We start from the raw sequence: 72089 nt of genomic DNA on the forward strand, positions 1-72089 counted from the left end.
GTGATTCAGGAAGCTCTGTTACCTTTTGTACAGAACGCTTGATGAGACAACTGAACATGGACAGTATCCAAACACACATTTTCCTGTGAACTATGGGACAAGCACATACTGTAAAGACTCATGTTCTGACTGGATTGCAAGTAGCTGGTTATGATGATAACAGGTTTCTAGACTTACCTGAGGTTTACACTCAGCAAACCATGCCAGTTACAAGAAACAATATCGTAACAGAAAAAGATATCAGACGATGGCCTTACCTGCAAAAGATTGATGTTCCTGAGCTTGAAGTTGGAGTGGATTTGTTGATTGGCACAAATGCCTCAAAGCTTTTGGAACCTTTGGAAATCATTAACGGCTGTAATGATGGACCCTATGCTGTTCGAACCCTATTGGGATGGGTGGTGAATGGCCCACTTAGAGGAAGTGGAAGTGATGTAGGGAAGAATGGCTGCCCTACTGTCACTGTCAACAGAATCTCCATTGATAAAGTGGAACAGTTGTTAATTACACAATACAATCAAGATTTCAATGAAAGGTCACGTGATAACACTTTATTGTCAAGAGAAGACATTAGGTTTCTCCACATTATGGAAAAAACAATTTGTCTTGAAAACAACCAGTACTGTGTTGATTTACCCTTTAAAGTGGATGATGTCATGATGCCAAACAATCGGTGCATTGATGAACAACGTGTCATGGGTTTGAAAAGAAAGTTTCAGAGGAACAAGGAGTATCATCAGGAGTATGTGCACTTCCTTAATGATGTCATTAAAAGTGGTTATGCAGAACAGGTGCCTCAACAGCAACTGAATGGAATTAAAGGTAAAATCTGGTACATACCACATCATGGGGTGTATCATCCTAAGAAGAAAACATTGAGAGTTGTATTCAACTGTGGAGCAAGTTTCAAAGGCACATCTTTGAACAGCCAGCTGTTACAAGGTCCTGATCTCACAAATTCCCTTTTTGGTGTTTTTCTGAGATTTAGGCAAGAACCAGTTGCCATAATGACCGATGTTCAAGCAATGTATCACCAAGTGAAAGTATCTCCGAAACATGTTGATTTTCTTCGGTTTTTGTGGTGGAATAATGGCGATGTGACACAACCTTTGGTGGACTTCAGAATGAAAGTTCATATATTTGGAGCAACTTCATCACCGAGCTGTGCTAATTATGCATTAAAGAGAGTTGCTGATGACAACAAGGCTCATTATAGTGACGAAGTGTTACAGACCATCAAACAACACTTTTACGTGGACGATTGTTTAAAGTCTGTATCCTCAGAACAGGAAGCTTTGCAAATGGTACAAGATCTCACTGCTGCATGTGCCAAAGGAGGCTTTCGACTCTCAAAGTGGATGAGCAACAGTCGAGCAGTTATTGCAAGCATCCCTGAGGAAAATCGTTCCAAAGCATCCAAAGAGCTCAATTTGGATAAAGACAACCTACCTGTTGAAAGAGTTCTTGGATTGCACTGGTGTGCGGAATCAGACATGTTCATGTTCAAGATTGCACTGGAAAGTCGTCCATGTGGAATCTTGTCAGTGGTCAATTCTATTTATGACCCTCTTGGTTTCTTGTCACCGTTCACACTACCTCCCAAACTGATGCTCCAGGAGATGTGCAAAAGAAAAATTGTTTGGGATGAAACAATATCACAAACCTTTCTCCAGAAGTGGACACAGTGGTTGACAAATCTTCACAAATAGTCACTGTTAAAGGTGGAACGGTGTATCAAGCCAAAGAACTTTGGAAAGGTAAACAATGCACAGCTGCATCACTTCTCAGATGCTAGTGAGTATGGGTATGGCACTGTTTCTTACCTGAGATTGAAAGGCATCTCTGATGAAGTAAACATTGCATTCATGGTTGGAAAGTCCAGAGTCGCTCCCATGAAACAAACCACAATACCAAGGCTTGAACTCACAGCTGCTGTATTAGCTGTCAGACTGGATAAGGTGATTAAAAGAGAGCTTCAACTGGAGTTGGACCAGTCAGTGTTTTGGACCGATAGCACAACAGTGCTTAATTATATTGCAAGTGAAACAAAGAGATTCCACACATTTGTAGCAAACAGAGTGGCTGTTATTCAAGAAGCTACAGAGGTGGCCCAGTAGAGGTACATTGGCTCAAAACAGAACCCGGCTGATGAGGCTTCAAGAGGACTGTCAGCTGATGATTTTCTGAGATGTGAGCGATGGCTCAAAGGACCAGAGTTTCTGCTGACTGAGGAGAGGACCTGGCCAAAACAGGAGGTAAACAAACCTGATGTCAGCTTGGACGACCCTGAGGTCAAACAAGACCTCACGGTTAACGCTTGTGTTGTTGATGATGCATCTAATACTATGAACAAGCTTCTGAACTATTTTTCAGATTGGAAAAAAATGAAAACTTCAGTTGTCTGGTTTTTGAAGTTTAAAGACCTGCTTCAACATCTTAAGGAAACAAGATAAAACATGCAATAAGAACAAAGGACATCAGCAACACAAAGCAAAGACAAAGGTTCACCCATTGACACGGGATGACTTACATAATGCTGAAACGGAAATCGCACGCCTCTGCCAACAGCAAAGATTTCAAAAAGAAATCTCTCTCTTGGAGAAAGGAGCATCATCTGTGCCAGCCAACAGTGACATCTACAGGTTGGATCCCATACTCCAAGATGGGCTGTTGAGAGTAGGAGGCCGCCTGACTAGGTCATCCATGCCTGAGACGGTAAAACATCCAATAATTCTGTCTAAAGATCAACCCATATCCAGACTTATCTTACAACTTATTCATAAGCAAGTGGGTCATTCTGGACGTAACCATATGATATCTACACATCGAAAAACCTACTGGATAGCCAATGCAAACTCAGCCTGCGGGAAAATCATTGCTGAATGTGTTATCTGTCGTCGTCTTCAAGGGAGAGTTGGAGAACAGAAGATGTCTGACCTTCCAGTTGAAAGAATCCTGCCAGATTTGCCTCCCTTTACTAATGTTGGCGTGGATTATTTCGGCCCTATTGACATCAAAAGAGGTCACATCCTGTTCAAAAGGTATGGCGTGATCTTCACATGCATGACCAGTCAAGCAGTACACCTTGAAGCAGCCCACTCACTTACAACAGATTCATGCATAAACGCGATTCGACGTTTCATGTGTCGACGTGGGCAAATCTCCAACCTCAGATCAGACAATGGTACTAATTTTGTTGGAGCCGAAAGAGAACTAAAGGACGCTCTTACAGCCCTGGATCACAACAAAATACAAAGTACTTTGGCAAAAAGAGGAATAGCATGGACATTCAACCCTCCTACTGGATCTCACTACGGTGGAACATGGGAGCGGATCATTCGCCTTATAAGACAGGTGCTGTATTCCATTGTCAAACAGCAAACCATGGATGATGAGAGCTTTTGTACCATTCTTTGTGAGATTGAAGCTATTCTCAACAGTCACCCAATAACTAAACTGTCTGATGACCCTAATGACCTGGAAACACTTACACCCAACCATATTCTTCTGTTGAAAGCCAAACCCCTTCTTCCTCCTGGACTTTTTGATGAAAATGATACGTACATCAAACGAAGATGGAGACAGGTACAGTACTTGTCGGATTTATTTTGGAAGCGGTGGGTAAGGGAGTACCTTCCACTGCTCCAAGAAAGACAAAAGTGGACAAAGCCATGAAGGAATTTTTCTGTGGATGACATTGTTATTATCATGGACCCTTCTGCCCCAAGAAATTCATGGCTGATGGATAAAGTGACCAAAACCTTTCCAGACAGGAGAGGTGTCGTCCGGTCAGTTCAGCTTAAGACTAAGACGGGCTTTTTGGAGAGGCCTGTCACAAAGCTCTGCATGTTACTGGGGACATGTAATTAAGGACTGTTATTAACAGACTGAAATATGGACATTGACTTCTGAAAGAAAGAAAGAAAGAAGATTTGGAAGATTTTCACATACACCTTTTTTCGCTCCTTTTATGAAATGTATATGTGTATGTAATTGTAGTGCACACCAACACAATTATGGGGCCGGTGTGTAGGAGCCATTCTTTTTTGTTGTGCATGTGTTTTACTTTTAACCACAGGGGGTGGTGTTGTTTCTGTTTCCTTGCCAGCAGCAGGTGCCCAGCTGCTTAAGATCAGGGAGCTAATTAGTTTGAGTTGAATGGTGGTGGGGAAAACACACAGTTTTACCTAGATCCAGAGGAACAAAGAAACCTGGTAATTTCTGTTTTGTTATTTACCTTTATCATTTTTTCTTACAATAAATGGGAACCTCACCCAAAGAGACAACCTGCAAACCTTCATTTTTATTTTTCTCTGGAGTTCAGTCAAGCGCCTTCTCAACCACCATTTCACGTGACTATAAAGTTTTGGTTTTTTGGAGAGTCACAACAGTCAGTTTGAAGAACTCAGCAGGGAAGTCAACACAACTACCAGCAGAGATTAACAGCATATTCAAGGCTTTTTATACAAAATTATAGATTTCCGAAAATGACCAATCCCAAACGGACATAAACACTTTTTTTAATAATATTGATCTACCAAAAGTTACTGAGAACCAGTGAATAATGCTTGAATCACCACTATCTGATAAAGTACTTCAAGATGCTCTTAAATTAATGCCAAACAATAAAGCACCCGGACCAGATGGCTTTCCTGCCGAGTTCTACAGACATTTTTGGCCTATTTTCACTACACTTTTCCAAAGACTTATAATTGAAATAAAAGAAAAATCAAGATTACCTATTCACATGAATTCTGCCATAATTTCACTTCTTCTTAAACCTAATAAATATCCAACTCTACCATCCAGCTATCGCCCCAGATCGCTTATCAACATTGACCTCAAAATAATTACCAAAACATTATCCCATCGATTAGAAAAAGTGATTCCAGCCATAATACATTCATATCAAACCGGATTTATAAAAGGAAGACACTCCTCAAACAACACACGCAGATTGTTCAACTTAATGGAATACTCAACATTGCTAGAGCATCCAACAATCATTGTTTCACTAGTTGCCAAAAAAGCTTTTGACAGAGTAAACTGGTCATCTCTAACATCCACTCTCCAGAAATTTGGCTTTGGGGAATCATTTATTAACTGGATTCACATTTTGCATACTTCACCAACCGCCACAGTACTAACCAATGGACTCATATCACAACCATTCACATTACATAGAGGTACAAGGCAAGGATGTCCACTCTCTCCTTCCCTTTTCACCATATTCATTGAACCCCTCGCTGCAGCAATTTGTCAGAACCCGCGTATCTCAGGAATAGAGACACTTAATACTCATCATAAAATTAGTCTGACGATGTGCTGACGATATACTGCTGTACTTGCAACAACCATACACCTCCCTTACAGAAACTATTTCACTCACACAAACCTATTCGAATATCTCTGATTATTCCATCAACCTTCATAAATCCATTATCCTCCCGTTGAAGGGGGATAGTTGGGATGAGGCAGTCCATACACCCCCTATTCCCATATGCACAACTTTTATTACACACTTAGGCATAAACGTTTCCCCCAGGCTGTCAGAGCTCTTCAATCTAAATTTCACTCCTCTTCTCAAGACAATAACTGACAATCTCAACCGTTGGAAAAATCTTCCGATATCACTCATTGGCCGAATAGCTGCAATAAAAATGTCTATCCTTCCAAAAATTAATTACCTTTTCAATATGATACCAATCCCTCCAACTCAATCCTGGTTCAAATCTTTAGATTCAATAATAACGTCATTCTATTGTAAAAACAAAACACTCTAATTAAACTCTCCACTTTACAGAAACCAAAATCCCAAGGAGGCCTCACTGCTCCAAATTTTCTTCATTATGCATTAGCTATCCAATTACAATACATATACAAATGGACCCATCCCGACCTATCAGACCATACCTGGCTAGATATAGAAGAAGCTTTTTGTAAAATATTTCGATTTCAGACCTACCTTTTCTTAATAACTCAGTTAAATGTCATCCATGCTTGAAAATTCCAACAATTTCCTCGACTCTGACAGCCTGGTGGAAATTCCATAAAATTACAAATTCTACATTGGCGCCATCTAAATTCACACCTATTTGGAATAACCTGGATTTGCAAATAAACAAAAGACCATTACATTTCCGCACATGGGTAGAAAAAGGCATCACACACCTACAGCACATTTGTCAGGATAACACACTGGTCTCATTTCATACTTGGTCCAGAAGTTTGGCACACAATATTTGGAATATTTACAATTACAATCTTCAGTACTATCATCATATAAAACCAAACAAATAAATCTGGAACTCCCTCCTCTGTCTTCAGAACTCTTAAATATCAAGTCCAGAAAAAAACTCACAACCAAACTGTATAAAATTATTACAAAGTCAGATAAAGATATGGCAATTCCATGTCACAAATTGGAACCAGACCTGTCACTTGGTCCTGATGCCAACTTCTGGACTCAGATATGCAATAACATCTACAGTATGTCCACAAATACAAATCTACAACTGATACAATACAAAACAATACACAGAACTCACCTCACAGGACAGAAACTCTAAATTCACCACAAACTCTGATACATGTACAAACTGCATACAAAACACCACTGCCAGCTACATTCACGCCATATGGTTCTGTTCACCTGGCTCACTTTTGTGGGGGCAGGTGACAGACTCTCTCTCTGCCCTCCTGGAACCCCCCCCCCCCCCCCCCCCCCCCCACTCTGCCTTCTAGGAGAGTTCTCAACTATCACTCTCCACTCACTACATACTAAACTACTGCTTGTAGCCCAAACCATCGCCAAGAAAACCATACTCACAAACTGGAAATCAAAAAATAATATCAGTATACACCAATGGAAAAATCTGCTGTCTGACTATATTATTACAGAATCTCAGTCAACACTCCCTGAATTTATGACAATAGAATCGCTTCAATTCCAAAACAAACTCATTCAATTTCTACAAAATGGATAATTTCACTTTTTTGGGGGGGATAATTAGCATAAGAATTCCATTATATAATTTGTTTTACTCATCATCCATTCATTATTTTGTTTATTCCACTACTCTGTTTATTTGTATTTTTAGTGTTGGTTTTCTGTAATGTTGTCAGTGTTTATCAGACAATTTATACATACACATATACAAATGTAAATACGCATTCATACACCTACACTTTCTCATATTCTCCTCTCCCTCTCACCCAATAATATTCCTACTCTTGGAGAGAAATGTCAAATATATTTTTTAATGACTTTACAATTCCTTTTTCTTTTTTCCCCTCTTTTTTTTGCTCCTTTCTATGTTACCAAACTATTTCCTTTCTCCCCTGTTTCCTCCATAAACATAACCAAGTCACACTCAGTGTTTCATATACACACACGCATACACACATTATGTAAATAGTATTTGAGGTAGCACTTGTTTGTATTACTTTTGTATATAGAATGTATTGTTCATCATCACACATCTATGGAATTGTTTACTGTTTTGTATTGTTTATCTATACTACCTTAAATAAATAAGAAAGAAAAAAAAACTTAACCAGAGTTAATTAACGTAGTTAATGGTTTATTAAATCTAGTTATTGCTTTTGTTCTTCCATTTTTGCTAGTTGTGGAGTTGTGCACTTTGATGTTTTTTTGTTTTTTTTACCCATTAGACTTTGACACATTCCCAGAGTGGTTGTTATTTGGGCTGGTATTCCTTCGGTTGGGCGGGGTTTGTCCTGTGTCTGGCTGGAAAGTGTCCAGTCCGACCTGACAACCCTGCCCCGTTTCTTGGGGCGTTGTGGATGCGGTGCAGCGGTGGACAGTGACTGCACCAACCGGGAGGAGAACAAAGACCATGAGAGAGACGCTTCAGCAGCCACGGTAAGAGCCGTGTTTCTTCTATTCCAGCTCCGCTCCCTGGGACTCCGCGTCTCTCTCCGGGTCACAATCCTACTTAGGACCACTGGCTCCTCACAGCTGTTTAATTAGAATATTTTTGGTCTGAAACTTTTGGTTAAACTATTTTTCAAATTGTTTGAATTCACTTTTTTTTTTTTTATTTAATTTTGTTTCCGCACAGTTAAAAACGAACTGCGCAAAAACAAGATGACACCTGTAGAACCAGACTCAGCGGTGGAGACTTTCTACCTTTCCAGTTGGAGTTAACGGATATACAGTATCCTTCTCCTTCTAAGAATGACAGAAACATAGAAGAAAGACTGACAGATAACAGGTGGGAGTCAAACCCGGGTTCAACATTTACAGGAAATTTAAAGAAAGCTGCAAACTTTGTGAAACCTTTTAATATTGTACAATCTCGCCGAAACTGGAGAACATGTTTCATTCAGGAACTTTAACTATAATTAAGAATGTCAAATATATTCTCGGAATAGGTCTTAGCCTTCACGACCCTACTTTGCCAGAAGACTCATCCTCCTGAAATTGATCCATCCACTCCCTCCTACACATAATAGATGGAGACATGAAATCTTAAATTGCATCAAGCTTGAGAGGATCACATTCTCCCTTCGGAGTTCCTTGAAAATCTTTTGCAAAATGTGGCAATCTTTTATTGGATACATCTACTCAGTCAGTATTGCTATAGAGCCTGACAACTAATTGAGCAGACAATGACTACTATGATCAGACCCCATATGAATGAGTGTATGTGTTATGTATGTCTGAGGGCGAGAGATGGCTATGGATGTTTTTTGTTTGTTTGTTTTTTCCTCTACTTACTTATTTACTATTTAGTCTTTTCACTTGTTTTTGTAACTAATCTTCTATGTTTATGCCCATCTTCCTTTTATTAGTTTGTTGTTTCTGTTTTTTTTATTTTCTGAAAAAAAAGAAGAAATGATCACAGACCGTATTGCAACCACAGACTGTGCAATTCCACCTGGGAGATTTCAATAAATAAAACTGAAAAAATTAAGGAAAAAAAGAATGTCTAAAATAGTTTGACTATTACCATTGAGTAATCATTTCAGATGTTTTATGCCCCATTTACACCACATTTCACGTGACAACCCCTTGTCCATGAAAGAAAAGTGTTACATTAAAGCTACAGTTGCAGACACACTGATAATGATACAGTTCGTGGGCCATAAGGTGGCGCTGCTGCTTGTTTCTGTAATGAAATCACATATACATGTGTGCAGATAGCAATATGCTATATAAGTGACCAAAATTGCCCCGACATTCATATGGACAGTTATATGAAAGAAAGGTTCCATCTTGGAAGCCAGTATTAAAAAAAAACAACTGATGGTTGCAGTGACTGCCAGCACCGCGGTCAAGTTGACAGAATCCCCCAGGTATGACAAAATAGTTGGGGTTACAATCTTTTTTGTTTTCATGTAAATGACCTTTTTTTGCCTATCGGATGAATATACTTATCCTTTTTTAAACTATTGAACTCTGAAAAACTGGCGAGTATTACAGATTATGCAAAAATATCAAGAGGAGGTGAATAGTACAATAGCAGCATCTTAAACACCACAGACATTTGGACCAACGGAGTGCCCAATGTCACTCATTGGATCCAGACGGATTTTACTCCAAGTAATACTACATGCTACATACTAAACATATGTAATATGCATATAATATGCATCAAAGTGCTTTCCAATCAGCCCATGAGAAATCGTCTTATTGTACTCCTCCCATCCACTCGATGAGTACAACATCACAAAGCTCATCAACAAATGAGAACAATTAGAGGTGTGGATTGGGGGAAAGAGAGAGCAAATATCAAAGCTTAAACATTTTTTTGTGTTCACCACAAAGTAGTAGTACTAGTAGAAGAAACAAAGGTCAGGAGTATTTTAACTTCATTGAAATTACCTAAAAGAATGCTGAAACTTAAATATCACATCATACAGAGCTGACTTCAAATGTTTTCAATTTAAAACATTGGCAGTTGAAATGAATAATTATATCAAGGTGCTTCATCCTTTAATGAAGAGTTACACACATTTAGAAGATGAATCAGATTAAAGATGGTACACAGTCAATTCCCCAGTGTTAAATATACAGTGTTATAATCATGCTATGATTAGCCATTGCCCCACAGTTATCATGGGGCTATGGGGCGCTATAGCTCGGTTGGTAGAGCGGTTGTCTCCCAATTGGAAGGTTGGAGGTTTGATTCCCATCTCTGCCTGCCCACATGGCGAAGTGTCCTTGGACAAAACACTAAACTCCAAACTGCCTGTGTGCATGTAGTGTGAGAGAGAGTGGTTGTTGGCGGTCGTGGTGGGAAGGGGCCGATAGCACTACGTAGTTTACCACCATTGAGCATGGCATGAAAGACTAATGCAATGTGAAGCGTCTTTGAGTGCCAAGAAAAGCGCTATATAAAACCAATGCATTATTATTACAACACCAGCTTGAGTAAAACGCCCCCCAGTGTTGGTTGTCAATTTCCGGAGTTAAATAAGGCAGTGTTAAAAGTATTCTGAAGAGAGTTAATTTGACACTGCAAAAGAGTAAATTAAGTATCAAAATAACATAATTGAGAGCTAAATTTGTTTAAATTTCTTTAATGGCGTTTTACCATTGATCATTTTCTTCCGCTTATCTGGGGCCGGGTCGTGGAGGCAGCAGTCCGAGCAGAGTTGCCCAGACTTCCCTCGCCCCAGACACTTCCTCCACTTGCCAGCCGAAATATAAACATGTAGCGTCACGGAGCTGATTGCTGCAATGCATTATGTGTTGTCAACGTTTCAAATGTCTTTATTATGGTTATATTAAGCTTGTTAGTGTTGGTAATGATTGTGTTGTGTTGTGTTTTTGTTGCTTAATTCATGTAGTTAGTTAGTTCATCTAGTTTAGTTTAAGTTAACATTTGTAAGTTGGCAACCAGGAGTGCAGAGGGTTTTGTGTGCCATGTCATGGTGTTGCAGTTTTGAGATGTTAAAAACAAACGCCTCTGTTGACTGTAATTAGCATAAAGGTCAAAGTGAATTTTCATGTGAAAATACTCGGGGTCTCTTGCCTTCTGAGTTGTCGCTGATTGAGAGCTACTTAGAAAAATATTGTCAAATTATATTAATATTATACGAATTGTTAGCCACTCATAATTTGTCACTAAAAAAGCTTTAGTGTCAACTAGAAGTAACACAACAGGTGTTATTTTTCGTATAATGTTCAACTTGATCAACACTAGTGTAGTGTCTACAGGGTTGGATAGTAATGGATTACATGCAACAGTGTTACGTAATTAGGATCCAAAAAAAATTAACTGTAGTCTGTTACAATACATAAAAAAATGTGTAATCTTTACATGTTTACATGTGTAAACAGGTATATTGTATAAAAAGTGGGATTACTGAGCAGGATTACAGTAGAAATCAGATGAATAAACTAGAACTGCAGTGTCACATGATCCGTCCACTGGCATTGCGACACTTCCTGACGCTTTCAGGCTGACCGGCACTGAGGCGTTGCCATGGATACTGCAGCCAGTGGCTCTCATCACTATGTTTTATAGTGGGAGGAGTCTCTTAACCTCTCTGTACAATGCTAATTATGCCTCTCAGCCGTGAAATTGCTGTGAACGTCCAGGAACTTGACGTCTCACCTGAAGAAACATCTGGTAGGATAAAACCTGCTGACTTTACTGAAACACACCTGGACTCTGTCAACTAGTTTGATTAGCTCATAACCTGCCAGTAACCTGCCAATACCAGTACTAGTGCTGATGGTAGGAAGACATTCTCAATTCGTTTACAGGATCTCATGTTTTAATTTATTGGGGCGACACGTGCCATCACTTTTTTTTTCTTTTTTTTTTGAAAGTCTGCTCGTTGACTGAGTAGCAGGTTGTTCAGTTATTATCAATCAGTGATTCATGCTGCCAGATACAGCCTCTCATCAAACATTCATATTTAGTCTGGGAAAAAAACCAACATTAAAACTAATGAGGAAATGGGATGAGAGAGAAAAAGAGAGAGAGAGCGAGAGTGTGTTTTGGAAAAGATGGGCACATTTTCTTGAATAGAAATTGAAAGATTTATTTGTATTGTGGTTTTGATTCTTTAAAAAAGAAAATCAGTGTTGGACACCTGATTGGTTACTGAGTTTTGATAGTTCAAAACTTGTTAAGTGTAATTTGTGTCTGCTGTGTATAAGATGTGTCAATACACTGAACAGACGACACATTCTATTCTTTCTTGTCTTTATGTTTTATGTTTGCTGGTGAAGTAATCCAAAAGTAACTAAAAGTACTCAGGTACGTTACTTTTTTATTTTAGGACTTAGAGTAATTTACTGATTAAATTTTTTGACAAATAACTTGTAATTGTAACAGATTACAGTTTTCAAGTAACATTCCCAACACCAAGTTGAGTGTAACTTTTACTCTTTGTAGATTAGGACACAGAGTTAGTGTTAAAATGGATTCTTTAAGTGTTAAATCAACACTGCTGATTTTTTTCTGTGTAGAAAAGTGTTCGCTGTTTCCTTAGACTTTCGGCTTTTGTGTGTGTAACTGATGTAGCTTGTGACACTTCCCAGCAGGAATGCACAGGAGCTTTGAACACTTTCTTCCTCCCTCCATGTCAAAGCCTCTTCGCTGAGTTTCTTCTGAACCCCCCAAAGTCCTGCAAGAGCAGCTGTGTTAACCTACTTCCTTTGGCCTGATCTTCAAATCCTGATCTTCAGTGTTTCTGCTGTTTCATAAGAAGAGATGATCTCAGTCCGAGCCTGTTGCTCGCTGGCAGAAGAAACAACATCTACTTCAAATCTCTGTCAACTCTGTTCCCTGTTAGTTGAGGCTGGCAGGATTTGAAGATTCAGAACTAAGGTTCCCTTTACTTGACAAAATTTCAAGTGAAAATGCGGCTTTTCCACGATTTTGTTTCAGAAAAGTTTTGTATTTACACAGAAACTGCAAAAACACTGAAAAAGACGTAGTTATCGTGTTGGGCCACCGATGGGGGCTATTGTATATTCTTGAATGAAACTCAACACATATGCACGTGATAAACCATTGTGTCATTTTACCCTACATAAAATACTAAATTCTAGCATACTAAATACAAGCAAACCTTTTTCATAATGAGGAAACAATCTGGAGGCTTCTGCGTCCTGTTTACAAATGTCAGTTAAAAACTCGAAAGACAGAGATACAGAAAAAAATCTATAATTTACAATTACAACCAAATAACCCAAAACTAGACTGGAACAGTGAAAATGTGATCAAATTGGAACCATCTCATCACTTCGTCTTTATTCGTCAAACCAAATATCGCTGTATTTTCTGTGTGGTTTTGCGTTTTCATAGTTTCTCTCATTCTCTGGTCAGAAAATGTCATTTTGACTCAAACTATTATTTGGAACTGTAGAATCCTAAATTTGGATGGGAGACAGACCTTTTTTCTGAGTTCATTTCAGTCAAACCAGGTAAGTGGAATAATTTTGTCTCATCAATTTAATGTCTAAATTCAGATGGGTGGACTTGGCTGCTGCATTGGATTTTAATTAGCCTTTAATCCTGTGGCATTTGTGGCATTGAAACAGTGGTACAGTAGATAATCTGATGTGCGACAGTCCCGGTTCACCAGGTTCATTCTCTGTCGGAGTCGTCTTGTGATGTACTGGCAGACGCAATGTCTTTTTTTTATCTCCTTTGTTTCTCATCGGGATCCTTTGACACCCAGAGGAGGCTTTTCTTCAGCGTCTTGTCACTGAAATGCCGTGCTTGGGACGTGGAAGGTTAATTCCCATAGATCAGTGTGGCTCAGTGCTTGGTGGTGGACCTGACTCTGCAGATTTTTTCCCAAGCTCGAGACTCGGGATGAGGGGGTGGGCACTCCTACTCCCAGCAGATCAAGGATAGAAAAGAAAAGTTGATTTTAATCCCTAGGAGGATTAAAGGCCCCATGAGTGATTAAACAAGACTTCTGTCTCCAAAAGGACAAATTACTGTACCACCTTGGAGTTGGGAAACATTTTACAGTGGTCTGTGCACGACAAAGTAGATTAGATATATCTCCTTTTCAATGACTATTAATCACCCTGCGATCACAGGGGAGGCTACATATTTTTGCTGCTTAGGGTCCTGCCAGGACAGTGGATGTGGATTTTGTCTGATGTAGGGAGCTCCTAAGCTATACTTTCCCAGGAAATGTATATGCATTTACTCTGGAGCTACACTAACAATGAACCGTCACCAAAGAAGCTTATCAGATGATCCAGGGATGGACTTCCACTTGAACTGTCTGTGTGTCTCTGTGTGTTTGTGATGGACAGCTCACCTATCCAGGCCTTCACACTTTGCTGGCTGGGACCCTGAGGTTGTCAGAGTTTGTAGTCCAGCACCAGATGAAATTTCAGATTTAGACATAAATGCTCAAAAAACTTTAATATAAAGCAAGTTGTACAAGAAAAGGCCCTGGTAACTATAACTTCCCTATGGTCTTAAATGTGTTTGACTTGAGTGCAATCCTTTTATTGGTGTATCTAAGGAAGCTTCTAAGGAACATTTTGTTTGGTTGGCATGCTTATTGTTCAAGCGTTAAACATTGCCTCCTACTGCTAAATAAAAATAACTCCTACCAGAGAAAATCTCTCATCTCAAGATGTACAGTTGGTACATGTTTACTTTAGTAACAGAAGCAATCGAATGCAAGCATTTTCAGACAAAGCACAGCAGGAGTTGATGGGATTGGTGTTAGTTTAGTGAAGAAAACTCTACCCCAGAGGTGAAAGTGGAGAAAACAGAACTTTATTATTATGATATTCTTGAAATATATTGATAAGGGATTGTGATTCTCCCATGGATATTGTTTGGTCCCTAACAATATCTTTATATATGTATTGTTTCTGGCACTAGCTGGCTTGATCAACTGTAGTGTGGATGGAGAACTTTGGTGAAATTACCTTCAAACATGCCAATAAGGCACAAAAAGCCCATTCGGAGGTGCAAAATCAGCATGAAGGACTTCATGAGTTTTAATTGTTCCTCATTATCCCTTCTGTTGACATGTAGTCAGAAAGCTGGGATGGACAATAAGGCTTTGGAAATGGACTTGGTGAGCATCCCGATGGAGGAGAGCGTGGTGTGTAATGGAGGAAGTCAGCCGCAGCTCCAGCAGGAGGCCTCCATGCTCACACACCTGAAGAAGGTAGAGAACCAAATCACGGATGCTCAGCATTTCTCCCACCTCCCCAGACGCTCGGCCGTCAACCTGGAGTTCATCAACGTCTCCTACAACATCTGGGAGGGGCCCTGCTGGAGGAGGAGAGGTAACACACACACACACACACACACACACACACACACACACACACACACACACACACACACACACACACACACACACACACACACACAATTTTTCACTAAACCTGATTATAAACACGTAAAGATTGCCACATTTGTCCCCCATCTACTTTTAGGAAGTAAATAAAACACTGAGCAATATATAAATATCTCAGCACCAGTGTTACCACTGTTACTTTATAAAACTACTGATTACTGATTATTAGTTACGCCTTTAAAAAGTAACTTAGTTACTTCACAGATTACTTGTTTTTTAAAAGTAACTAAGTTAGATTAAAAGTTACTTTTTAGTTACTTTCAGCAGCTACCAACACCCCCCCCCCCCCCCCCCCCCATTGTCTGACCATAAAAATTACAAACAGTTTTGACAAACAGTCTGCCGATCCCTGCCTCCTGCACCTGCTGATACATATTTAACCTTTGACTTTCATTCCTTGTTGTATTTATATCTGACTCACGCTTTTATTATCAGCTTTTTACTATTACTGGAATTTATTTACCCAGACATGTAGTTGTAGTCTGTTGTTGCACTATGTATTTATTTATTTACGCTGCCTGTTCTATGTGACTTTATTTGCCCCCCTCCCCGACAAATAGTCTTTCATTGCTCGATTGATTGATTGATTGAATTAAAAAGGGGAGTTATTGCAAATTTTAGGTTTATTGTTGAAGATGGTTGGTTCCGATTCTTTTGTGTTACCTGAACACACCGTTAGAGTGTGTTGGCTTGTGATTGACTGAGAGTGGAGAAGGGGGTTGGTCAGATGAGCGTATGTATGCACTGCTTGTGTCTATCACAGTTTGGAGGAGAACGGGGGAGCGTTGGTTCTGTTGATAAAGGGGCTGTTGGGATTTATAGTTGGTTATTAGCTTTAAAATTACTGTAAGTAATAGATTACTGAAACTAATAAATCACTCGAAGTAATTTATAAAAATTTTTAATTATTAATGGAAGTAAATGGTCATTTACACATTAACAACTCCTAAAGTAATTGAGTAATTACTTAAAAGTGAATAAATTATCAAAAATAATTTATGAATGAAAAATTATTAATTTGAAAAAATTGGTTGTTTATCAAATAATAATGAAATTGGGGCACCATCAGCTAAACTGGAAATAGCTGATACCAAAATATCAGTCTTGTTTGTGTAGGGATTTCTTACCTCATATGGAGCACTATTTATGTTTGGTTGGCTATCGATAATGAGTAATAATGATCAAAGATAGTTATTAATAATGTTATTGAAATTTTAATCTGATCTGTATCAGAAACCTCGGAGCTCCACCTGTCGTAACAGGAAATGATAGCCAATTCAGTTATATCAGTCTCATAAGATATACTAAACAGTGAACCAGGAATTTTAATTAATACTTAAATTAATTACAATTACCAGAATTAACTATGAATGTTGAAGGATTTTGGAGTTCTTGACACAGAAGAGGTCGACATTTCATTCACCTTTGTGCACATTAATAAAACAGCAAGTATGATTCCAAAAATTATATTTATTCACACTGAAAACAAATAAACACAGATTCTAACTACCTATATACAGCTGGGTGTGTGTAGGTGTGTGTGTGTGTGTGGAGAGAGAAAGAGAGAGTGAGAGAGAGAGAGAGGTAGAGGGAGTGTGTGTGTGAGACGTGTGATGGAACTACAAAACAAGATGGCGGATCACAAAAAACTCCATTCAAATGGAGGTTGTCAGAGAACAGGAAGTCTGTCCTGGGTCTCGACCATGTGCTGGGAGAAAAATGGAACATGGAAGCTAGTCTTTAGCATCTGCTTCCTGTGTGTCTCTGCTAAAAGACCATTTCTAGAACGAGTTTATGTGAATGCGACTTGCTTTGTAAAACGTCAGGAGTCGTCAGATGGTGTTCAGTTACTGTGTGATGTTGTCTTTGATGTGATATGTGTAGGATTGTGAGTTGACAAGTTAGTAAAGCAAAGATTAGCATGCAGACCCTGTGTCTGAGCTAACGGAGTTACAGAACAGAGCTAACGTTGGTTTACAGGTTGATAACTGCTCCTAATATCATTATCTATAGAACTCAATCACTGTAACAGAATCAACACATCTTCATAAAGTTAAACAGTTCTATCATAGCATCAGGTTTAACTAATCTCAGGTAATGCCCAGTTGTTCCCACTTCCTTGAAGGAGTTCAGTTGTTGTCCTGCTGGAGGGAAGCTGGTGTCTTCCCCTGTAGTTAGCACCTCCTGCTAACTGTGGTTGCTGGTTCTGCAGGCTGAGGAGAAGAAGATGGAGTTGATGTTTCAGGAGTCCTTCTTTGCAGCTCCTGGTTGTTCCTTTTGTCCAGACTGAGGATCTGGTCGCTCAGGTCTGTGATGGTTTTCCTGCTGGTTGAGGAAAACACAAAGAAGTTCTGTGAGGCGTCGTTTCCCTGGTTCCGTCCTGGAGAAACCGGTTGATGGGAGAGCAGACTCTGGGCGATGGTCTTCGGGTCCTGGGAAGGTCTGACCCTCGTGGTCGGGTCAGCAGAGGAGTTGAGGAGTGAAGGCCCCTGGTTGCAAGCCTCTGGTGTTAGCTGTATGCTAACACTGGGTGAGTGGAGCTGCTGGGGAGCAGCTCTTCCTTGGTGTTCACAGGAGACAACTTTCTGCAAGACTGTTTTTTGTTGCAAGTGTGTGGATTCGAAGGTGTCGAATCCTGAGAGCTTCAACCAATCAGTGACTGACAGAATGCACGGGGGAAGCGTCTTTTGAGCAGAAAGTGGGGGAGGATCTTCTGTGGCAAAAGGTCTCCCCCACTGGGTGTGATGATCAATCACATTCCTGGGTCAGAATTCATATGTCATGATTGTGTATCATGACATATTAAAATTGTCTTTCCCTAGAAATGAACAAACTTTCTATGGTCTTGTGAGATCCCAACATTTGTAAAAGCGTTATTTAAGTTAGTTAATATTTCTGTGCAAAATATAACAATCTTAAAAATAACAGGGAAGGTGTGAGATTTGAGCATATACTGTTACAAACCAGTGAATTGTCAACCATAAATATGCAATAATTACCAAGAATCTATCAATTCAGCTAATAGGCATTTATTCACAAAAATACATTAATTCATAAATAGTTCTGATATTTTTTCATAAACCAACACAATCAAGTAACAAACATCATCTAACACGGAGATCTAATTTACTAAACAGCAAACACTATGTACAAAGAAAGTGTGTGTGTGTGTGTGTGTGTGTGTGTGTGTGTGTGTGTGTGTGTGTGTGTGTGTGTGTGTGTGTGTGTGTGTGTGTGTGTGTGTGTGTGTGTGTGTGTGTGTGTGTGTGTGGGGACCAGGCGTCTGGTTCGGAGCGGTGGCTGTCATGACCACCGTCATGGCATGCGGCAGCGTGGGGAGATGATGATGATGATGATGATGATGATGATGGGGAAATGATTTTTCCTACAGGCAGACATTCTCTCCAATGTGATGTGGTCCAGAAGTAAGTTTTTAAATAACTTTACATTCAAATTACTTCTGAATTTCCAGTTCATGAGGATTGCCTTCTTTGCGACGCTTCGGAAGACCAGGAGTGTGAAGGACTCATTTTTCTCTCTTTTAATTTCTGTGTAATCACCTAACAGGCGATGCAGGTGAGACTGGAATGGGGTGGCCCAGGCATAACGATAAGTCTTCACAGATTTTTTGCCAGAATGTTTGGACTGGTGTACACAGCCAAAGTGCATGTAGGTAGTTATCAGGTAGATTAGCTGTGCAGTTTGAACATATGTTAGTGGGAGTGAGACCATCTTGAACATCTTTGTCCTGTAATGAACTCTGTGTAGGACCTTGTATTGTATAAGCTGTATATTGGTGTTTTTGCTCATTTTGAATGTGTTTCTACAGATTTGTGACCAAAGCGTTGGTTCTATGTTAATGTTTAGATCTTCTTCCCATTTGGAGCTTGAAGGGATATTGTGGTATTGGAACATGACAGGACTGAAACGATTTTAGAAAGTGGTTTTGGTGCTGAGATCTTCAGGAGGTTTGTCACTGTCTGAGGTAAGTTTAGGTTCATCTCTTCTAGTTTGAACTTTGTTGGTATTATTCACTTGAGCTGAAGATATTCCAGATAATTGTTTTGACTGATACCATAAGTTTCTATTAGATCTTTAAATGGAATAAAAGAGTTATTGAAGAGAAGGTGTTCCAAGTTTCTTATTCCCTTGTTTTTCCATTTTGTGAAGTTTATTGGTTTCTTTCGTTGCAGGATGTCAGAATTGTTCCAGATAGTGTGAGTTTGCAGGGAATGAGTGATGATCCATTAATTTTAAGAAACTCTCACCAAGCTGTCAGAGATTGTTTATATTGATGCTTTTAAAGCAGTTATGTTTTTTGATGACAGGACTGAAGAAAGGAAGGTCTCTGATGTGGAGATCTTCACAGAAGGTTTTTTCAATGTCCAGCCAGCCTTCATCTCAGGGTTTCTGATTAATCCATATTACAACATAGAGTAATTTATTGGGGAGATAATAATTATAAAAGTTTGGAAGTTGTAAGCCACCTTGGTCCTTGGTGTTCTGTAGTGTCTTTAAACTTATACGTGATGGTTTGTTTTTCCATAAGAATTTTGAGATATGGGAATCCAACGTGTTAAACCATGGTTTTGTTGGAATCATTGAAAAGATGTAGTTAATTTTAGGCAGGACCATCATTTTAATTGTTGTTACTCTCCCCATAAGTGATATAGGAAGTGTCCTCCACTGAGTGAGGTCCTCTTCTATTGTATTAATAAGGGGGGTGTAGTTTAAGTGTACCAAGTCTGACAGTTTGGCTGAGATATTAATGCCGAGGTATTTGATGTTCCCTGGTTTTAGTGGGGTATTTGATGTGTGCTGAAAAATAGAGTTAATAGGCAAGACAACAGATTTATTCCAATTCATAGAATATTCTGAAATTGCAGAGAATCTGTCTATTAACTCTACTGTTTCTGGAAGAGAGGTCTGTGCGTTTTGTAGGAAGAGTTAAACATCATCTGCATGAAGGCAGTGATTCGATAAAAATTGCAAAGAGAGATGGTGAGAGTGGACACCCCTGCCTGGTGCCTCTCTTGAGATTGAACCTTGAGGAAGTTTGATCATTTGTTTTAACACAGGCACTGGGTGAGGTGTACATTGTTTTTATCCAGGAGAGGTAATTTTGTTCAAATCCAAATTTCCGTAGTGTAGCAAGTAGAAATTTCCAATTTACCCTATCAAAAGCTTTTTTCTGCATCTAAGGAGGTGATAATGGCCTTTTGTTTATTGTGGTGGCAGTGGTCTATAAGATTAATTAATCTGTGTGTGTTGTTAGTGGAGTGTCGTCCTTTAATGAACCCAGTTTGACCAGGGTGTATTATGTGGGGTGTAATTTTTTCTATTCTGCTTGCTAATGTTTTACTAATTATTTTAAAATGTACATTGATTAGTGATACCGGGCGATCACGTCCTGAAACTTTACCATCAGGCATGTCCTGAAGAGCTCCATGCAGTTCTTCTATTGACATTGATGCGTCTTTTAATTTTGGGAGGTCAACTGTGCTCAGAAAGTTCTCTATTTCAGATTGTGAAGAGTAAAGTTTTCTATAAAATTCTCTGAAAGTAGTGTTTATTTCCTGAGGGTCACAAGTGATTTCACCATTTTGAGTTTTAACAGAGGATTGTACACTTTTCTTTATTTCATTTTAACTGATTGGCTAATAGTTTGCTGGATTTAATGCCATGTTCAAAGTTCTCCCAGCATAATCTCTGTAGTTGAAATTGTGTTTTATGTTCAATTATTTCATTCAAATCTATTTTTAATTTCCTTTACTCAGTTAACAAGTGGTCGTCTTTGGAAGCAGCATGAGCTGTCTCTATGGTCTTGATTTTGTCTTCTAATTCTTTTTCCTTTATTTTTTCGTTTTTGTAAAAAAATATTTTGCCCCTCATGACAGCTTTAGTTGTGTCAAGGTTAGTGGAACTCAATTGCACGGCAGACAAGAAGCTCAGTTCAAAAAGTGTTCAAAACAACGGCAGAAGCGAAGTCAGGCATTCTAAGGTCAAGACCAGCTAAGGCGGTTGGGAAGGAAATCCAGGAGGAGAAGTCGAAATTGGCCAGCGAAATTGTTGTAACCAGAGCTACAACAGAGGGGAACTAAATACAAATACTAATGACAACTACCAACAGCTGTGACCAGGAGGAGGAAGCAGGAGAGCACAGGGGTGGAGCTCAGGGGAACACAGGAGGGGAGAAGTGAAAACTCTCAGGAAAGGAGGGGTGAGTTAGAGCAGGATCATGACAGTAACCCCCCCCCTCCCAAGGGCTGGCTCCTGACGGCCCAGGCAGGTCCGTCATTAATGTTACTTGCCGGGACCCATGAGCGCCCCTCCGTCCTATATCAATCCCAGTCCACAAGGAATTGGTGACCCCTCCCTCGACGCCGGACCACCAGGAACTTGCGGACAGTATAAACTGTATCTCCGCTATCCAGTATCTGACAGGTGGAGGGACTTTTGAAGCGGGGACCAGGGGGCTTTCGGCGGTGGGTTTGATGTGTGAAACGTGGGATGGATCCGGATGTTCCTGGGGAGTTGAGATGAACGGCCATGGCGTTGATTACTTTGGAAATAGGAAAAGGGCCAATGAATCGTGGGGTTAACTTGCGTGATGGTCCCTGGAGTTGGAGGTTCCTTGTGGAAAGCCACACATGCTGCCCTGGCCGGTAGGTTGGTGCCTGGGAGAGACGATGGTCAGCGTAAATCTTATGAGACGCCGCCATTCGGAGAAGACGATGGCGGGCTTGGATCCAGACGCTCCGTCTGTCCATTATACTGAGGGTGGTGGCCAGAGGAGAGACTCGGGAAGGCTCCAATGAGAGCACAGAACTCCTTCCAGAAATTGGACGTAAACTGGAGGCCACGGTCTGAAACCAGATCCTGAGAGAGACTGAGCTGGAAAACATGAAGGAGGACTAATTCAGCGGTCTCTTTTGCAGAGGGTAGTTTAATGAGGGGAATGAAATGAGCCATTTTAGAAAAACAGTCAACTGCAGTGAGGACGGTGGTTTTGCCATGGGATTCAGGAAGTCCAGTGACGAAATCCAAAGCGATGTGGGACCAGGAACGAGAAGAATGCACATGGGTGAAGACGTCCATCAGAAGCTGACCTCTAGGACAGAACTGCCCCATGCCCAAATCTGAGGCGTCGACCTCCACCACAAACTGCCTCTCGGGATCTGGTTGAACGAGAATGGGGGCCGAGCAGAAAGCTGTCCAGAGGTTCTTGAACACCTTGTCAGCCTCAGGGGTCCATGAGAAAGGAGAAACAGTGGAGGTGAGTCTGCAATGGGGCTGCAACCATACTGAAATCTTTAACAAACCTCCTGTAAAAATTGGCGAAAGCCAAGAAAGCTGTAGTTCAGGGGTGGCCCACCCTGGTCCTCGAGAGCCGCAGTCCTGCATGTTTTAGATGTCTCCTCACATCAATACAGCTGACAGCAATTAGTGGCTGCTTGTCAAGCTTTCTGCAGAGCCTCATCATGACAACAGGTGTGTTTGAGCAGGGAAACATCTAAAACATGCAGGACTGCGGCTCTCGAGGACCAGGGTTGGCCACCCCTGCTGTAGTTGTTTGCGGTTCTCTGGAGTGGGCCATGAGGCCACAGTGCTGACCTTGGCAGGGTCCATCCAGATGTGTCCTGGGGAAATGATCAGACCGAGGAATGATGTTGAGGGAACGTGAAACTCACATTTCTCAGCTTAAACAAATAGGTTGTTCTCCAGGAGGTGAGAGAGGACCAGTCTCATATGCTGGATGTGAGTCTCCTGATCTGGGGAAAACACAAGACTGTCATCCAGGTACACAAAAACAAAACAGTTGAGGAAGTCCCTAAGGACATCGTTGATTAAGGCCTGAAAGGTGGCAGGTGCGTTACACAGTCCAAAGGGCATAACCAAATACTCATAGTGGCCGGAGGAGGTATTGAAGGCTGTCTTCCATGCATCGCATTCATGAGAATGCAAACCAAATGGTAAGCATTACTTAGGTCCAGTTTGGAAAAGCAGTTGGCGTCTTTGAGGAGCTCAAATGCAGATGTTCCAAGCCGGCCACTTGGGGGTGGGGTGGGGCGGCGCGGGGGTCCAGCTGGGCCAAGTCCTAGCGACGGGGGGACCTTCTCCCTCTCAGCCCCCCCTACCTTACCTCACCTTACCTCATTCAACAATAGGGGCCAGTGGACGGGGCCTAGGGTGGGGGGTCCAGGCCACTTAATTGTGGTCTGTCCCTCCCCTGACTTTGCACTACCCATAATTTTAACTACACTTAGTCACGCAGGGTCTTGAGGGGATCAGCTGGCTTTCGGGGTTCTGCCGCTGGGTAGCAGTAGAACGCCTGGGCCCCCGCTACCCCTCAATTTTAAACTGCACCCTAGACACACATTGCACCCAACACCCCACAGGGTGGGGAGGGGGGGCGGGCGCTCCCCCCAGCACATCCCGCTGTGGTCCCACCGTGTTCCGGGGTGAGTGCGGCTGGAGTACGGGGGGCATGCTCGCTCGGGCGTGGCGCCCCGGGGGGGCTGGGTAGTGGTTCTCCCTCCCTATGCATGGTCGGATTGGTGGAGAATGAGATCCTGCAGTGGCCTGGTGGGGGCCTGGCTGGCGGCCTTGGGGAGTGGGGGGCACCCCCCCTCCCAACCAAATAAATGTATGTGCGTGTGTCTGTGTATATGTATGTCTGTATGTGTATGCGTATGCTTTGGTGTGGGTGTGTCTCTGTGTGTGTGTGTCTGTGTATGCGTATTCTTTGGTGTGGGTTGGGATTAGGTGATGGGGCAGTGGGGGGGTGGCATTGGGGCTCTTGGGGGTTGGAGGGTGACTGTCCTCCAGCCGAGCCTGGCTGGGCCACGTCCCCTCTGGGGCTCAGGGCCGGTCTGGGGCTCGGCGGCTGGGGCCCTCTCTGTCCCGCCGGGGTTGGGGGGGGTGGTGGGGGGGATGGCCCCCGGTGGTGCGGCGGGCTCCGCTGCCGGGGTCGTGGGGACTCCCTGCCTGCGTGGCCTGGGGGCGCTGCACTGGCCGGTCCCGACTTGGCAGCTCGGGTCGGGGCCTGGGGCCTTGCACCCTCTATCCTTCTCCTGTGGGCCCCTCTGGCCTGCGGGGGGTCCTCTCTACGCGCTCCATCTGGTGCCTTCCGGGTTGGGGCGTGGCTCTCCGGGGGGGTTTGTCGGGGCCTCGCCGGGTCCGGTGGGTCGCTGGGTACCGGAGTGGCGGCGTCCGGCCCTGGTGGCCTCGGCCCCCAGGGTGGTACTGCGGGGGCCCCCACAACAATTCCATTCACATCCAGAGGGCAAACCACACACACACACACACACACACACACACACACACACACACACACACACACACACACACACACACACACACACACACTTCCACTTCTCATTGATGAGATTTGCTGCTGATTTTTCTTATTTTCTGCTATTGTTTTGTCAATTTTCAAAATCATGTTGTTGTTTTTTTGTTTGTTTGTTTGTTTGTTTGTTTTGCTCTTTGTGTCCTTTTATTTTTGTCTTTGCTATCATTGTTGTGATTATTTTGGTTTTTGCTCTGTTGTTGCTCAGGCTGGTTTAATCTCATGGCAGTTGCAAAAATATTTGGATCACTGTGATTATTGTATTATAATGAAAAAAAGAAAAAGAAAAATGTATGTAGCACTAACAAGGGTACCTGTATGTATCTCCCCACCCAGTCTATCTCTCTGTCTTTCCTCTCCTATCCTCTCCTCTATCCTTTCACCCCAACCGGTCCGCAGAATGTCGCCACCTCTGAGTCTGGTTTCTGCAAAGGTTTCTCCCTGTTGGGGGGAGTTTTTCGTCTCCACAGTCACAAACACACCTGCTTGCTCATATGGATATGTTGGGCTTTTCTATTTTCTCTATAAAATCACATTGGAATGACTGTAATGTATTTAAAAATGTCTTTTTTTTAATAAAAAAAGGAAAGAAAATGCAGATTTCATAAGTGGCAGAGGATAGCGGTTCTTAGCATTCTTAGCATTGCGGGCTCGATTGTCAATACAAGGTCTCAAAGACCCATCCTTCTTCGAGACGAAGAAAAACCCAGCTCCTGCGGGTGAAGAAGATGGCTGGATAATACCTGCTTCCATGGAGGCCTTGATGTAGTCATCCATCGCCTACTGCTCCGGCTTTGACAGAGAGTAAAGACAGCCACGAGGAATTGGGGCGCCAGGCTGCAGGTTAATGGCAGCAGGCCAGGATTTTCTCAAGGTCCAGCGAGGGCATGACAGAGCTGGTTGCCGGGTAAACAGTGGTGAGCTGGGTGGAGTTCTTAGAGGACAGACAGTTATCCCCAGCTCCTCACACGTCCCATCACTCAATCAATACTGGGGTTTTGCTGTTGAAGCCAGGGGACACCCAGGACCACAGGGAATTGTGGGGACTTAAAAGGGTGGAAGCTGATGGACTTAGAATGACCATCGCGAAAGCTAACCTGTACTGGCTGAGAGGTCCAAGTTATCCGGGACAAGAGTTATCCAGGGCATGAGCCTCAATGGGCGGGTTGAGGGGGAATGTATTCAATTGGAGTCTCTCAGCCAGCTGCGAGTGCATGAGGTTAGTGTCAGCCCCGGAGTCCACCAGTACTTCCACCTGTAAGGAGACACCTAGAGCCGAGAGAGTAACAGAGAACACGGGACGCTGGGAGTCTTTAAAATCTGAGATTGAGTGCAGTGACCCAGGCACACCATTTGAAGACTTGCCTCGTATCGGACAGTTGGTGAGGCAGTGCCCAGGTTGACCACAGTAAAAGCAGAGCCAGAGTCTGAACCGTCTCTCACGTTCCTCAGGTGTTAGACGCGCCCGGCCCAGTTGCATTGGTTCCTCTGTGCAGGAAAAAGATGCCGAGGCCGGAGGACCAGAAGGCAGCCGACGAGGGGGCAACGGTGGTCATCCATGAACTGATGCCGGAGCTTGCGGATTTCTCCTCCTTGAGTCCTGAGTCGCACATCCCCAGTCAGCCGAATGCCACTCCTTTCGGATTGCCAGTGCCACCAGCTCATCCAGACTGTCAGGTAGCTCACGGGAGAGCAAAAGAGTCTTCAAACTAGGAGACAGTCCAAACAAGGAGCGTACTTATGCAGAGCGGGTCGAGCACGAAGCTGTACATAAAACTAACTGGCAAATAAATACAAGTGTTCATCTCAGAAACTGAGTTCCATGTCCTGCTTTCCACCGGCTGTGAGACGAAGGAGTGAACCCCGAAGCTGAGAACAGCTTCACCCTGGAATACAAGTTGGTCTCCCTTGCATCTTCCGACCACGGTCTGGAGACCGGAGCAGGAAGAGGGTTAACACTTTCTCACACACTGAGAACTAACATTAACAAAAGTGGTTTCAATAAAACATTTTTAGAAACCGCAGGGTTTCCTCTACATTAATTTAGGAGGTGTGTGTGTGCGTGTGTGTGTGTGTGTGTGTGTGTGTGTGTGTGTGTGTGTGTGTGTGTGTGTGTGTGTGTGTGGGCACTCAGTGGAATAGAACAGACAAAACACAGGCTGCTAAAGCCAGCTTAAGCAGCAGCAGCTCCATTGCAGTCCACAGTTGCAGGCAGCGAGCATCAAACTGTCATTTCGCTGGTCAATTTTCCAGTCTGAGTGGGGATGTAGTGACCACGAGTGTCCACCAGGTGGCGACGGACCTTGGAGGGTCAGTGTGAGTGGGTGTAATGATATTGAACGGTGACCATAATGACCACTAGGGGCACGCCGAGGGAGAATGCAATGACTAAATGTGTCCACCAAATGGCGACCTCTCAAAAGATTGCAGTCACCCACGCAGCCACCAGAGGCGCTCGGTACGCTCTTTCTGGACAGCGTGACGTCACTGGGCTTATACACGGCTCATGGGCCTGCCTGGAGCACGCCTGGGGTCTCGTGGCCGAGAAATCCCAGGGACAGTGAATGACACATGGTATGGGAGCGGGGTTCAGGTCGGCATGCGGGGGAATGCGTAGTCGCAGCGCGCACACAGGATCCAGGTGAAGAAGAAAAAAAAAGAAAAAGTAACTGTTCTCTGCTCGTCCAGCGAGGTGAAGAAACTCCGGGCCCAATCAGTGTTAACGCGTGGTCCTTTGTCTCCATGCGAAGAGGTATGTCGTGTCCATACGCACGTTCGACTTGGATTTTATACCTCAGCGTTGTGTTCCGGGCTCCGCTGTGTTCCGGGTTCCGCTGTGCTCAGGGCGACATGGATCAATCCTGACTGGGCCCACCCCAGAGGCTCCGGCTGGTGAAGGAGGTTTTGGATTCCCCCTGCCGTTGACTTGCAGTGCTGTACCATGCTAGGGGGAAGGACCCGGGGGGAGGGTCACGGGGCCAATGGCAAATTTTCCAGGTCTAAGCATTTGGTCTCTTTGTTCTTAAAACGTGGTCCCCCCTCCCCCCTTCCATGAGGTGGAGTGGCCACTGGACTTCGACTCCAACAGCAACATGAGGAAAAATAGCGGGTACGAATGGTGTTAGAATGCAGACGAACTGGCAACCAGAGTTACAAGAGAGGGGAACTAAATACAAACACTAATAACAATTACAAACAGCTGTGACCAGGAGGAGGAAGCAGGAGAGCACAAGGGCGGAGCTAAGGGGAACACAGGAGGGGAGGAGTGAAAGCTCTCAGGAGGGGAGGGGTGAGTGAGAACAGGATCATGACAAGCCGTGTCCCAGAGGACACATTGAGAGATCGTTTGTTTCTAAAAAGATTGTTTTTTAAAGAATCTGTGGAAGTCTGGATCCTTGAGCAGTGTTAAATCTCCATTGTCTTAATAGTAGGGGTGATTATTCTATTAGTGACTGTCATAGTAACAGGTGACTAACATGCATAGTCATTGATAGTGATAGCGATGATTGGAGTGAATCTGTGCGTTCAAAGTGTCTTTAATCACCAGAAAGTAATCTAAGCGTGAATAGGATTGATGCACTGTTGAGTAGGTGTACTCTTTAAGAATAGGATGAGAGGTGCGTCAAGCGTCGCAAAGACCATAGTCACTCTTGTACTGCTGTATTATATCTGGGGATTCCCAGTGTCTGCTATGTGCTGCTTTACTAACTCTGTCCATTTGTGGATTGAGGGCTATGTTGAGGTCTCCTCCAACTATAAGTGTTTTGTCAGAGTGTGTTGAGAGGGTGGTGAAGAAGTTGTGATAGAAGGAGAGGTCATCAACATTTGGGCCATAGATGTTTGCGATACACATCTCTATGTTCTGAAGAGAGATATGAATAATTATAAATCTTCCCTCTGGGTCTATGATTGTGTTTTTATAAGATTAATGTATTTTATTTCTGATTATGCCTCCCTGCTTGGAGTTATAACCAGCTGAGTATGTGTGAGGAAATTGTGGTGAAATCAGTTTGTGATGTCCTGTGGAAGGTGTGTGTGTCTCTTGTAATAAGACAATGTCTGCCTGTAGTTTATCCAAGTGTTCAAAAACTTTTTGTCTTTTTGTTTGTGTCCATTCCACGTACATTCCAGGTGACAAATCTGAACAGGTTCCTAGCTACACTCATCTTCTAGGTGGTTTTTCTAATGCGTGTGTGTGTGCGTGCGTGCGTGCGCATGTTTTTAAGATTCCTAATTCTGACTGGCTATTATCCCCCGCCGTGGCCGAGAGGCCCCGAAGGGGGATCTTGAAACAGTCTCCGTACGTACGTCCGTACGTTCGAACGTTTCTACCTATATCTCGGCAACCCCTGGGCCCACAGTGACCAAACTTCACATGTGGATACATCTCAGAGGGGGAAGGGATACTATGGTGACCTTGACCTAATTTGCATATTAAGTAGGTCACAGGGTCACGAAGTGCTTAAAAACACATTTTGGGCTCTGGAGGCCTAGGTTTTTGAGCTAGGGCTCTGAAATTTTATACACACATGATACACACTCCAGGGATAACCTCCAGTACACCAAGTGACCTGACCTTGACCTTGAAGATTGGTAGGGTCTGAAGTTTGCTCGTCATGGTTGCACAATACATGTATTTTCATATAAACATTTCTGCGCATTTCTCAGCAGTTCCTGGGCCCACAGTCACCAAACTTCACACATGGACACTCCACCTGGGGAGAAGGGACACCATGGTGACCATGACCTAATTTGAATATCAGGTCACAGGGTCACTAAGTGCATAAAAAACACCTTTTGGGCTCTGGAGACGTATTTTGACATAGCTTATGAAGAAGACCTTTCAGATTCTACATAATTATCTACTAGGACCCATGGAACACCCTCTAGTGTACCAAGTGTGCTGCCTTAGAGCTTGCTTTGTGAGAAAATATAAAGCCCTCCGGCGGGGGAATAGCCGAGCAACGGCCTTCTTGTTTAAACACATTTTGTCGGCTGTCTTTTTGACAGCCGACAAAATAGCGCTCTTCACTGTGCTTTGAGTACCGTATTTTCCGCACTATAAGGTGCACCTAAACACCTCAAGTTTTTTCAAAAGCTGACAGTGAGCCTTATAACCCGGTGCGCCCTATATATTGTGGCGAGCACCGTGGAAGATTTGCTCTTCTCGAGTCTGCTACTTGCCAGCTGAACAACCAGAGGCTTTTATTTTGACAACTCTGACTTCGCAACCGGAACTTCAGAGCGGAGGAGACTCCACACAACACATTCATCACTCATGGTTGCAAACCAACATTCTAACAAACCAAAATAAACTAGACGAAATAATTACTCCCTAAACTGGGGAACAAAAACACATAAACACAATCAACACAACACCAAGCCCAACAACAACCCACAATAACCTCCAACAACACAAAACATGAATTCCCATCATGCCTTGCAGCGACCACCTCTGTGCAAATGCATAAAGGAGCCGATAGCTGCAATGCATTATGGGAGTTTCTGTTTGTCGTGTTTTAAATGCAATTATTGGGGGTTATATTTGGTTTGTGGTGTCGGTAATAATTGTGTTGTGTTGTGTTTTTGTTGCTTATTCTTCTATTCTATTGCTTTTATTGTCATTGTACAATAAATTGCACAACGAAATTACGGTGTAGCTAAAAACACAGTAGACATACAATAAACACCGGCAGCCATTCTCACATTCAGCATTGCATTCATCTCAGCAGACACACCATGTATACAGAATAACCTAAACATTCACACACACATTCAGCTCTCACACAGTCCCGCTCACATACACCCAAGGACATAGTGCAGAAATGTAAAAGTTAAAGAATAAGTTAAGTAAAATAACAATGTAGCTGCCTGAGGTACCTTGGCTAATAAGAATGTGCGGTTGAGCACAAGGTACCTGTTATTTGTACAGAGTAATGGAGTTTGATATATTGCACACCGAGGTAGATAGGCTGAGGTAGTGTGTCTAACTGTTCAGTGCCGTGATGGCTTGAGGGAAGAAACTGTCCCTCAGTCTGTTGGTCCTGGTCCTGATGGACCGGTACCGCCGTCCTGAGGGCAGCAGCTCGAACAAGTGGTGTGCAGGGTGGGTAGGGTCAGCTGTGATCGCCTCGGCTCTTCTGAGGCACCGTGCCGTGTAGATGTCTTTTAGTGTGGGGAGGGGGCAGCCGATGATCTTCTGCGCCGTCTTTACGACCCTCTGGAGCCTCCTGCGGTCTGCCTCGGTGCAGTGGGAGAACCACACGGGGATGCAGTAGGTCAGGATGCTCTCGATGGTCGATCGGTAGAAGGTCACCAGCAGCTTCTGGCAGATGTCCTTCTTCCTAAGCACCCTCAGGAAGTGCAGCCGCTGCTGGGCCTTCTTGACGACGGCCGAGGTGTTCCCAGACCACGAGAGGTCAGCCGAGATCACGGTGCCCAGGAAAGTGAAGTTGTGGACCCTTTCCACGAGCTCGCCGTTGATGTGAAGGGGGGGTGGGTCCGACGTGCGACTCCTCCTGAAGTCCAGGACGACCTCCTTGGTCTTGGCGGTGTTCAGGATCAGGTTGTTTGTGGAGCACCAGGCGGACAGTTGCAGGACCTCGTCCCTGTATGCTGACTCGTCACCGTTGATGATCAGTCCCACCACTGTAGTGTCGTCGGCGAACTTCACAATGGTGTTGCTGGGGTGTGCAGGTCTGCAGTCAGTTGTGTACAGTGAGTAAAGCATCGGGCTTAGTTCATGTACCGGTAGTTTAGTTTATTAGTTGTAAGTTGTCAACCAGCAGTGAAGAAGGTTTTGTGTGTAGTGTCCTCCTGGCATAGGCTGCAGGTAGGACTATCAAAATAAAATGCGTGCAGCTCTCTGGGTGTTAGAATCAGTGGAAAATGTAACCTAATGGCTTTGAGCTATAAAGGTTGCTGACCACTGGTCTATTCCATGCGCCTTATAATGCGGTGCGCCTTATATATGAACAAAGTTGTAAAATATGTCAATCAATGGAGGTGCGCCTTATAATCCGGTGTGCCTTATAGTGTGGAAAATACGGTACTCATGCCTGGTATAGAACTGCTACCCAATACTGGAATCGGTATAGGTGCATCCCTAATATTAAACCATTTTCATTGAAAAAAATTAGTAGGGATGCATGAATACTGATATCAGTATGAGATATTGGGTTCGATACTGCACAGAGTACTTGTGAAAGCACAGATACAACCCAATTAGCATTACGTGATGTTATGCGTCAGCAACCATAACATTTAAGACAATGAGTGATGTCAGCGGTTAAGGGATCCTTTAATAATAATAAAAATTGCTTAAAGTTTATTTTGGACATGTGAGCACAAATGAAATTATTCAAAACAACAACAACAAAATTTAATTGGAAACACGCAAAACAAATAGATATAACTGAGCAAAGCAAAGCGAAAAAATGGTAAATAAAGATCTGCGTCTTGGTGTCTTGGTGAGGACCAAGTTTGTAAAGAAGGAATGAGGTCTTTCTTTTGAGAAGAGATGAGGATAGTTTTCAAGCCTAAAATGGCTTGTTTATTTATTTCCTGGTAACACCAGTCTGAGAGTTCAGCCAGATTTCCAAGAATTTTAATTTTATTTTTCAGTTTAATGCAGTTAAATCTATCCTACCATTCAGTTTGTTGATTTTTTTTTTTTTTTTGGGGGGGGGGGGTTGCTCACACAATCACATGCTAGTGGGTTTCTTCTGTGGCACTGTAGCAGCTTTCTGTTGTTTTATCGTGAGAGCTAGTGGGTTAAGGTGGTATTTATTGGTTTATTTTCATGTGGAAGCCAATTCATTTTTATTTCTATGGCCCCAGATACAACACCGTCATTTCAAGGCACTTTTATGGAGGACAAACTTGAGAATTCCACAGGAGCAAACAGAGAAGACGATGGGAAAAAAAACCTCCCTTTTAACAGGAATAAACCTACAGAATCAGACTGAGAGGTGGAGGCTTTCTGTTGTTCTGGGTGGGTTTAGGAGATAGAACCAGAGAAAAGTCTGGTTCTTCAGAAAGTCCCCTCCTCTGAGTCTGGTTTTCACTTGTTTGCATTAACATAAAGACAGACCATTTTCAAAAAGTTCCAACTTGGAAGCTGTTTTCAAATAGTTGTGCTTTGTGATTTTGAGCACTGTTGATATGTAAATGGGTGCTAAGTCTGTCTACATTCAATGAAACAGATTTTCCTCTGAGATCTTTCTTCATTTGAAGTGATCCATTTTTGATGACGTGATTGGAAACTCACCATTTTAAGTGAACAGCAGTGGTCCATTATTTACTTTAAGTGCCAAGAGAGATAACTGGTCATTCGAGGCTGAGACCCCCTGGGTGTCACTCGCACAGGACTTCCGCCAAAGTATGCTATTAATTCTGTCTGTGAATAAAACTTCCTCCTAAACTGCATATAATTTGTGTGTACGGCAAAGCATAACCGGAGCCAAATCCTGTGCCTGTTTCCACTGCAGAAAGTAGGTTAAAAAGTAGGCGGGGTTTATAGCTCCGCAGATATGTGACATTACAACAGCCACGTGGCAGATCTGGACCTTATGAATACTCTGTTGTTGTTGTTTACACCCTCCAATTTGCACTAGTTGTTTTGTTAACTTTTATTTTTTGCAGCCACAGAGCTGCAGCTGCAACTTCCGTGTTGGATCCAAGAGAGTGAACGCTCTGGCGATTTCCCCCCCACCCAAGCACGCCCCCGGCTGGCCGCGGCACAGAACCGCACCGGTGCGTTGCACCAGGACACAGGTTGCCCTTAGCTTTCTGCTCCACCCGTGTCCTGGTACAGTGCACTGGTGCGGTACAGAGCCGGGCCTTTGCGCTGCACCGGGACACGGGTTGCCCTTAGCTTTCTGCTGAAACGACGGAGTAGCCACTCCAGCAGCTCCGCGCCGGAACACAGAGGCTGCTCCGAGCATCTCTTTGCATCGCGTCCGCCGTCGGTCCCGACCTGCTGCCCAACCACTGGCAACATGGATGCGTCGTGAATGGCAGCGCGGACAACGAGCTTTCTGTTCAAACGCAATGCAGCGGCGCTGACCACGGTTGAACAGAACGCTGACCGTTGCTGCATCGCGTTTGAACACAAACCTCAGACGTGATGTAAAGACTGGCACGGCGCACCGGCACGGCGCACCGGCACGGCGCACCGGCACGGCGCACCGGCACGGCGCACCGGCACGGCGCACCGGCACGGCGCACCGGCACGGCGCACCGGCACGGCGCAGACACTATGCTGCAAACAGAAAGCTCCACCGCGATGCAAAGTCCTGAGCACCGGTCTCCCCCTGCTTCACAGCCGCTCTTTCACGACCAACGCGAAAGTTGAGCAGCAAAGAAAAGAAAAGAAAAACGAAAAAAAATAACCAGTACATAGCTGACCACTTAAGCAGCAGAGGATTCATCCAGCCGACATATTAAAATATTGAGGGCGTGTAGTAAATCACTAACCAATCAGCAGACGGCTCCTCAATCTCAGACCCGTTCCATAGTCCCGGGTACCCCGACGGAGGGATAATGTAAAAACGACCGCCTTTGGAGCGGTTGTTTCCAGAAAATTACAAATTCTTAACGGACTATACCTGTCCATTTACGCACTTTTTGTGCGGTGGAAACGGGGCTTTATTGTTGCAGGAGTGGTGCTGGCCCCTTTCTTTTTACAATCCAGTGTGTTCGGTATGTGGCAAAATATAAGTGCGTAAGCTCAGGCGGTAGCTGCATTCATTCTTATCGGGCAATTTTTTTGTTGAGTGGGTCTTCCAGCCTGAAGCCCCGCGAACAGCGTCATGTCGAAGCTCAGAGCTCATTGGCTGGGGTCAATGTTAACACTGCTTGACAGAAGCGCAGCAAGTATAGACAAAAGGCAGCTTATGTGCAGCTCGAGTTAACAGTTAAAAGTCCAAATGAATGAGGTCTATTATTTACTGGAGCACAAGTTTTTAGAAGAAAAATTGAAGGTAAACTGTGTGAAATGATCACAAACTGTGTGAAATGATCACAAAAGAATTGATCTCACATATGAATTCACTGCTCGTCTATTGGCAGAATTACTGCCTTTTATGCAGGAGGCAGGTTTTCAATTCCTGGCCAAAACATAGTTCCATTTAATTACTTTTTAATGTTTTTTTGTTCGACTATTCCCAGTGGGTTCAACATTACATCAGTAAACAAAGCTCTCTGACCGTGTGTTTGCACAATATATTCATAGTGGCAACGTAACACCAGCATTCTCTGAAAGGCACATAAAGCAAACACACAATGTTGTTTGCACATCAGTTCATTATTTATTTATTTATTAATTTTCTTAAGGCCGTAGGGCTGTACTGTATAATTATAACTGGAAGGAACCATATGTAAGTACTTGGTATTGGCAAGTAGCCAAAGGTTAGCACTCGAACTTTTACTTGCCCTTTACAAACATGGTATCATCTACATGCAACTAACAAGTGGCCTGACTTGCTAATAATGGGGTATCAATGTGTCGAGATATCCATTTAAATGTTTAGATACATATTTTTACATTTTCATTAAGTTTTTATTGTTTTAATTCCCAGGGTTCAAAGCTTTGTTGAAGTGCCTCTCGGGAAGGTTCTGTAGTCGGGAGCTGATCGGGATCATGGGGCCGTCAGGGGCCGGCAAGTCCACTCTGATGAACATTCTAGCTGGGTACAGGTGAGAGAACAAAATCACCCCTAAATCAAAGTAATGCGAGAGGAAATACGTTCTTGATGTTAAGTTGAACTCATGCAGACATTTCAGGCCCAAATTGGGCCACCAAAGGATTTTTATGTTAGCCATTTTAGCAATTTAAGCTACTTTTAAATAATTTTATTTAATCCAATTTGGCGATTCAGTAGTCGTGGCTCTTTTGGCCCTGTCATAATTTTTTTCTTTTTGTTTTGTTTGTTTCTTTGACCTTTACTTTTGGGTTAATCTATTTGAGCCATTTCAAACTATTATTGTATTACTTCCCACTTTTGAAGCTGTTTTAAGACTGTCTTACCTGCTTAGCTTGTTTTCCTTTTCTAACGTTTCTTAGAGTAAACCACCATAATTTAATAAACTGTACTTGAATCTAAATGTTACACTTAAGTTTACCTTGAACTGCTTGATCACTGTGTTTTTGAATGAGAATTTGGTATTGTAGGAATTTTTTACCTCATAAAGATCACAAGGTACCATTTATGTTATGTTTTGCTATCAATAAGGAAAAATAGTTATTAATTATGTTATTGAAAATTGTATCTGATCTATATCAGAAACCTCAGCGCTCCACCTGTTTTAACAGGAAATTATAGCCAATTCAGTTATATCAGCCTCACAAGATATACGAAACAGTTAATTGGGAATTTGAATTAATAGTTAACTTAATTACAATTACCAGCATTAACGGTAAAGCTTGAAGAATTTTGGAGTTCCAGACACAGAAGAGGTTGATATTCCATTCATCTTTGTGCACGTTAATAGGTAGGGGTAGGGTTAGGGTTAGGGTTATGTAGAGTAGAGCTTTATTACTCCCCAGGGGGAAACACAACCTTGCAACAACTCACGGAAAGAAGGTGCAGAATTATAAAAACAAAGAATTATAAATATGTAAAATTATGTAAATCTAAACAGGAGTAAAAAAGAGCACAAGAAAATAGAATAAGTAAAAATAAAAAGGATAAACAATCCAGTAAAAAAAAGAAATCCTCTAAAATTGAGTAAATGACAGAAATGGTATACACACAGTGGAGATAGATAGGAACTGAGATGTACTCAGTGCAGATGTAACCGGTCCGTGAGGAGAATGTTAGGACACTAACAGTGAGTTGTTTTACACTGCGGGTGTCGGAGCCTGCCGCTGAATGAGCAGCTGAGCTCCTCCACTGTCGGGTGCAGTGGGTGGAGTGTGTTGTCCATGATTGAGGACATTCTAGTTAGCGTCCTCCTCTGTCCCACCTCCTCCACCGATTCCAGCGAGCGGCCCAGGACAGAGCCGGCCCTCCTGACCAGCCTGTTCAGTCTCTTCCTGTCCCGGTCCGTGCTGCCCGCTCCAAAAATTGATTCCAAAAATTATATTTATTTACAATGAATAACAAATCAAATGAACAAATAAAACACATATTCTAACTACCTATATATAGCTTTGTGTGTGCAGGTGTGTGGAACTACAAAACAAGATGGCGGATCACAAGAAACTACATTCCAAGTGGAGGTTACCAGAGAGCAGAAAGTCTGTCCTGGGTCTCGACCATGTGCTGGAGAACAATGGAACATGGAAGCTAGTCTTTAGCGTCTGCTTCCTGTGTATCTCTGTTAGAGGACCATTTCTAGAATGAGTTTATGTGAATGAGACTTGCTTTGCAAAACGTCAGGAGTCATAAGATGGTGTTCAGTTACTGTGTGATGTTGTCTTTGATGTGATATGTGTAGGATTGTGCATTAGCAAGTTAGTAAAGCAAAGATTAGCATGCAGATCCTGTGTCTGTGGCAGAACTAATGTTGGCTTACAGGCTGATAACTGCTCCTAATATCATTATCAATAGAACTCAATCACTGTAATAGAATCAACACATCTTCATTAAAGTTAAACGAAGTTGAAGATTCAGGAGCCGTCCTTCTTTGCAGCCTCCTGGTTGTTCCCGTGTCCAGACTGAGGTGCTGGTCACTCAGGTCTGTGATAGTTTTCCTGCTTGTTGAGGAAAACACAAAGAGGTTTTGTGAGGTGTCGTTTCCCCGGTTTCCTGCAGAAACTGGTTGGTTTTCCTTGGTTGATGGGAGATCAGACTCTGGGTGCTGGTCTCTGGATCAGGGGAAGGTCTGACCCTCGTGGTGGGTCAGCAGAGGAGCTGAGGAGTGAAGGCCTTTGGTTGTAGGCCTCTGGTGTTAGCTGTATGCTAACGCTGGGTGAGCCGCCTCCAGCAACCCACTACTGTTGAAGAACAGTAGCAAAAGCTTTTTTGAGAGAATCTCTGCAAATGCTTTTGATGAAGGTTGGGGAATTCGAAGGTGTGAAATCGTGGGAGCCTCAGCCAATCGGTGACTTGCTGAGTGCATGGGGGGGAAGTCAGTCTCCTTTTAGCAGAAAGGGGGGGGGGTTGCATGCATGGGACTGTAGTGTCTGCCAGACCCCCTGCTGGGTGTGATGCACATGGACAAATAAAGATTGTCTTTCATCAGAAATTAACACATTTTCTGTGGTCTTGTGAGATTTCAACAGTATGTAAATAAAATCATGAAATAGGTGTTTATAAGGGGTTGCAGGTTGAAGCCTCTCAGTTGAACCCACTGAGCTGGTTTCCATGTGTCCTTGCTGCTCTTAGGGAATCTGGGATGAAGGGTCAGATCCTGGTGAATGGGAAACCCAGGGAGCTGCGGACCTTTAGGAAGCTGTCCTGTTACATCATGCAGGAGGACATGCTGCTACCACACCTCACTGCCCGGGAGGCCATGATGGTGAGCTGCCACTGATCCTCTTTACCAGCACCATCTGATTCATAAACCTTGCGGCTCAACATATCTCCTCTTCACTGCAGGTTTCCGCCAACCTGAAGCTCGATGAATTGATGGACGTGAAGAAAGAGCTGGTGAGCTGAACTATTAACACTTTCTGGTGGGGATAGAGCGATGTCGGGAAAAAGTAGTAATATATTGTAGTTAAGTAAAAATACAATTATTTTGATACAATTGTACTCAAGAACAAGTAAAATTACCAATCTGAGAATGTGCTCAAGTGAAAGTAAAAAGTAAGTCATAAAATATACTCAGAGTAAACATTACCGAGTTACTTGTTTGACAGCAGGACAATGGTTTCTCCTGAGGAGCGCAAGAAGTCAATGGGATATAAATCTATCTTGGCCTCTCTATCTTGGCAGACCTTCAGGACAGCTTCCTGAATGTCCGCAGCTCCCTGGGTTTCCCATTCACAGACACTGCATAATGCTGTTGTCTTTCTTAGACTTGAAGCCAAAGTTAAATATGACCAGGAATTCACATCGTTTTCCTCGAGTTCAACTTCAGCAGAAGTCGACAAGGTTTTTCTTTGCACTGGATCCGTACCACCGTCTGACTCAGTCTCCATCTTTATTGTGACAAAAACTGCAAATTGTTCTCCTACCCATCATTCACTGCAGTATTTTCGGGGCACAATAATTTAAATTTCATGATTGTATTTTTTATTTTTGTTTCTCAGTAACAGATGTGACTGAAAAGGTAGTGGAGTACAATATGCATACCTTCACCAATGCCACATTGGTTTGCGGAACTGAGTTAGCATTGTGAGCATGATAACTGTTTGCTTATATCAATGCTAACTCACTCGGTCGGGTAACTACAGCACTGTGTGAAACACTGAGGAGGGAGCATCTCCATGGCAACAGATGCTGATCTCAGTTTTTTGGGATTTATTCATAAACGGTTCACCGTTACGTCCCAAAATCTAATTGCGTGGATTGGATGAAGACAAATAATCCCTGAAAACTTGGCCAATATTGTTGGTCGCCCAACTTTCGTTGGCGAAGGTAATAAATAAATCCACGCAGACAAACAGATAATCTTCTTGGCCCAACTTTCATTGGCAAGGGTAAAAACATACTTAAGTAAAATTACAGAGTTTACAAATGACTTAAAGAAGTAGAAGTACAGAAAAAACTATTGAATTTCAGTAACATGAGTAAATATAATTGTTTACTTTCTACCCTCTGCCTAATTCTATATATACGTTTAGGTGGTATCTTGGGCCTAATGCCACCCCCTCCCCCACTACCCGTCCCCTTTGTCCCACCTGTTCAGGTGAATGAGATTCTGACGGCTTTGGGGCTCCTTGACTGTGCTCACACTCGCACCAGTTCGCTGTCTGGCGGTCAGTGCAAGCGTCTGGCCATCGCCCTTGAACTGGTCAACAATCCACCTGTCATGTTCTTTGATGAGCCCACCAGGTGAGACTGAAGCAGCCACAATGGCTAAAAGGATGTTAAAACAGTAACCCTCCCCCCCACACACACACGCACACACACACACACACACACACACAAAGACAAAACAATGGCTAAAGCCGCGGTTCCACCGGACAGTACATCCTAGAGCGGGACGTAGCGGTAGGGTGCAGTACAGCAAAGCGCACTCAGACCCAACCTTGTCACGTGGTCCCACCACAGAAAGTACAGTCAAAATGTAGGCAGGGTTGTGAACAACCGGCAACATGTCATATTTATAGTGGATAAACAAGCTAAAAACTGTTTGCTTTTCATGCCTATCATGTTTCTGCATGTTCATCTTTAATGTGAATATTGATCATGAAACAGAGAATTTACAAATGTGGTTCAATTCTAAAGACAATGATTCTACAGATTGGATACAGATTAGGTATCTTGACTACTGTGTTTTCTTTCCTCTCTTCTTTTCCTCCTGCTCATTGAACTTGTCACTGTGTTTTCAGTGGCTTGGACAGTGTGTCCTGCTACCAGGTGGTGTCTCTAATGCGCTCTCTGGCTCTGGGGGGACGAACCATCATCTGCACTATTCACCAGCCCAGTGCCAAACTCTTTGAGATGTTTGATAAGGTTTGTGTGGATCGGTAGCTTCTCGGGTTGGAAGATATTGTGCCAGTTTGTAGAAAACATTAGCTGATATGTGGCGTTGTTCCTCAACAGCTCTACATCCTCAGTCAAGGTCAATGTATCTACAAAGGTTCAGTTCCTAATCTCATCCCCTACCTGAAGACGCTGGGCCTGTACTGTCCCACCTACCACAACCCAGCTGATTTCAGTATGTCTACCACATGTCCTGTTGCTCCTCCACGAATAATACATTCAGCTCATCTCTTAAAACTTTGTCCTTCTGGTTCAGTCATTGAAGTGGCATCAGGAGAATATGGAGACCTGAACCCTGTGCTGTTTGAGGCAGTCCAGGGTGGAAGGTCTGCTTTAGAGGAGAAGAAGAATCTGTGGGACACCAACGGCTCCTCGGTCTGTGGCACAAGGTGCACCATGGTGAGTGTTGCCCACTATGATGTCCTGGTCAGGTCAGGACGATGATCAGCAACATGAGCTGATCAACTCAGCATATTTTTTTTGTATACATAATATAAACTGTAAACCGGAAGTAAGGGATGCTGTTAAGCTGTAGAAGGAGTCCTATCAGGCATTGTTAGCTCATAGGATTCCCGAGGCAGCTGACAGGTGCCCGCAGGCCAAGCATACCATGGCCTGGGGCGTGATGGAGGCAAAAACTCGGGTCTGGGAGGAGTTCAGGGAGACCATGGATGAGGACTATCAGTGCGTCCCGAGGAAATTCTCGCAAACCATCTGGCACCTCACAAGGGGGAATCAGTTTTTCACCAACACTGTTTACAGCGGAGGCGGGGAGTTGTTGACCTTAACTAGAGATGTCGTCGGATGGTGGAAGGAATACTTCGAGGACCTCCTCAATTCCACCACCATGTCTTCCACTGAGGAAGCAGAGACTGGGTTCTCAGAGGTGAACTGGTCCACTACCCGGGCTGAGTTCACTGAGGTAGTTGCTGAGCTCCTCGGTGGCAAGGCACCAGAAGTGGATGAGATTCGCCCAGAATACCTTAAGTCTCTGGATGTGCAAGAATTGTCGTAGCTGCAACAACGCGTGGCGGTCGGGGACAGTACCTCTGGACTGGCAGACTGGTGGTCCCTATTTTTAAGAAGGGGGATTGGAGGGTGGGTTCCATCTACAGGGGGATCACACTCATCAGCCACCCCAGGAAAGTCTATTCCATGGTACTGGAGAGGAGGATCTGGCCGTTAGTTGAACCTCGGATTCAAGAGGAACAATGCGGTTTTCGTCCAAGGGTGTCTGGTTTGGGGACCACAGGATCTCGTCTCTGCTTTTTGCAGATGATGTGGTTCTGCTGGTTCCATCAAACCAGGACCTACAGCGTGCACTGGTGCGGTTCGCAGCCAAGTGTGAAGTAACTGGGATCAGCACCTCTAAATCCAAGGCCATGGTTCTCGACCAGAAAAAGGTGGCTTGCCACCCTTCAGGTCGGTGAAGTGCCCTTGTCCCAAGTGGAGGAGTTCAAGTATCTCGGGGTCTTGTTCATGAGTGGGGGAAAGATGGAGCGTGAGATCGACAGACAGATCAGTGCAGTGTCTGCAGTTAGGCGGTCGTTGTATCGGTCCATTGGGGTGAAGGAGTTGAGCCAAAAGACGAAGTTCTCGATTTACCGGTAGATCTTTGTTCCTACCGTCACCTATGGTCATGAGCTATGGGTCATGACCGAAAGAACGAGATCCCGGATACAAGCGGCTGAAAAGAGCTTCCTCCATAGGGTGGCTTTGTACACCCTGAAAGATAGGGTGAGGAGCTCAGTCGCCAGCGAGGAGCTCGGAGTAGAGCTGCTGCTCCTCCGCATCAAGAAGAGCCAGCTGAGGTCGTTTGGGCATCTGTTTGGGATGCCCCCCCAGACACCTCCCCAGGGAGGTGTTCCGGGCGTGTCCCTGTGGCCTACCACAGGGCCTCGGGGCAGGCTTAGGACAAGCTGGAGGGACTAAGTCTCTCTGCTGGCCTGGGAATGCCTTGGGGTCCCACTGAAAGAGCTGGAGGAAGTGTCTGGGGTGAGGGAAGTCTGGCTATCCCTGCTTCGACTGCTGCCTTCACAACCCGGCCCCAAATAAGCGGCAGACAATGGATGGATGGATGCTGTAAACTTAGTTATATCAACCATAGCAGCACCTGCAACACAGTGACTAGCATGTATTGTGAAATATTGTCACGGCTACACTGGTACGTAGATGTCTGGAACCCAAAAGCAGACCAGGAGGCAGAATAGGTGCAATTGTCAGTGATTTTATTGTGCACCAGGATCAGGGAGCTGAGGAACGCATCCAGGAGTGCTGCGCAGGTGGGAAGACTGCAGCCAGGATGTGCGCGGCACCCCAGGAAGGGGTGCTAATAGCGCACGGCGACCACAGCCAGGAGTGCTGCGCAGGCAGGAAAAGGGGAGCTGGAAGATGCGCTACACCCGAGCCAGGAGTGCTGCGCAGGCGGGAGGACTGCAGACGGGAGGTGCGCGGCACCCCGGGGAGGAGTGCTGACGGCGCATGGCAACCGCAGCCAAGAGCGCTGCGCAGGCAGGAGAACGGCAGCAGGGAGGTGCGCTGCACCCCGTGGATGAGTGCGGATGGTGCACGAGCAACGCAGCCAGGAGTGCTGCGCAGGCGGGAGGACTGCAACTGGGAAGTGTGCAGCACCCCGGGGAGGAGTGCTGACGGCACACAGCGACCGCAGCCAGGAGCGCTGCGCAGGCAGGAGAACGGCCACAGGGAGGTGCGCTGCACCACGTGGAGGAGTGCGGATGGCGCACATGGAACGCAGCTGGGAGTGCTGCGCAGACAGGAGACACATACAAGGGACACCACACCACACCCCGGGGAGGACACTACATACCCGAGGAGGACACAATACACCCCGGGGAGGACACTACACACCCCGGAGAGGAACACACGCAAGACACCCTGGGGAGGAACACATACAAGACACCCCGGGGAGGAACACACAGATCTTGGACTGGGCCCGGGGACTCTCGGGCATCTTCACACACACCCACCCCGGGAGGACACTCACACCCCGGGGAGGACAAACAACTGACAATCCTCTGGCACTGGACCCACCTCACTGCAGGGCTTAAAATCCGGGAGCAATCAATTAGCTGATTACCTGCCGGAGTGTCAGTGAGGATCCGGTGCTGGAGCGAGGTGTGTGAATCGTCACAAATATTTGAAAGCAGGAAGTGAAAATAGTCCAACAAACACTTGTAATATCAGCAATACCAGTGTTCCAAGAGGTGGATACATCCTACCTCCATTATTTCATATAAATGATGATTGTCATTTCTGTCTTTGCTGGGTTCAGTAACAGTTTGACAATATAATTTCCAAACAGCAGCAAGACAGACTTCTAGTCTACAATATCTGACTCACTATGGACTAAAACAGACAACTCTATTCCCCAAAAACATGCACTGGGGGTACCTGAGCAAGCCCCTCAGTTACCCCCCCAGCTCCCCTTGAGTACTGCTCTGTGCAGCTGCTACCAATGGGTCAATTCAGTATGAATTTCGCCTCTGGGATTAATACAGTGCAATTAATACAGTTTTTATTTTAATAAAAATAAAAAATAAAAACTATACCTGCAAATCATCAGTATAACAGTGGCAGGCAGGACCCAACAGTGCTAAATGCATTGAGAAGAGTTGTTCCAGTACCTGAGGGATCCCACATTTAACAACACAGGATTTTGAGAGGGTTTCGTTGGAAAATCCAGATCACTGAAACACCCAACACGATATAGTTTTAGCCTGTCAGGTAAAATTTGATGATGCTCTTGAGTTAAATCAGATATATCAAATATAACATGATGTAGCTGGTGTGTAGAATATGTGATTGAAATAGCTTGGAAAGAATTAATGAAACTCAAACAGGATTCATGACTGGAAAAGTTCTGAGATCACAGTGAATGAGTATAGTCACAAATTTGTTATTTAAGCTCTGAAAGCTGCATGTTGTGCAGCCTTTATCTGACGCCGACTTTTGCATTGTGATTTCCACAGGATGGAGGGAACATAGAGAGCCATACATTTGCCACTAGTACTCTGACACAGTTCTGTATCCTCTTCAAGAGAACCTTCATAACTATATGTCGAGACCAGGTGAGTTACCTCCTCCTTTCATTCTTCATTGAAAGCAGAAGCTACCCCCCCCCCCCCCCCCCCCCCCTCGGGTTCTCAGTGTGGTGTGTGTGTGTACAAGTGTGGAAGCTGAAGCATTTAGGCACTTAAAGAAATACATGACAGTTCCAAGTCGTTGGTTTTATAGAAGGAAGGTTTGCTTTATTCCAGTTGTGTGACTCAGGCCGTTTTTGTGACAAATTCCCAATTGAAAACGCAAAACATTCGTCACATTTTTTGAGTGCTAGTTAACATGACCATGGTGTTCGGACCACTGAAAATGCCTTTCGGAACTGTTGTAGCTGCTAGCATGTAGCTGTGTGACATGTAACCTGCTTATATCTTCTATCTCTTGTGTTGTCAGGTTTTGACCCACCTCAGACTGATTTCCCACATCTCCATAGGTGTGTTAATAGGTTTGCTCTATCTGAACATTGGCAATGATGCCAGCAGGGTCTTTAACAACACTGGATTTCTCTTCTTCTCTATGCTCTTCCTCATGTTTGGAGCACTAATGCCAACTGTGTTGACTTGTGAGTATGACGGAGTGATTCAATTATTACAACCTCCGCTTGTGTGTGAAATTGAGGTGTTGTGTGTGTGTGTGTGTGTGTGTGTGTGTGTGTGTGTGTGTGTGTGTGTGTGTGTGTGTGTGTGTGTGTGTGTGTGTGTGTGTGTGTGTGTGTGTGTGTGTGTGTGTGTGTGTGTGTGTGTGTGTGTGTGTGTGTGTGTGTGTGTGAGACGACTTCTGCTCTGTGCTCAGTTCCTCTGGAGATGTCCGTGTTTCTGCGGGAGCATCTGAACTACTGGTACAGCCTGAAAGCGTACTACCTGGCCAAAACCATGGCTGATATTCCATTCCAGGTCAGCAGCAGCACCTCTCAAGGCTTCAGTCACAAAACAATTTAAATATTAAATCAATGCAGCTTTGGGCATTCATGCTCTGTAATAGTCAGTTTGTGTTGATGAGAATACAGAGGAAGTAGGAGAGGATAATTGATTGGGGATGTACATTTTGGCAGCTCCACTCCAGGTGTGAGAACAGTTTACCTTGCTTTCAGGTGATCTGCCCCATCATGTACTGCAGTATTGTATACTGGATGACAGAGCAGCCGCCTGAGGCCAGCCGCTACCTGCTCTTCATCGCTCTGTCCATCTGCACCGCCCTGGTGGCCCAGTCATTGGGCCTGCTGGTTGGTGCTGCCTCCACCTCGCTACAGGTACCACAGGGCTGTCTGGGTCACTGCCATCTCAAGGCTGATCATAGTGCTCCGGAAGAGAGCTTTTATAAAGAGAAAGGGTGGTTCTAAGTACACGGAAACACAAAAACTTTTGCAACAGCTAATCTAAAATCATTGTGCTTGTCACATTGTGGGGTGGTTAACTGTATTTGTATAGCTGTAAAAAGTTATGCGTACTGTTCAGTCCAGACACCGCGGTACAAACATTTTAAGACTGGGGATCGACATTTAGGCTTTCCCGAACATCCAGGGCTAGTAAAAGCTTTGCTTGGGCATTTTTTCAGCAAAAATCACTTGGTTTTGCAGGCAAATCATGCCATTGCTGGGCGCTGCCATTTCTCGCCCCAAGAGTGCGATCACGTGATTCTCGCGTGAAGGTCGATGATAGTATGTGAAGACCACAGCCGATCGAAGCCACTATTTTCTTCCCGATTTGTGTTCCCCATTCAGGTCAGTGACGTGCAGCATCTTTCCTGGAAAACATGCATTCTCACTGGATAGCGTCGTGTAATTCCTCGGGAATCCATAGAATTATGTAGTTGGGGACACGCCTTATCGTCCACCATTGTGAATTTTTCACTTCCGTCAACATTCACTGGAACATTAAAAACTCACTCGAATTCAACACATAAAAACAACTTCAACTAAAACAATGTATTTTTGATTATTTTGACTTTCTAATCCAGAAATATTTATGGTTCAGACAAAAAAGTTGGCTGAGCAGGAAGAGGAGAAGGAACAGGGACAGGATTTCAGATAATAAAAAATACATGACACATCATTCAACTCTGGGCTTTTTTGCTGTGAAGAACAAACTTAAAATGTAGATTATTATTCCTTCAGATTGAAGAGTATAAAGAGATATGCCTTCCCTGAAAGTTTCATTGAGAGTGTTTTAAAGTAAATGTCACGGATAGCAGACAGGACCCAAGTGCAGGACTATTGGATAGGGTCCAATAAACCTCGAAGCCAGCTTCTTTGCGTCCGAGCGGATAGGCAGGTCCCGGGTGGAGAGCCACACACGCTGACCCACGTGTAAGTAGGTGCAGGAACCCGCCGTCGGTCTACAACCCGCTTGCGCTCTGCAGAATATTGCAAGAGCTTGCTTCTGGCCTTGAGCCAAGCGCGCTTGCATCGCCGCACCATCGCCAGAGCTGTCGGGACACTAACCTCCGATTCCAGGGCAGGGAACAGGGGAGGTTGGTAACCATACACACATTCAAAGGGAGACAGCCCAGTGGACAAACAGGGAAGGGAATTGTGCGCGTATGCTACCCAGACTAACTGCCTGTACCAAGAAGCCGGGCTGTCAGAGACGAGACACCGAAGGATGGACTCCAGCTCCTGGTTCACCCTCTCAGTCTGGCCGTTAGACTCTGGGTGGTACCCGGACGAAAGGCTCACTGTAGTTCCCAACAGCCTGCAAAACTCCCTCCAAAACCGAGACACGAACTGAGGCCCCCTGTCCGAGACGATGTCCCTTGGGAACCCGTGAAGGCGGAACACGTGTGTCAGCATGACCTCTGCCAGCTCCTTGGCTGATGGGAGTTTCGCTAGGGGCACCAAGTGGGCCATCTTAGAAAACCGGTCCACTACGGTGAGGATGGTGGTAAACCCTTCTGCATCTGGGAGGCCAGTGACAAAATCAATTGACAGGTCTGCCCATGGTCGGGTGGGTACCGGGAGCAGCTGCAACAGACCAGAGGGGCGAGACCGAGAGGTCTTGTTAGGCGCACAAACAGGGCAAGCCCGGACATACTCACGGACTTCCCTGTTAATTCCTGGCCACCAGAAACGCTGTCTCACCACAAACAGGGTGCGCTGAGTTCCTGGGTGACAAGACAGAAGGTTAGTGTGGGCCCATTGAATAACGCTAGACCGTACTGGGGGACACACAAACAGGCGGTTGGGAGGACAACCTGGCGGCACCGTCACTCCCTCCAGAGCCCGCCGAACCTGCTCCTCAATCTCCCACGTCACCGCCCCCACCACACAGGTCAGAGGTAAAATTGGCGTGGGGGAACGAGGAGCAGGATCCGGCTCAAAGACCCGGGAAAGGGCGTCAGGCTTCACGTTCTTAGCCCCAGGCCAATACGACACCACAAAGTCGAACCGGGTGAAGAACAGAGCCCACCGGGCTTGCCGAGAGTTTAATCGTTGGGCTGACTTGATGTATTCGATGTTTCTATAGTCAGTCCATACCACAAACGGGTGCTCTGCACCCTCCAGATAATGCCTCCACTCCTCCAATGCAGCCTTGATGGCCAGGAGCTCTCGATTGCCGATGTCATAGTTCTGCTCAGCCGGGGTCAGCCACCTGGAGAAAAAGGCACAAGGGTGCAGCTTCCCATCCTTACTGCTGCGCTGAGAGAGCACTGCCCGAACACCGACATCTGATGCGTCCACCTCCACCACAAACTGCCGTCCTGGATCCACCATACTAAGCACGGGAGCTGAGGTGAACCTGGCCCTGAGCTCAGAAAACGCCTGCTCAGCCGAGGGGCCCCAAGAAAACGGGACCTTGGGGGAAGTTAAGGCATGTAGTGGTGCTGCGATGGAGCTGAATCCCCTGATAAACCGCCGGTAGAAATTTGCAAACCCCAAAAAACATAGCAGTTGTTTGCGGTTACCCGGGGTTGGCCAATCAGCTACAGCCCTGACCTTCTCCCTGTCCATCTCCACCCTCCCTTCTGAGATGACTTGTCCGAGAAAAGAAACAGAGGGAGCATGAAAAACACATTTCTCGGCTTTCACGAACAAGTTGTTACCCAGAAGACGCGCTAAAACATAACGAACGTGCTTAACGTGGCTGGCTAGGTCAGAAGACAAAATCTAAATGTCGTTGAGGTAAATGAACAGAAACCAGCCCGTAGAGGAAGGTGTCCTGCAGTGACGCATCGTTCCAGGTGCAGTCCGCGGAGAGAGTGCGGAACTCAATCGCGTAGTCGATCACCGACCCTTTGCCTTGCCGCAGCGCTGCCAGCGCTCGAGCCGCCTCCTTTCCACCGGGACGCCGATCGAAGATCTTCGACAGCGCCTCTGCGAACTCGTCCACAGCGTCACACAGCCGGGATTGACGGTTCCATTCAGTGGTGGCCCAAAAATCCGCTCTGCCGGACAGGTGGGAGATGATGTACGCTACCTTCCACCTCTCTGTTGGAAACGCGCCCGGCTGCATCTCGAAGTGGAGACCACACTGGACCAGGAAGGGTTGCGAATCCCTGGAGTCCCCTGAGAAGCCCACTGGGCTTGAGAGCGGTGACGGTGGCATCACGAAGGCTGCAGTTGCTGGCGCACCGCAGCGGAAGCAGCAGCCCGAACCTCTGGGACTGAGAGACGAGTGATGAGCTGCTGGAGGTGACCGGTGAGTTGGTTCAGTTGAATCTCCACTGACGTGTGTCGATGTGAAAGGTCGTGGAGACCCGCTGTTAAACCAGCCAACTGCTCGTCGTGTTGAGTGAGCTGGCTTCCCTGCTGACCGGGGTCCACTGGGTCCAGAAGGGTTGGTTTGTTCTGTCACGGATAGCAGACAGGACCCAAGTGCAGGACTCTGGAGGCAGGCTGAGTTCAATCAGGTCTTTTATTCATACTGACAGCACAGACTGATGAATAGCAGGTTGCTCCTCGACCTGAGGAGCACAGCAGACTTGAACTCCAAAACACTGGACAGAATGGACGAGACATGGATGACTAACAATCCACCAATGAACAAACACAGACAGGACATATATAGGGCAGGGTGATTACAGAAAGTGTCCACAGGTGTGGTGCTGGACAGCCCAGACCTATGGCCCGCCCGCTCTTAAAGGAGACCTCAGCCTACCTCCTGACAGTAAAAAGTTATGTTGGTCGAATTCATACATTACCCAAGCTTATAAATTTCCATTACACTTCGGGCAAGTAAAAATTTGTCCAAGCAAGTAAAAAAAAAACATCTTTTCATTTTCCACGTTAACTGAGTACTGAACCATACCGAACCGAACCGTGACTTCTGTACTGAGGTACGTACCGAACCATGATTTTTGTGTACTGTTACACCCCTACTGTAAAGTAAAAAAAAAAACCAGTTTATAAAGTTGTATAATAACTGTTTTGAATAGTATTGAGGAACAGTTTCGCATGAATGGCTCCATACACTCAGCCATCTCTGACGGAAGCTGAGAAATGGTGTCCTGGTTTATCACCCGTGGTCTTGGATGAAGAGGTTAATAGACAGTCAATGTCACAGTCATGTGACATTGACTTCTTCTTCTTCTTCTGCTTCTTCTTCTTCTTCTGCTTCTTCTTCTTTTGCATCACTGCCATCTGCTGTTTCTATCTACATTTTCCCCACTACTCTTGTCTTGTCATCCCTGATGCCTGTTTTACCCTCTTTCTTATAAGCAGTTTTTCATCCTGAATGACTGTTTCCCTTCTTCTTTATCTTCATTTGGGTTAAATGGCAGTTGGCATCTATGAAATTGCATTACCGCCACCTGTTGGTTCCAGCTAGTCTATATTACTCCCACCACTCCAAGAAAGAAAGCAAGAAAGAAAGATAGAAAGAAACCTTGGGCAAACTCCGCCATTGAGGCTTCAGGCTAGATTGTTGGCATCATTCGTTTATTCCTATGTCGATACCACCTCTAATTCAGTGTAGTTTAACATCATGAAGCACCCAATTAACCAAATGCTTCTCAATGTGCCAAGTAATAAACTCACAGACAAAATCTAACATTTTTAACAACTCAACAGATGCTTTTCATCATAATTTGAAATCAAAATCAAAGTTTTGGATGTTGCTTTATTTTCTGTAGGTTGTGTTTTTCTCTTTCCTACATGCTTTTGTTATAAAGATGATATAAAAATCTAAATCCATGTCCGAGTCTGAACTTTCCAACAGAGGGCAGACCGTGTCATTGTTCATCCTCCAACAGGTGGCCACATTTGTCGGACCAGTCACAGCCATCCCCGTGCTGCTCTTCTCCGGATTCTTTGTCAACTTCGACACCATCCCTAACTATCTTCAGTGGAGCTCCTACGTGTCCTACGTCAGGTATGTAACTCTGTGGACTCAACAGCAGAGCTAAATATATCTGTGGTCTATGGTCACTGGATTTTAAAAATTATTTTGTTGTGAGATCCTGTTCTGCACCAATTATATACGTCAATGCAATGAAGCATTAGTAGTAGGGCTGGGCGATGTATCGAGTTTTTACGATATATCGATATATTTTCAAACAAGATATGAATTAAGAAAATATCGTAATATCGATATAATTTATTTCACGTTAAAATTAGCAAACTCCGCTTATTTGCTGTGTTCCTTGATTCTCGCCCGCCTCCCACTTCCTCTCCACACTCACACAAGCTATTAAACCCCTCCCCTTCCTCCTTCCAAGACGCGCTTGCCCTCTCACGCCCACTACACTTTCACTGACTCAAGACAACAACAACACACTAGCAAAGATGGAGTCTGAATGTGCCACCGGCGACACGTGTGCTAGTGGCCAACTACTTGTAAGTAAAACGCGAAATTCTGGCTCGGTTGTGTGGCGGTGGTTCGGATTTAAGCCACTGGACAAAAAGCAGGAGAATGTGTTTTGTAGGGAGTGTCAGAAATCCGTGGCTACAATAAGTTGGAGCACAACGAACCTATTCCAGCACCTTCAACAGCGGCACCCAATACAATACGAAGAGTGCATAATTGTGCACTGCCACAGTGGCAGTGCAATCCACGTCCCCAGCACTAAAACAATGTACACTGCAAGCTTCGATTTCACGCGTAGTGCCTTATGAGAAAACCAGCAAAAGATGGGAACAGATAACCAGAGCAATCGCATATCACATTGCTAAAGATCTAGTCCCCATTTCCACCGTCGAACGCGACGGGTTTGTTTGCCTCATCAAAGTCCTCGACCCCAGGTACCAGTTGCCAAGCCGGGCATATTTTTCACGAGAAATGCTGCCTAAAATGTACGCCGAAGTGAGCAAGATCATTGCCGCACAATGAAGTAAAGTCACTTACTTCGCGCTGACCACAGACATGTGGTCTAGCAGGACCACCGAACCCTACATGTGTGTGACAGTCCATTACATCGTCGACTAGGAATTAAAAAGCGCCTGCCTGCAAACAAGCTACTTCCCTGCTAATCACACGGGAGACAACATCGCCGAAGCTTTAAAAATGAATATTTTTTTATGTATATTTTCACCAGAAAATATATCGAGATATATATCGAATATCGAGTTTATGTAAAAAAATATCGAGATATACTTTTTGGTCCATATCGCCCAGCCCTAATTAGTAGCATGTTTCCATCTATGTTTGTCCTGACACAACTGTTGCTCTAAGCCCTAATGTCACCACTCAACCTGCCAACAAATGCATTGATTTTCTCTTTTTACTGAATTCATATTTGTTTAGAGCAGAAGTCTTAAAATCCGGACCTCGAGAGCCAGTATCCTGCACATTTTAGCTCTCTCCTTGCGTCAGGATACCTCAATCTAATGTTGAGGCTTGTAAAAATAAATATATAAAGAGCCCCTGTGCACCTGAGAGACCTAAAACTTGCAGGACATCGGCTCTCGAGACCCAGATTTGAAGACCCCTGCTAAAGCAATTAGCAGGGGTCCCTCTCAATTTCCCTCTCTCATACTAAAGTATGAGAGGGAAATTGACCCTCATCTAATTCTGCAGCATAATTAATTGAAAATGATGATCTTTAACAATCAACATCTAAAAAGTCACCACACTCTGAGATAAATTTGGTCTGAGTACAGAAATACATATAATATACAATAGAAGTACAATAGATTATTTACAGTGGTGCATGACAATAAAGAAGAAATGGGTTTAACTGAAGTCAGACTACTAAATGCACAGCAGACCGGATGTTAAATAAAGAAACTCACAGAAAAAACAACACATTGTGAACACAGGGTGCATTGATATCATTATTTCGTTCAATTCATCAATCCAGCCATCAATCTATTGATTATACCAGCAATCCATCCATCCATTAAGTCATCAAGCAATCCATCAATTCATCCATCATTTCTTTCATGCAGTAATTGATCAGTAATTGATCCATCCATTCACACCAATGGAGGAATCCAGTCATTCCTCCATCCATTTAATACATTCATAATCCAAACTATCCTTCCATCCATCAATTTGGGTCCATCAACTCATCCAAAATCCATCCATTCTCACATCCAGTAAAGATCCATCCATTTAAACCATAATAATCTGTCCATCCATCTATTTGTTAATACAGATATCATGCATCAATCAATGAATCCTCCAACCATCCATTAACCTATCGATCCATTCATACAGTCACCCATCCATCATCCATCCATCAATTCATCCCTTTATCCATCCATCCATCATGCATTCATCCATCAATACATCCCACTATCATCCTTCCCTCCATCATCCATCTATTCATTCAGCCATTATCCATCCATCATCCATCAATCCATCCATTATCCATTACTTCATCCATCCATCATTCATTCATCATTCATTCATCCATCCATCTATCTATCAAGCTATTATTTGTTTGTCCATCCATCCATTCATCCATCTATCATCTATCCCTGTATCCATCCATCCATCTATTCATTCAACCATTATCCATCAATCATCCATCCATCCATCCATTCATGAAGACATATAGTAGTTTACATTGAGGACTGTACCCTTGTGTCATTTCTTCCTCAGGTACGGTTTTGAGGGTGTGATCTTGTCCATCTATGGGATGAACCGCTCCGAGCTGGAGTGTCCAGGGAAAGTCTGCAAGTTCCAACAGCCTGAAGAGGTCCTACAGCTCCTGGACGTGGAGGATGCCAAGCTCCACATAGACTTCATTGTCCTGGGCATCTTCTTCCTCACCTTGCGGCTCGCCACTTATCTCGTCCTCCGCTACAAGATCAAATCTGAGAGATAGGCTGCACTTTCCCTCCAAAACCCACAGATCTCTTCGATGTCACTGCAGACCCGGACTCTTCTTGCATCACATAGGAGGTCTCCTTGTTTGACTTTTACACATTGCTGCTAAAACTGATGGAACACAAGTCCTGACTATGTGCTGCTGCAGAGGTCAAACACACACCGGCTTTACCTCATCGAGACTGAGCCATTCCATCGTGATACTGTACATGTCATCAAGGAAGCAACGGGCAAACATCTGCATGCTTCTTCTCTACCTTCTGCCACAGTTTTAGGTCCATTAACCTGCAAAACTCCTCAAGAGTTTATGCAGCTCTTTAAGCCAAAAAAATCTAGAAAGTCTGTCGTACTGAGAATAGTTTGAGATGGTTGTGTCTGTACACTGCATGAGAGCATTAGTTATTCTTCTCTCATTACTTGATTGAACTCAACTGTAGTTATGTCAAATCACCTCTTCAGGTCAATCATTCATAATCTGTGGATAGATGTAAATTCAGCTTTTCTATGATTGAAGAGATTTTATATTTTTTTTCTTATTTTTACTGTAATAAAATGGAGAATCTTTCTAATGTTAGATTGAAAAACAAATTGATAAGCCTTAATCGTTTCACTCTGTGTTGTGTGTCTTTAATATCCCCTACATATGCAATTAGAACACTATTTAATCCACAATAGAATAATTAGAGTATTATTATTATTATTGTTGTTCTTTGTTCACGGACCTGCTCCTGCTGTCATGTTTGGTGCTATCTGACGTTTTCTGTTCAATTTGAATCTCATGGAAAAACATCTGTGAGCACCTGGACTCTTTGACCAAAGAGAATCACGTGACTAAAGGGTGGTGGGTTTAATTTACATGCCGGATTTTGGACCTTGTTTTTGCTTCCGACTTCATTCTCTGTGGAATCATGTCATTTGAGGTGAAGCTAAAGAATAACTGTACAGTCATGTAATAATAAATAATAGTGAAATAAAAACATTCATCTGACCAGCATCTGTAAAGAAATGTCACATTTTTAATTCGATTTTATAAAATTTGATTTGTATACTGCCAAATACAGTCACCTCAAGACACTTTTACAGGGGAAAAAAACACAAGTTGCACTGAACCATGCTCACATGTATAAACACCTCACAGAAAAGGTCAGACCCACAAACAAATTAACTTAAACAGCTCTCTTGTAGTGTGCAGAATGGGCAGCAGAGGGCAGCACGGTGCATGCGCACCGTTACAGTTAACTGCAGAAGACGACAGTGGCGTAGTGACCTAGTTCATGCCCAGTTTCTTCTGAGGATTGTGACACGAGCTACTTACATAATATACGTATAATATGTGTCTGATGCGAACATCCACCGAGCTGAACTGAACCGAGACGAAGCGAACTGAGAGTAGGCTGCTGGATGGTGATCGGTGTGTGGAGGCTGCAGAAAGGTTAGAGGCGCGCACACATAGACACACAGATATTACATTAGTAATACTATGACATTCTGAGTGATCATTCCAGGATAAGGTAGCCTGACGTAGGATGGTAGTTAGCTATTTTCAAGCTGGAAATAGCTAATACCAAATTTAAGTCTCGTTTGTCAAAAGGTTATTTAAGTTAGTTTGTAGTGGGCGTTACATAATTCACCCGCGGAACCTGGGTTACATAGATTGGTTCCGGTGGGACTGTTTATACCGACACACAAGTGGATGTGGTTAGTTGAGTTAGCAACCGCAGCGCAACGAGTCACGTTCTGTTCCTGTTAATTGTTATAAGGCTTTATGTCAATAAAACTGCCGACGTTGGCACTGTCATTTGACACGCCGCCTACGACTCCCGTTCCTGCGCGCTACATTGGTGACCCCGACGTCAGCCCCGTTGAAGTTCCTGAGGCTGATCTGCGAACCGAGCGAATTGACATGGCGAGTGCCGCCATGCTGAGACTACCGGAGTTTTGGGAGACATCCGCGGCGACGTGGTTCGCGCAAGCGGAGGCTCAGTTCGCCCTCCGTAGTATTACGGACGATGCTACATGCTATTACCACGTCGTGTCTGCACTGGGGAGCTCCACTGCAGCCAGAGCAGTGAGTTTCATCACAGCCCCTCCGGCCCAGAATAAATACGCCGGGCTCAAGGCGTACCTCCTAAAAACTTTTGAACTGTCCCAGTCTGAGCGTGCTCGACGTCTCCTTGCGATCCAGGGTTTAGGAGACAGCAAACCCTCTGAACACATGGAGATGATGTTGAACTAATTGGGTGCTGAGGAGCCCAATTTCCTCTTCATTGAACTGTTTTTGCGTCACATGCCACGCCACACGTCCAGACTGCGCTCGCCAATACGTCCATTACTGAGCCACGTGCTCTGGCGGAAGAAGCAGACCGGTTCTTCCTGGCCACACAACGCGCCGCCCCAGACGTGCTGGCCCCGACGTACAGCCACACACCCACACGGGCCCGCACCCCCACTGCCACAGACAACCGTGCCAGCCCGGGTTTGTGCTACTTCCACGCCCGTTTTGGTGTGAAAGCCAAAAGGTGTTGCTCACCGTGCACCTTCAATAAGACGGGAAACGCCAAGGCCTGCGCTCAGTAGTAGCCATGAGTGCAGGCGCTAAAGGCCGGCTGCTATTCATAGAGGACACCCTCTCACGACGTAAATTCCTCTGTGACACCGGCGCCCAGAGAAGCGTCCTGCCGGCTACGGTGGAAGACGCCGCTGGAGGGTCACAGGGACCCCCCTTATCATCCGCCAACGACACCCCGATCCGGACGTACGGCACGAGGACTGTGACCGTATGTTTTGGGGGACAGCAGTTTTCCTGGGACTTTGTCACGGCCGATATCACCTTTCCCCTCCTCGGCGCTGATTTCTTGTGCGCCCATGGACTGTTGGTGGACGTTAAAAATGGCCGCTTGGTGGACGCCCAGACCTTCTCCTCTTTTGTGTGCGTCCGCGACGAGGGGACTTATGGCGGCCTCTCCAGCTCGCTCTCTGAAGGTGACAAATTCCAACGGCTTCTCGGAGAGTTTCCCTGCCTGACCCAGCCCACCTTCTCGGCCATCACGGCTAAACATGGAGTTGAGCATCATATTGACACTACAGGCCCCCCCGTCTATGCTCGTGCACGACGGCTCAACCCAGAGAAACTGGCGATGGCGAAGTCCGAGTTTGAAAACATGGAGCGCCTCGGCATCATCCGTCGTTCCGACAGCCCATGGGCCTCGCCACTCCACATGGTCCCCAAGCCGGATGGCAGCTGGCGTCCGTGCGGCGACTACCGGCGCCTTAATGATGCCACCACGCCAGACCGATACCCAGTCCCCCATATTCAGGACTTTTCAGCGCATTTGGCAGGGATGCGCCTGTTTTCAAAGGTCGACCTGGTACGCGGTTACCACCAGGTTCTGGTGCACCCGACAGACATTCCAAAAACAGCGGTGGTGACACCTTTCGGACTATTCGAGTTCCTCAGGATGCCGTTTGGCCAAAAAAACGCGGCTCAATCCTTCCAACGACTAATGGACTCGGCACTCAGAGACATGCCTTTCCTGTTTGTCTACCTGGACGACGTCCTTGTCGCCAGCTCATCCGAGGAAGAGCACCTGAAGCACCTCCGGGCCCTTTTCACACGGCTTGACCAGCACGGCCTGATTATCAACCCGGCTAAATGTGTCTTTGGAGCGAAGTCCATCCCGTTCCTGGGGCACCTCATCGGTAATGATGGGGCCGTCCCCCTACCGTCGAAGGTGGAGGCCGTGTCCGCCTTTCCCCGCCCACGCTCGGCTCAGGGACTCCGGGAATTCCTTGGCATGGTCACGTTCTACCACCGATTCATCCGCCGGGCAGCTCACATTATGCACCCGCTGTACGACGCCCTGAAGGGTAAGACCCCCAGCCAAGACATTGACTGGACCGACGAGAGAGGCAGGGCATTCGACGACACGAAGACTGCATTATGCCAGGCCGCCATGTTGGTCCACCCGTAACCCGGCGCCCCGATTGCCCTTACAACCGACGCTTCGGACTCAGCTGTTGGAGCCGTGCTGGAACAGTGGGTCGAGGGTGCGTGGCAACCGCTCGCCTTTTACAGCCGCCAGCTGGCCCCTAGAGAGCAGAAATACAGTACCTTCGACAGGGAGCTGCTCGGCGTCTGGTTGGCAATCCGACACTTCCGCTTCCTGCTAGAAGGCCGTAAGTTTACAGTTTTCGTCGACCATAAGCCTCTCACGTTCTCCATGGCCAAAGTGACTGAACCGTGGTCCGCCCGCCAACAGCGCCAGCTGTCGTTCATCTCTGAATACACCACTGACATCCGCCACATCGCCGGCAAGCACAACGTGGTCGCGGATTGTCTTTCCAGAGCGATGGTTCACACGGTGCAGCTGGGTCTCGACTATGCACGTATGAGCGAGGAGCAGGCCTCGGACCCCGAGGTTCAGTCACTGAAAGAGGCGGACACTGGACTGCGCCTGGAGGAGGTCGCTGTCAGCGGCTCAGGGGTTAAGTTATGGTGCGACCTCTCTACTGGCCAGCCAAGGCCACTGGTCCCTGTCAGTTGGCAGCGGGCCGCGTTCGAGGCCATACACAGTCTCTCCCATCCCGGCAGAAAAGCCTCTGCAAAGTTGGTGGCTCAGAAGTTCGTCTGGAGGGGCTTGAAGAAGGACGTGCGGTCCTGGGTTGACTCATGTGTGGCCTGTCAACGTGCAAAGGTGCACCGCCACACTAAGACCCCCCTAGAGACATTTGCGGTTCCTGAGAGGAGGTTCGACCACGTCAACATTGACCTGGTAGGGCCGCTCCCCCCCTCGCATGGTTTCACCTATCTCCTCACAATGGTGGATCGGACGACCCGCTGGCCGGAAGCGGTTCCCCTCGCCTCAACATCGTCTGCCGACGTGGCCCGGGCGTTTATCGGGACGTGGGTCGCACGTTTCGGGACCCCTTCAGACCTGCCCTCCGACCGAGGTGCACAGTTCACTTCGGAGATCTGGACTGCTGTCGCCAGGGAATTGGGGGTTAAGTTACACCGCACTACCGCATATCACCCCCAGGGGAATGGTTTGTGTGAACGTTTCCACCGCTCCATGAAGGCGGCCCTACGTGCAGGCCTGAAGGATGGCAATGAGTGGACAAGCTCCCCTGGGTGATGCTGGGCCTCAGGACGGCCCCGAAGGAGGACCTGCAGTCGTCGTCCGCCGAGCTCGTCTACGGCCAGGTGCTGAGAGTACCTGGGGAGTTCATCCCCGACGCCACAACACCATGGTCGGCAGCCGGGCAGCGGTCTTCTCTGCAGGAGGTCGTCGGATCGTTTGCACCGGTCCCCACATCACAGCACGGTACCCCAGTCCCTCAGGTGTCCCCCGATCTGCATTCAGCGAAGTTCGTGTTCATCCGCCACGACGCACACCGCGGGCCGTTGCGTCCACCCTATGACGGGCCGTTTAAGGTCCTGCAGGATGGAGGTAAGAACCTGGTGGTGGACATGGGCGGAAGACTTGAGACTATTTCCCTGGATCGGGTTAAGCCCGCTCATGTGGACATTTCCAGGCCAGTGGAATTGGCCCGGGCCCCACGCCGTGGGCGTCCCCAGAGGACTGTTTCCCCTGCTCCGGCTGAACTCCCTGCCACTGTGTCAGCGCCCTTGCCACCCGATTCTGTGGTCAGTCCAGCTGCGCCTGTTGCCCCTGTTTCCCCCTTCGCCCCTGTTGTCTGTACCCGCCGTGGTCGGGTTATCGTCCCCTTTCGACATTGTGACTTTGACTATGGGTGAATTCTGGGGGGGCTTGTGTAGTGGGCGTTACATAATTCACCCGCGGAACCTGGGTTACATAGATTGGTTCCGGTGGGACTGTTTATACCGACACACAAGCGGATGTGGTTAGTTGAGTTAGCAACCGCAGCGCAACGAGTCACGTTCTGTTCCTGTTAATTGTTATAAGGCTTTATGTCAATAAAACTGCCGACGTTGGCACTGTCATTCGACACGCCGCCTACGACTCCCGTTCCTGCGCGCTACAAGTTAATATTTCTTGTGTAAATATAACAATCTTAAACAACAAGGAAGGTGTGAGATTCGAGCACAGACTGTTACAAACCAGTGAATTGTCAACAACAAATACACAATAATTACCAAGAATCGATCAATTCAGTTAAAATGCGTTTATTAACAAAAATGTATTATTCAAAAATAATTCAGGAATTATTCAATAAAACAATCAATCAATCAAACGTTAAACACGGAGATCTAATCTACAAAACAGCAAACACTATGTACAAAGAAAGAGGGCGTGTGTGTGGTGTGTGTGTGAGTGAGTGTGTGGAAGCCTGAGTGGGGATGTAATGACCACGAGTGTCCACCAGGTGGCGGTGGACCTTGGAGGGTCAGTGTGTGTGGGTGTAATGACCACAAGTGTCCACCAGGTGGCAGCGGACCTTGGAGGGTCAGTGTGAGTGGGTGTAATGACCTCGAGCGGACACTAGAGGGAGGCAGGCGTCTTTGTGTACATGCCACTTTACTGTTTATATGTTTATAGGGTGTATAGATTTTTAAATCTTTATATTGTTTTTCTTAATATATTATTACATGCCTTTGCACTGTGGGTCTGAGAGGACTGAAATTTAATCTGTGCTGTATGTCATGCATATCAGCACACTTGACAATAAAGCTAACTTTGACTTTTGACTTTGACTTTGGTTCGAGGCAGTGACCGTAACGACCACTAGGGGTCAATGACTTGACGTGTCCACCGAGTGGCGGTCTCTCAAGAGATTGCAATCACCCACACGACCACCAGAGGCGCTCGGCGCTCTCTTTCTGGACAGCGTGACGTCACTGTGCTCGTGCACGGCTCGTGAGCCTGCTTGGAGTGCGCCTGGGGTCTCGGGACTGAGAAATCCCAGGGACAGTGAACAACACACGGTCCCAGAAGCGCGGTGAAGGAGCGAACGGGAACAGCTGTTGCTAAGTTGCGCAACGTTAGTGAGGAGAGGGAAGAGAGAAAGAAGGGGCGAAAGGAGGACAGATCCCACTGTGTGTCCAACTTTCCCAGCTTGTCCACGGGGTCTAAATATGCGAGCTATGCAAGATTAGACTCCAGGAGCAGAGGGACAAGCTGAGAGAGAGAGAGAGAGGGAGAGAGAGAGCTGCACAGTGCGGAGGTTCGCGTGGATGGAAAATCCAACGTGCAGATACAGATTGGTTGAAAACACAATAATAAAACACACAGCAATATTAAAGTCACGTTATTCTAATTGCCTGCCCAGACTCTAAGCCTTACTTAGTTGGACGAGGGTGAACGTGCTTCCGTGGCCGGTTGAAGTCCGTGGATTTCCGGCTGCGGGCTGTTTCTCTGGTGTCCCAGGGAAAGGAAACTGAACTGTTTGTGGACAGAGGGAAAGTCCACAGGATGATCCGAGGAGTGATCAAGCGCTTCTTGTGAGGAGGGGGAAGAAGAAGCGGGGCTCAGGTCGGCATGCGGGGAGCGCACACTCAGGATCCAGGTGAATAAGAAAAAAACGAAAAAGAAAAAAGAAAAGTAATTTCACGGGTGGTTCTCGGCTCGTCCAGGGAGGTGAAGAACTCCGGGCCCGGTCAGTGTGTTAACACATGTGGCACTTCATCTCGGAGCACATTCGACTTGGAAGAGGTCTGTTTACCTTCGCGGGTGGATTTTATACCTGTTGGTTTTGTTCCGGGTTCCCGCTGTGCTCAGGGCAAGGTGGACCAATCCTGAGGGAGGGCCCGCCCCAGAGTTTCCGGCTGGTGAGGGAGGTCTTGGTGTTGACCTCCAGTGTTGCACCATGCTGGGGGGAGACCCGGGGGGCGGGTCACATGACCAATGGCGAACTTTTCCAGTCTTGAGCATGTGGTCTCTTTGTTCATAAAACGTGTTCCCCCCTCCCCCCTTCCATGAGGTTGAGGGACCACTGGACTTTGGCTCCAACAGTAGCTAGTGCCCTAATTGGAGCCATTCATACTGGGGAGCATCCCCAGGAAATGCAGGCTTGATTGGAAAATTGTGTAAATTACAGGAAAGCATCAAATTAGTTAGAGGCAGTGTCCAACAACAAACTAGAAAACATAATCCTCTGCTGCTTGATGTTGTGGCAGGACGAAGGATGAGGCAGAGCTGAATTTTGGAACACGTCTTTTTTGTAGCGAAAACAGAACTGGACTGGCACAGCCCACAAACGCCCCAGCGCGGGAGAGCCAAAACCCCACCCCTCTACCCAGAGTCCTTTGGGGTGAGAGGCCTGGCTCCTAGCAACCGCCACACAGCCTCCCCCCGAACACCCAGAAGGCACATCTGGGAAACCAGGCAATACCTCACAGGAGGCTTTAACGGTCGGCCATAACGGCTGCGTTGTCACTCATGCGAAACCTCAGATGAAACTCAGCGATCAGGGCGTCCATGAGGAGGAGAAAACACAGGGGGTCTTGAAGGAGGGCGACCACGACGGGGAACCTGGGCCGGACACATGACCTCGTCAGCCATCATATTGGGGTTGGAAGGGTGAGCGGTGAGCGTCGTGTCGCACGACGCAAGGCGGGCCGAATTGAGCTCCGCCTGAACAAACGACCGTGGAAAACCGTGGTGAACGGGGCCCGGAGCCGAAAAACCGCTGGAGGAAAATGGACCGACGTCTGACCGGAGTCGCGGCGCAGAACTCACAGGCAAAAATTCCCCCAGATGCACGGGACACACAAGCACTCGAGACGGACAAACAGCGACGCAATCCGCCTTACCAGCCACATGTCGAATATCAGTCGTAAACTCGGAGATGGATAACAAATGGCGCTGCTGGCGAGCAGACCACGGCTCCATCACCTTAGACATCGCAAAGGTCAACGGTTTGTGATCCACATAAGCTGTGAATGAACGACCCTCCAAAAGGAAACGGAAATGACGAGTTGCCAGATATAACGCCAACAACTCACGATCGAAAACACTATACTTGTGTTCGCTATCACGCAACTTGCGGCTGAAAAATGCAAGAGGCTGCCAAACTCCAGCCACCTGCTGTTCCACCACGGCCCCCACCGCTATATCAGACACGTCAGTCGTTAGAGAGATGGGTGCTAAAGGTGATGGATGGGCTAAAAGAGCTGCATCAGCAAGAGCAGTCTTGGCACTCTCAAAAGTCTGGACACGATCCGGTGTCCAGTCAACTGGATTGGAGCCTTTCTTCACACGCAAAGCCCCATAAAGTTGCTGCAGAAGGTGGGCGGCACGCGGAAGAAAACGGTTGTAGAAATTAATCATGCCCAAAAACTCCTGCAGGGCCTTAACAGTGGCCTGACGAGGGAAATCTGTCACCGCCTGCACCTTAGAAGGCCACGGAATGGCACCCTGAGCTGAAATCCGATGACCCAAAAAATCAATCACAGGCAGACCAAACTGGCACTTGGCAGGGTTGACGATAAGGCCGTATTCCTCAAGGCGCTGAAAAACTTGCCTCAGATGCAACAAATGCTCCTCAGCTGACAAACTAGCCACCAAGATGTCGTCGAGGTAAACAAACATGAAAGTGAGGTCGCGCAGCACCGAGTCCATCAACCTCTGAAAAGTCTGTGCTGCCCCTTTAAGGCCAAAAGGCATGCGCAGGAACTCAAAAAGCCTGAACGGGGTAATCACTGTAGTCTTAGGCACATCATCTGCACGCACAGGAACCTGGTGATAACCGCGCACCAGGTCCACTTTAGAAAACACAGACGCCTGCCAAACGCACAGAAAAGTCTTGAATCTGCGGAATGGGATAGCGATCGTGCACAGTGATATTGTTAAGGCGGCGAAAATCTCCACATGGCTGCCATGAACCGTCTGCCTTCGGCACCATGTGAAGCGGCGAGGCCCACGGGCTGTTAGAACGCCTCACGATGCCCAAACGCTGCATATTGGCAAAATCCTCTATAGCTATAGCTAGCTTCTCCGGGTCTAAGCGACGTGCGCGCGCAAAAACCGGCGGGCCCGTGGTAGCAATGAAATGCTCGACGCCGTGCTTCGTCACCGTGGTGGAAAATACAGGCTTGGACAAAGACGGATACTCCCCCAACAAACGCTGAAACACATTCTCTGATGCTAAAAAATTAGCGTGGGTTAATGGCCCAGGTCCCTCGGTCTCACACGGAAAGGTAGCAAAAGACACTGCATCGATCAACCGGCAGTTCGCGACATCATCCAGCAAATCATGAGCAAAGAGAAAATCAGCACCGATAATGGGAACAGTAATGGAGGCGATCACAAAGTCCCACTTAAACTTGCGTCCATGGAAACATACAGTCGCTGACCTACTGCCAAAAGATGAGATGGGGGAACCGTTGGCCGCGCTCAACGGAGGTCCCGTGTCCCGGGCCGGCAAGTCCGTGCCGGCTGGAAGGAGGAGGCTCAGCTGAGAGCCGGAGTCCACCAGAAAACGCTTTCCTGACACCAAGTCTTTGACGAAAAGCAGCTCACTCCGTCCACCAGCACCCACAGCTGCTACTGAGTGCTGGCGCTGGCGTTTCCTGGCGCCTCGAACGAGCAAGGAGGGACGCAGCGTCGCGCCTTGGCGCCAAAAAGAAGCACATGTTGGTCCCGCGTCGCCTCCGAGCGGTGACCCTGGTCACCGCCGCCGGGTCTGCGTTCTCCATCACCAGCTGGGGGGCTCCGCTCCCACACCTTGCACCGCAAATCTCCTTGTCGCCAGCAAAACTCGATCCGCCTCCTCGGCAAAACCACGGAAGTCGCCTTCGGCCAAGCAGCGGGAGTTAGCCAAAGCTGCGCGCGCTGGCGGCGTGAGTTGGCGCAGGAACAAGTGGGGGAAAAGGAATCCACCCTCGTCCTCGCCCAACAGCGAAGTGAATTTTTCGAGCCGCTGGGGAGCGCGCAGAAGCTGGATTACTCGCCTGGTGGACTGCTGGTCCAAAGCTGCGACGGTCAAGTAGTACCTCTGCTCATCCTCCGTGATTCCGCGCAGTCGAAAGAGCGCCTTGACATGCACGAACCACGAAGCCGGGTCATTTTGCCAGAAGTCGGGAAGCCTCAGAGCCGTGGCGAAAACCGCCGTCCGGCGTGGCTGAGGAGACGAGGACGAATCAACGTCGCAGCCTTCTACTTCCTCAAACATGTCCATAACGGGGTCACCAATGTGGCAGGATGCAGGATGTGGCAGAGCTGAATCTTGGAACACATCTTTATTGTAGGGAAAACAGAACTGGACTCGCACAGCCCACAAACGCCCCAGCGCGGGAGAGCCCAAACCCCGCCCCTCTACCCAGAGTCCTTTGGGGTGAGAGGCCTGGCTCCTAGCAACCGCCACAATGTTACATTAAAGGAAAATACGTTTTCTATGGTGGGTCACAAAAAGGGCTTCTGCCACAGGGGCGGGTTTCCAACAGAGAGGGGCTCCTATTTCTATCTAACCATAGCCACAGATTCTTCAGCGACAGTATTGTATATTGTATATATTCTATATGAATATACATACTGTACATGTATACACACACACACACACACACACACACACACACACACACACACACACACACACACACACACACACACACACACACACACACACACACACACACACACACACACACACACACACATATATATATATAAAACAAAAAAACAAAAACAAAAATGAAACCACAAGAAAAACAAACCAACAAATAGAAATATAGATAAATAATAAATAATCCTTACACCCGTGTCTACAGTCCTTCGTCCCTGTACTTTGTGAACACCTTTGCTTTGTACTGTTTTTTTAATTGATTCATGCTTGGACACTGCCTGAGCACAACCTCACTCCACATATAGTAAGACAAACTTACCCCCCATCCCCCAAATATCAGCTCAATTGAACAGCACCTGTTATCAACCTGAAAATGATGCAGGTTACTTCACAGGTTTCCCTGACCTGGAACCGTGTTTTATCTCATATGCTAATCTGCTAATTAGCCTAGCATTAGCATTAAAATCATTAAAAGCATTCGCATTATGTCACATTAGCATGTTATCTAGTCCACAAAGCTCTCATTAGCATGTGAGGTAATGTGAGCTTTGTGGGCTTTATATGTATGTAGTCATGGACGACAGACATACAGACATGTTGGGATCTCACAAGACCACAGAAAGTTGGTCAATTTCTAAGGAAATAAATGTTCAGTTGTCATGTTACAAAGTCATGACATCTGAAACCTGACTCAGGAGTCTGCCTGAGCATCACACCCAGCGGTGGTCCTATTGCCCCTGCAGCACCATGCATGCAAATCCTCCCCCTTTCTGCTCAAATGAGACTGACTTCCCCCACGCTCTCAACCAGTCACCGATTGGGTGAGGCCCCAGGGTTCAACGCCTCTCAATTCCCCCCACTTCACCAAAAAGGATTTGGAGAGATTCTCCAAAATACAGCCAACCACAGTTAGCAGAAGGTGCTAACTACAAGAGAAGCCAGCAGCTTCCCTCCGGCCTGGACAACAACCAACTCCTTCTTCAGAAGACCTCAAGGAAGTGGTAACAACTGTGCATTACCTGAGATTAGTTAAACCTGATGCTAGAACTGTTTAACTTTTATGAAAGTGTGTTGATTGACAGTGATTCAGTTCTATTGCTAATGGTATTATATTCTATTACAATGATTGCGTTCTATTGATGATGATATATTCTATTACAGTGATTGAGTTCTATTGATGATATTAGATTAGATTCTATTACAGTGATTGGGTTCTATTGATAATATTAGGAGTAGTTATTAACCTGTAAACCAACGTTAGCTCTGCCACAGAGTGTCAGGAACTTGGACTGAGGTCCCCTTTAAGAGTGGGCGGGCCATAGGTCTGGGCGCTCCAGCACCGCACCTGTGGCCACTTTCATATCATCACCCTGCCCTATATATATGTCCTGTCTGTGTTTAGTCATTGTTGGTTTGTTAGTCTACCATGTCTCGTCTGTCCTGTCTAGTACTGTCAACATGAAATAAAAGACTTGTTTGAATCCAGCCTGCCTCCAGAGTCCTGCACTTGGGTCCTGTCCGTGATCCGTGACAGAACAAACCAACCATCATGGACCCAGCGGACTCTGGTCACCAGCTGCTAGGAGCAGTTGGCCAGCAGGAAGACCGGCTCACTCAACACGACGAGCAGTTGGCTGGTTTAACGGCGGGTCTCCACGACCTTTCTCATCGACACACGTCAGTGGAAAGTCAACTGAACCAACTCACCGGTCACCTCCAGCAGCTCATCACTCGCCTCTCGGTCCCAGAGGTTCGGGCTGCCGCTGTCGCCGCAGTGCCGCCAGCTGCCGCCGCTGCCACCCTCGTGATGCTGCCGTCACCGCTCTCAAGTCCAGCGTGCTTCTCGGGGGACTCCGGGGATTCGCGACCCTTCCTGGTCCAGTGTGGTCTCCACTTCGAGATGCGGCCGGGGGCGTTCCCAACAGAGAAGTCCAGGGTCGCGTACATCATCTCCCACCTGTCTGGCAGAGCGGAGGCTTGGGCCACCGCTGAGTGGAACCGCCAATCCCGGCTGTGTGACTCGGTGGACGAGTTCACAGCCGCGCTGTCGAGGATCTTCGATCGGCGTCCCGGCGGACAGGAGGCGGCTCGAGTGCTGGCAGCGCTGCGTCAAGGAGGGAGGTCGGTGATCGATTACGCGATTGAGTTTCGCACCCTCTCCGCAGACTGCACCTGGAACGATGCGTCACTGCGGGACACCTTTCTCTACGGGCTGGCCAGCCCGGTTCGCGACCAGCTCTTCCTGAGGGATCTCCCCGACGACTTGGACTCCCTCATTGCCCTGGCGGTCAAGATGGAGAATCGTCTGACGGTCCGTGATCGCCTGAGGCAGACTGACCAGCAGGGAGGAGAATCCAGGAGCGCACGGGAGGAGCACGCCCCTCTCCGTCCCGCCCCCCAGCAGGAGCGAGTCCCGAGTGCTGCACAGCTTCCGGAGGAGCCGATGCAGCTTGGCCGCACCAGCATCTCCACGCAGGAGCGGCATCGGCGCCTGACCGACGGCCTGTGTTTGTACTGTGGTCAGCACGGGCACAGAGCTGCAGCGTGTCCTCTTAAAGGGACAGGCTCACCTGGGTTCAGGAGGGCCCCGGTGAGTCTTAAGAACTCCTCCACTGCGCCTTTAAGAAGACTCACGCCGGCTAAACTGAGGTATGCCGACACCACCTTGGACATTGAGGTTTTCATTGACTCTGGTGCAGATGAGAACTTTATGGACCTTAAGTGGGCTGAGAGACACAATATCCCCACTGAACTGTTATCATTGCCCTTGAAGGCTTTTGCTTTAGATGGACGCAAAATATTTTCCATTGATAAAAAGACTCTTTCTGTTCAGTTATTGTTTGGTCCCTCCCATTTTGAGGAGATTTCATTTCATTTAGGGTTAAGTCCGTCCTACCCAGTGATCCTGGGCCTCCCTTGGTTACGTTTGCACAAGCCCCATATTGACTGGGAGTCGGGGGTTATTTTGAGTTGGGGAGGGGATTGTTCCGAGCACGGTCGGTCAGTGTCGGGAGTTAAGGTAGCAGCTGTGGAGGTTCCTGTATATCCGGATCTCGAGCGAGTTCCCAGCTGCTACCATGATCTAAGGGAGGTGTTCAATAAGGGGAAAGCAACATCTCTGCCACCGCATCGTCCGTATGACTGTGCCATTGACTTATTGCCAGGTACCACTCCCCCCAAGGGTCGCATTTACTCGCTGTCACAACCCGAGAATCAGGCCATGAAGGATTATATTGAGTCTGCCTTAGAGGCTGGGATAATCAGACCCTCGTCCTACCCTGCAGGGGCGGGATTTTTCTTTGTATCCAAGAAGGACAAGACCCTTCGACCGTGCATTGATCACAGGGGCCTCAATGCGATAACCGTTAAGAACCGCTACCCACTACCTCTCATGACTTCGGCCTTTGAACGCCTGCAGGGAGCCAAGGTCTTTACTAAACTGGACTTGCGCAATGCATACCACCTGGTCCGGATTAGGCACGGGGACGAGTGGAAGACAGCGTTTAACACACCTTCTGGCCACTACGAGTATCTGGTGATGCCTTTCGGGTTATGTAATGCTCCTGCAGTTTTCCAAGGTCTAGTCAATGACGTGCTGAGAGACGCATTGAATAAGTTTCTGTTCGTGTACCTCGATGACATTTTGATTTTTTCGTCAGATCTAGCCAGTCATGTCAGTCATGTTCGTTATGTTTTGGAGCGTCTTCTGAGCAACAACTTGTTTGTCAAAGCCGAGAAATGTGTGTTTCATGCTCCCACAGTTTCTTTTCTCGGACACGTCATCTCAGAGGGGAGGGTGGAGATGGACAGAGAGAAGGTCAGGGCTGTAGCTGATTGGCCAACCCCGGGTAACCGCAAACAACTGCTGCGTTTTTTGGGGTTTGCTAACTTCTACCGGCGGTTTATCAGGGGATTCAGTTCCATCGCGGCGCCACTACATACCTTGACTTCCCCCAAGGTCCCATTTGCTTGGGGTCACTCAGCTGAGCAGGCGTTTTCGGAGCTCAGGGCCAGGTTCACCTCGTCTCCCGTGCTTGGTGTCGCGGACCCTGGACGGCAGTTTGTGGTGGAGGTGGATGCGTCAGATGTCGGGGTCGGGGCAGTGCTCTCGCAACGCAGCAGTGAGGATGGGAAGCTGCACCCTTGTGCCTTTTTTTCCAGGCGGCTGACCCCGGGTGAGGAGAACTATGACATTGGCAATCGCGAGCTCCTGGCCATCAAGACTGCGCTGGAGGAGTGGAGACACTATCTGGAGGGCGCAGAGCACCCGTTTGTGGTATGGACTGACCATAGGAACCTCGAATACATCAAGTCAGCCAAGAGACTAAATTCTCGACAAGCTCGGGGGGCGCTGTTCTTCACCCGGTTCGACTTTGTGGTTTCATATCGGCCGGGGTCTAAGAATGTGAAGCCTGACGCCCTTTCCCGGGTCTTTGAGCCGGATCCTGCTCCTCGTTCCCCCACGCCAATTTTACCTCCGACCTGTGTGGTGGGGGCGGTGACGTGGGAGATTGAGGAGCAGGTTCGGCGGGCTCTGGAGGGGGTCCCCCGGTACGATCTAGTGTCATTCAATGGGCTCACACTAACCTTCTGTCTTGCCACCCAGGAACTCAGCGCACCATGTTTGTGGTGAAACAGCGCTTCTGGTGGCCAGCAATGAACAGGGAGGTCCGGGAGTATGTCCGGGCTTGCCCTGTCTGTGCGCGTAACAAGACCTCGCGGTCTCGTCCCTCTGGTCTGTTGCAGCCGCTCCCGGTACCCACTCGACCATGGGCAGACCTGTCAATTGACTTTGTAACTGGCCTCCCGGACGCGGAAGGGTTTACCACCATCCTCACCGTAGTGGACCGGTTCTCCAAAATGGCCCACTTCGTGCCCCTAGCGAAACTCCCATCAGCCAAGGAGCTGGCAGAGGTCATGCTCACACAGGTGTTCCGCCTTCACGGGTTCCCGCGGGACATTGTCTCTGACAGGGGGCCTCAGTTCGTGTCTCGATTTTGGAGGGAGTTTTGCAGGCTGTTGGGTAGTACGGTGAGCCTTTCGTCCGGGTACCACTCAGAGTCTAACGGCCAGACGGAGAGGGTGAACCAGGAGCTGGAGTCCATCCTTCGTTGCCTGGTCTCTGACAGCCCAGCTGCTTGGTACAGGCAGTTAGTCTGGGTGGAATACGCACACAATTCCCTTCCCTGTTCGTCCACTGGGCTGTCTCCCTTTGAGTGTGTGTATGGTTACCAACCTCCCCTGTTCCCTGCCCTGGAGTCGGAGGTTAGTGTCCCGACAGCTCTGGCGATGGTGCGGCGATGCAAGCGCGCTTGGCTTAAGGCCAGAAGCAAGCTCTTGCAATGCTCTGCTGAGCGCAAGCGGCTTGCAGACCGGCGCCCGGTTCCCGCACCAGCGTATGATGTTGGTCAGCGTGTGTGGCTCTCCACCCGGGACCTGCCTATCCGTTCAGACGCGAAGAAGCTAGCGTCAAGGTTTATTGGACCTTATCCAATAGTTAAGCTGGTTGGTCCCTCTGCAGTCCGCCTTCGTTTGCCCCGCTCGCTTCGCGTCCACCCCACCTTTCATGTGTCGAAGGTTAAGCCTGCCCGGGAAAGCCCCCTGGTTCCCTCCTCAAGAGCCCCTCCTCCTCCCCGTATTGTGGAGGGTGAGGAGGTCTTTTCAGTCAGGCGGCTCCTGGCAGCTCGCCGGCGTGGACGGGGGTTTCAATACCTGGTTGACTGGGAGGGGTATGGCCCTGAGGAACGTGCCTGGGTACCTGCTAGGGACATCTTGGACCCAGACATGATCCGGGACTTCCACAGGCAGCATCCTGAGATGCCTGGGCCGTCTGGAGCCGGTCGTGGAGGGGGGGGTACTGTCAGGAACTTGGACTGAGGTCCCCTTTAAGAGTGGGCGGGCCATAGGTCTGGGCGCTCCAGCACCGCACCTGTGGCCACTTTCATATCATCACCCTGCCCTATATATATGTCCTGTCTGTGTTTAGTCATTGTTGGTTTGTTAGTCTACCATGTCTCGTCTGTCCTGTCCAGTACTGTCACCATGAAATAAAAGACTTGTTTGAATCCAGCCTGCCTCCAGAGTCCTGCACTTGGGTCCTGTCCGTGATCCGTGACACAGAGACAGGGTCTGCATGCTAAATCTTTGCTTTACTAACTGGTTAATCCTACACATGTCACATCAAAGCCAACACCACACAGTGACTGAAAACCATCTGACGACTCCAGCATCTCTCCTTTCCTTTTCTTGTTGGTTTTTCTTTGTAAAAGTGCCTTGAGATACACAATGCATTAACCCTCTGGGGCCGATTGACGCTCTGGAGCGTCAAAATCACATGACCGTTTGAAAAGGCAGTAGTGTCACAGCACAGCGTCATCTGGTCCAATGTTTCAATCCGTGTCGAAAGTGCAGATATAAAACTACAAGCTCGTTTTTAAATGATGTTGATAGCCCAAATAAGATATGGAGATATGAGGAAAACTGTGTCCGTGTTTTTCCGCGACATTTTAGTGCGTCAGGTGCAGAAGACCGGTCAGGAGTGAAAGTGAAAGTAACGGAGCAGCAAAAAAAACCACTTGTAGTGTGCCAGTATACCTTTCACTCATTGGTTGAGAAGAAGAGCCCATGTCCAATCACAAGTTTCCATAGTGGGAGGTGTCATTTTGTTTAGTTCACCCGTGAAAAAGTAAACAGAGAGACGGAGACAGCGAGAGTGAGTTGAGATTTATATCAGAGAAAAAGCGATTATTATCATGATTTGACCATGTAGTGAGTGTGTAGTGAGTGTGTAGTGAGTGTGTAGTGAGTGTGTAGTTAGTGTGTAGTGAGTGTGTAGTGAGTGTGTAGTGAGTGTGTAGTGAGTGTGTAGTGAGTGTGTAGTGAGTGTGTAGTGAGTGAGATTAGAGTGTTTTTTAGTTTCAAGTGAACTCTTTTTTTTTTTTCTATCAAAACAATGACGCCTTATGAACGTCAATCAGGCGCTCCGACTTTTTTTTTTTTTTTTGAAGGAGCAGAGCATCGAGTCTGACACTGAGTTTGAGAGTG

General features: G+C 46.4%; 1 protein-coding gene across 1 annotated transcript; it reads left to right on the plus strand.

Annotated features, from left to right (window-relative positions):
• Positions 1-15012: 15012 nt before the first annotated feature.
• On the plus strand, positions 15013-53562 carry LOC308143766 (ATP-binding cassette sub-family G member 4-like; the record flags this gene model as incomplete). The annotated part of the gene is made up of 14 exons (XM_080514681.1): positions 15013-15256; positions 35263-35380; positions 38014-38146; positions 38227-38277; positions 39482-39627; positions 40128-40251; positions 40342-40456; positions 40538-40680; positions 44271-44369; positions 44752-44920; positions 45151-45251; positions 45449-45607; positions 50545-50663; positions 53337-53562. The coding sequence occupies 14 exons, from the start codon at positions 15013-15015 to the stop codon at positions 53560-53562; spliced, it is 1947 nt and encodes a 648-aa protein (XP_080370807.1).
• Positions 53563-72089: the final 18527 nt, after the last annotated feature.

Source organism: Blennius ocellaris (assembly GCF_963422515.1).
Source record: "Blennius ocellaris genome assembly, chromosome: 2".
In the NCBI taxonomy this organism is placed as follows: domain Eukaryota; kingdom Metazoa; phylum Chordata; class Actinopteri; order Blenniiformes; family Blenniidae; genus Blennius; species Blennius ocellaris.